The sequence below is a fragment of the Rutidosis leptorrhynchoides genome, chromosome 1 (assembly GCF_046630445.1).
Source record: "Rutidosis leptorrhynchoides isolate AG116_Rl617_1_P2 chromosome 1, CSIRO_AGI_Rlap_v1, whole genome shotgun sequence".
Taxonomy (NCBI): Eukaryota; Viridiplantae; Streptophyta; class Magnoliopsida; order Asterales; family Asteraceae; genus Rutidosis; species Rutidosis leptorrhynchoides.
Genome location: NC_092333.1, coordinates 591,613,736 through 591,685,824, shown reverse-complemented (window position 1 = coordinate 591,685,824; position 72,089 = coordinate 591,613,736). Strand labels below are relative to the sequence as shown.

At 31.3% G+C, this 72,089-nt stretch overlaps 1 protein-coding gene and 1 pseudogene across 1 annotated transcript; one reads left to right on the top strand and one right to left on the bottom strand.

Annotated features, from left to right (window-relative positions):
• Positions 1-46,329: 46,329 nt before the first annotated feature.
• LOC139883472 (uncharacterized) lies at positions 46,330-48,507 on the top strand. The gene is made up of 5 exons (XM_071867651.1): positions 46,330-46,708; positions 46,791-46,828; positions 47,113-47,383; positions 47,497-47,783; positions 47,885-48,507. The coding sequence occupies exons 1-5, from the start codon at positions 46,376-46,378 to the stop codon at positions 48,324-48,326; spliced, it is 1,371 nt and encodes a 456-aa protein (XP_071723752.1). The 5' UTR covers positions 46,330-46,375; the 3' UTR covers positions 48,327-48,507.
• An 8,051-nt stretch (positions 48,508-56,558) lies between these two features.
• LOC139846879 (uncharacterized) lies at positions 56,559-65,029 on the bottom strand (annotated as a pseudogene).
• Positions 65,030-72,089: the final 7,060 nt, after the last annotated feature.

Sequence of the window (72,089 nt, the reverse complement as noted above, 5' to 3'; positions counted from 1 at the left end):
ATTATTAAAATTAAATAATTTTGAATTATTTTTATAAATTATTTTGAATTGAGTACGAGAAGGTATAAAAGTTAGGCAGAAGAAATCAATTCTAAATTTATATTTTAATTTACACTTTTAAAATAAAATGACAACCAATATTATCTCTTATGAATGGATGTGGATTGTTTAATATGCATTTTGGGTGTTTGATGAAATGTTCAGCTGACGAGTTTTTTAGTCGGACTCTTTGGTTCTACGGGTCATTAAATTAAATAACTTTAGCATTTATGTTCACTTAATACTTAAAACATATCATTAAACTGTTTCGTTTAAACAAACCCGTGATTCCACGGGTCATTTCACTAGTTTCTATTTATACGGTTATTATTATTTTTATTAGTATTATTTATATTATTGATATTTTTGTTTTTATTATTATTATTATTAATATTATTATTATTTTTATCATTATTAGTTTTATTTGAGAAGTGTTCAGATAGTAATTTCTCTTGGCCATTATTATTATTATTATTATTATTATTATTATTATTATTATTATTATTATTATTATTATTATTATTATTATTATTATTATTATTACTACTACTACTACTAGTATTATTTGAGAAGTGCTCAAACACTAATTTTTATTAATATTATTAGTATTATTATTAGTTTTTATTAGTATTTACCTATTTTTTCTAGACAAAATTCGTTGTCTCTTTGAATTCTCTATATTGAATTCATACATCAAACAATATTGTATGGAAACATTATATTGAGAAGTGCTGAAACAAAATTCAAAGAGTTAGTCTAAGATTATCAACACACATCATGTTTAACATTTAGCAGGAGTTAATTTATCTTTCAAAAAAAATTATATTCTATTTCTCAGTCTAACTAACTTTTTTTCAAAACCAGTATACACTTTCTTGGATAATGGGATTTACCCGATAAATATTATTAAAAAATAATAAAAGAATAAACGATACAAGGAACAGCTGATACTAGCGACTCTAGCAGCCCAGCAAAAACGACCAACTAGCAATCTAAACAAACAAAAGACAGCCAGACCTCCTAACTGACTGACAAGATTAAAGTTGCTAGTCGGCTTTCATAATATCAACATGACGCGAAGGCTTGAACCCAATAGACATCAACTCTAACCGGACATTTGACCTTTTAATCTCATACAATTGATCTACAGACTTTGGAGCTCCAATGAGATGCAAGAATTACGCTCATTCCAAATCCCATAAATGGTGGCCACGAAACACAATTTAGCCACTACCACTCTGATCGAATTCCTTCCTGCTGTCGGAACTAGATTTTCTCGACATGACTTCCACTTATTATCATTCAACGGAACCCGACAAAGCAAAACTACCTGACGCCATACATGTGAAGAGAACTTGCACTCGAAAAATAAATGCGAGGATAGTCCATATCATCGTTAGAAAGCATACATTTAAGCACCTGGTGAGCTTTCAAGTCCCAAGGTTTCAATTTATCTTGTGTGTTAAGCCGTTCTCCCATCAATAATCACATAATAAATGCATGTTTTGGCACATAATGCGCGAACCACACTAGTTTGCACCAGTCGACCTTAGCAGCATGAGGACGAATGGACTCCTAAGCCCTCGCAACTGAGAAATAATGCAACGAACCATCAACTCCCTTCCAAACTAGCTTATCGTTACAAAGATATAAAACCGGTATACACTACTGTCACACCCCCTAAAGGGGACCGGGGGTCATATGTGATCAACCAATATCACAACACAAGTATATATAAGCGAGAACGACTCTAAATGAGACGTTTAATAAAACGAAATTTGATTTACAGCGGAAACGTAATAATGTTTTACATAATGAAATTCATATGTAAATAACAAATGATAAGTTCTGCTAAGCATCATAGGGCAACACATAAACTACTCTTCACCTGAGACAAACATGCTTAAAATGTCAACACAATGGTTGAGTGAACATCATAGGTTTATATAATCAATAAAGTTTTAGACTACAAGATTTAGTTATCAAGTTTGATGTAGCAACATCGTTCAAAAGTAGTGCTGAAGTTATGATATCGAACTAAACAAAGTTACCCTATGACACCTTGAACTGTCAGTGTCGTTGAAATCATTATTATGTAACCAAAGACCAACGGTCAACTGGTTAGAGACGTCACTCTCAGTAGGCCTACTCACAATAACTAAGTTTGCGTTACACTAAGCAATTAATGATATCATGGTAGGGATTTAGCATGAAACAAAGCATGTCAGCACAATTAAACAGTTTTTGAGTACTTGTATCTAAGCGTAAAACAGTTTTAAAAGCAAGCATGTGTCTCACCCCAATAGTTTATAAAACAGTTAATAAGAAATAGTAAAAAGTGGGGCTATGAAGTTCACCTTAGTAGCAAGTAAGTTATTCCACGCAAGAAGTATGAACGGAGTATGTAATCTGAGATCTCAACCTAGAGATATAACGTTCGATTAGTTAATGTCTAACAGACATAAAGTTTGTTTATTAATATAGCAACTGTATTAACAGTGACAGTTTTCAAGAAAAGTTCCTATTTCTCAGAAGTTTCTAATTTCGGAAACCACTATTTTTGGAAAGCTTCCACTTATAGTAAGTTCATAATTTTATTATGTTCAGGTTATAATCCTTCACAAAGACGTTGTACAACTTTGCTCAAACCTCGTTGCTATCAGGTAAGTCATTCTGATGATCTGTTGTTACCGGGCGCCCATGACTCTTGACCAGAATCTAAGTCTTGGCATTCGAGATCCACAAGCGAGTCCCATAAACGCAACAAGAACCACCCTAGGCCGTAAGTAGTGGTGAGGTTCATATAAAGTGCACGTTATCTTTTGATTATAACTTTCACGTTATAGGTGTATACACACAATGAATTATTAATGTACTTAATAATTATGTATGTGATAATATAACTTAGTGTAATTAAAGTGTTACCATATAGATAAGTTTACAAGTTATAGTAATATTATTATTACTCTAATTACTTTTAATTAATCAACCTTAATGGAATCTTATCATGTTTTATACATACCTATACTTATATATATATACATATATATATATATATATATATATATATATATATATATATATATATATATATATATATATATATATATATATATATATATATATATATATATATACATACATGATACACATATATTTTTTATTCTTATATTATTATCATACATGTATATGTTCATGTGACGACCCGGAAATTTCTGACCAAATTTAAACTTAATCTTTATATAATTCCGGCTTGATAAGCAATGAATTTTAATAAATCTTGAACCTCCGAAAAGAGTTTTACACAAGTTTTTGGTCACCCTTTTATTCTGACGATTCACGAACGTCATAACTTGATTTAATTGTTTAATTGTTTAATTATTGTGTGTATATATGGATTTATATATATTTAACTTGAAAATATGATAATTAAATATCTCATTAAGTATATTAACAAAGTATTATATATATATTTTCATACTACTAATTTAAAGAGTTTTCAAACAATATATATATTACTATTTAAACGACGTAATTAACTTATGTTAAAATGTATTTACATATAATGTATTACGAGTGTAAATACATCCTTACAATTATTGAATACACTGTATAATATACCAATACATAAAAAGGATAGCTATACTCGTATTTCCGTTCAATTTCCTCAAAGAATTCTACTCGCATTCATACGGTATTTTTACCCTATTATACACAGCTTCTAGAAGTATTTACTATTGGTATATACCAATAGAAATCTGCAATTATTTGTGTAATATGTCATCCATGACCTAATAAATTTAATATATCATGCATGACTTAATACAATTTAACTTATCTTAGATATTTTCACTAAAAGCCAAAATTATAAGCTTATAAATAAGGACCATTTTTAACTCATTTTTACTCCACATTTTTTTAAACTAAAAACACACACTTGAATGCTCTCACATCATAATTTAATCTCAGCAACTTTCCTCTTTATAATCAAGGTAAAATACTTCTCAAAATCCTTGTTTAATTCCTTGTATAGTTACTATCTTATTATACTTATAAAACTTGTAAAAACTAGAACTTGTTTTGGTGAACACCAAGCTTGTTTGAAAAACTAATCTAATCTTTCTAACTTAACTCTAATAACACATATTTATATGTATTATGATGTTATATTAAGTTAATATAAGAACTTATAACTTGTACATATGAAGAACAGCTTGAAACTTAACATATATCCTTTAATCTCCATTCGGTAAAAAGCGGGCTATTTTGGGTTGGGAATTAAAAACCTATCTTAGACTTTGAGTTCGAGGCTAAGACTTTGTAAATATGTTAATATATGTGAATAAGACTTCTAGTATTTTTTTCATGATTTTAGACAAAGTGGAAGTATTTTATCAAAAATCATATATTGGGTGGATGCCGGGATTTTTCCAAATCTGTCCACCGACACAAAGAGAGGGTAAAGCTCTAAAAATTACTACTTAGGATGAACTTTTCGAATTGGTTTTGTAAAATTTACTTCTTATTGAATCCATAGCAATTTGATTCACTTTAAACGGAGTTGTAATGAATATTTGGCGAGCAAAACAAAATCTGCTAAAATTAACGTTGTATGGACAAAATTTATATTATAAAAACTAAATTAACCATATCCTTGTTAACTTTTCTTATATCCTATATATATTTGGACATGTTATCAGTAGTATAACAAAATATTATAATCTTGGTTAATTCTGTGATTGTATATATGTATAATAATATTCTTGGTACGTCCTAACACAATAAGTATACAATACGTTTTGATAAATCCTAAGACAATATGTACACAATACGTCTTAGTTAATTCTAATACAATATGTATACAATACGTCTCTGGGTTGATGCAAAGACAATACATATACAATACGTCGTGGGGTAATTCTAAGATTATATATATATATATATATATATATATATATATATATATATATATATATATATATATATATACCGATTATTGGACTGTTGGACTTTTCGGACTATTTTGGACTACTAACAAAGGACTACTAACAATGGACTACTAACATAAAATGTTAAAAATTATTATATAAGTATTCTATGAACTTGCTTTATTTTATTCATATGTCGTATTATTATATGAATCGTTATTATTGTTATAGGTTCGTGAATCCAAGGACGACGGTCATATTTTTAATAAGTTGAAAACTTATTATTAATATACTTTTACTACTGTGAGTATATAGTCCCATTTTTAAACTCTAAAAATATTTTGGGATGAGAATACATGCATTTTATGTTTTACGCCATAGACACAAGTACTTAAAATATATTCTACATTGAGTTGTACCACCTTGCATATCTTCCCTAATAGCTTGGTAACTAATATTTACATGTTGTAAGAATATGTAAGCGCAAATCCTATTGATAGATCTATTGGGTTTGACAACCCCAACTGGGCTAATCGCTCTAGTATCGTAAACGGTTGCATAGTACTTCGTTTTTACTACACTTGGTACAGTGTAGGGAGATTTCATAATATAGGGAATATGCCACATTAATGGTTAAGTATGGTTACCGAAGCGCTCAACAACTTATAGAATACTTTTATACACTTGCGAGTGTACATATATTTATAACTATGAAATCTTGTGGTCTATATTTATATCGATGATAAACCTATATATCTCACCAACCTTTGTGTTGACTGTTTACACATGTTTATTCTCAGGTCCTTAAGAAAGTCTTCCGCTGTTACATTATCTGACCAAGCTGTGCATGGAGTCTCATACTTTTATTTAAATAAAGTGTTGCATTCAATAAAACCTTTGTCATGTATTATATTCGACTGTTACGTCACATGTGTAGTATTTGGAAACCGATGTATTTTGGGGATTATTTTTTAAATAATCGCCCACTTGTTTAAAACATGCATTATGTATAATAATGATGTGCTTTTTATGAAACGAATGCAATATTTTCTATAACGTATCATATAGAGGTCAAATACCTCGCTATGGGACCAATTAGAACGTACTGCGTTTATAGTAATATGGACGGGTCGTTTCAGTTCATAACTATATGATATATATTTATGTATTCTATGTATGTGTTACATATATCTTATGTCAAAGGTGATACATATAAATACATACATACTATGACTTATCAATTTTATAACCACCTATAATATATATACCTATATTTATATACACAATACATATACAATTCTTATATTACTATTCTTTTTGTGTTTTAACAATTTCATAAACTTACACATACACACCCACTCATACATACACACACACACACACACGTACATATACATACATACATACATACACATTCATATATACGCATGTATATATATACACATATACACACGCATATACCTACAATATATACATGTACATACGTACGCATGCATGCATGCATGCATGCATGTGTGCTATTATATGTATATATATATTTTAAACTAATCCATCTTCAACTCTCATTAATCTTTATCCATGAAATCATGTTCTTTAAATCATAATCTTTTATTTTTATTATTAACCATATTCAAGTTCATAACCTTATTAGCATTTACAAAACTAAATCTTTTTATTTTACTATCAACTTCAAGTTCATTATTCATGATCATAATTTTTAATCATACCATATTATTTATTCATACTTCATATTCATCATACATTATTTTATTAACCATATGCATTAACCATAAACTTTTACCTTTATCATCTAACTTCATGATCAAAATCACAATTAAACATAATACTTAAAAGTAATAAATTAATAAGTAAAATTAACTTAGTGTTTTAGGTTACCTTAAGAAGATTAAGATCAAGAGAGAGTGACGATTCTGACTCGAACAGAAATAGGAAATCCAGTAGCAAAAACGACCCAAAACAAAGTGTTTCTTGGGCTATTTTGTCACGCAGAAAAAGAAGAAACAGGCAGGAAAAGAACCAGCAACTGTGACGACCCGGAAATTTGCGATCAAATTTAAACTCAATCTTTATATGATTTTGACACGATAAGCAAAGTCTGTAATATTGAGTCTCAAAATTTTGAACTGTTTCATATATTCAATTTGACCTTCGACTATTCTCGACGATTCACGAACCACTATCTGTAAATAAATACATATATATTTAAATATAGATATTAATTTGAAATAGAAACTTATATGATTTAATTTATTTGTGTAAATAAAATAATATATGATATTACTATAAAACTATATATATATGAAAAGTATATTGAATATATATATATATATATATATATATATATATATATATATATATATATATATATATATATATATATATATATATGATTTAGAATTTATTTAATAAATGCTTGTGGCACTCGTTTGTCATCTTGATAGTTATCAATCAAGTTAAAAATGAACTTATGTGATTTTAAAATAAACGGTGATCCGAAAATGAGTTATATAAATTTTAGGCTTATTAAAAGTATATTTAGAAGCTAATTAATGAATTTCAACACTTTTTATATTTTACCCAGGATCGGGCGTGGACAGTGAGTTAATTTTTGTTTAATAATTTATGATCGAATTTTATACCATAATGACCAAAATAAATAAATATATTTAATCTCAAAATCTGGGATTTTTTTGAATAAGTTTATCCGCCACTGATTAACAACGGACTACAATAGCATTCCGTGAAAAACTGTCGGCATAAAAATACAATCGAAAGGCTGCTACACTATTCTCCTTCTGTTTCATTTCATTACATGATTGAACAATTATTATTATATATATTATTATATTATATATTTACATGATTGAGCTGTAACACATTTTAATATGTGATTCATATATCAACTTTTCAAAACACACTGATATTATATATATACATCCTCATATACTTATTAAAGGACATAAAACAAAAACTCACATCTCATTCTCTTTTCTTGATTCGGCTACCATCGAGCTTCATCAACCTACATCAACCATCAACCACTTCCTTGACCACCATCACCAACCTTTGACTACTACGTATTGCTATTAACTGAAACTCATCATGTTTGTTGCTACTCGACTAGTGTACTGGTTGTTGTTACTTACTAACCGAAGACCTAAATCACCATATCGACACCTACAACCAATCCACAACCCACAATCTTTGATCACCATTAATCCATAATCCTATTATCACCTTAGTGACCACCTGCTACTCGTATTTATTTTTGTTTCAGTCAACTTACACCATGAACTATCATCAATCGTTGCTTGCTACTACCGTACGCATGCCATCTCCTTTCTAAAACTGAACACCAACCTGTTCACAACTATTAATATGTTTCCGTTAGCAATTAACACCAACTAAACCACCTTCATCGACCCCTTCATACTGTTACTATTGTAGTTCAGTTCTAACAGACCAGGATCGGAAGCCAACCTTTGATGTTGAACTATTAAACGAAACCCATAAACGAGCTGTTGTATGAACTCCTTCTGCAACATTCTTGCTTCTGTTTGAAACCCCATATAATCACCACCACGTTGCTGTAAAACTACTGCTATGCGTAGTTTACTTCTGTTCCTTGTTTCTATTTGGACACCAACCAAACCCCATCACAAATCACCTCATACCTGCAAGAACCGATCATTGTTGCTGCTTGTTCTTTCTGTTGGAACCGCGAACCAAACCACCACCTTTTTAACAACCACCACCATCACTTTCGTCTCTTCTATAAACCGAGCACCACAACCACATTCTATCGAACTGCAGCTGCAATCACCTCTAAAAACTACTACGGTTTTTCTTCTATTTCTAGTTTTCCTTCATTGTAAACACCACCTTTTTATTTCATTGTTATTCGATTCCCCACCACATCTATTATTCGCTACTGCTGCTATTTATCGAACAATAATAATGATGTTTGATGGTAGATAATAATGTTGATGATATGAAGATGATGAGTAGACGAGATGTTGAGATAATGATGTCAAGTCATAGTCTAAAGTTTTGGCAAGTTGAATATTATTATATAGGACTTGATCAAATTCCAAACTAGTGTTATTGTATGTGGGACACGTTAAAATCTATATGGCCAACAATATGGAAGATGAATGGGACTAATTAATCGTTTGGGGTTTAGTTAAGAGGAAAAGCAAACAGTTTTGTACATGTTAAATGTTTAAACGTGCGAAACAATTCAAGAAAGTAACAATGCTTCAATGGTTCAGGGAGTTAGTTGGTTAGGGGTGTGGTTAAACAAGAGGTCGGGTGTTCGATCCTAGGCTGCTGAAAAATTATTTTTTTTAAACAACATGTTTTTGGGTCTATTGTTGGACTAGAATTTCATGTTGGGCCAAGTTTCTGTTGGGCCGAGTTATAAGGTCTTGGGCCTAGTAAATTGATTCTTGGACTGCATCATCTCATTGGGCTTTTAACTTGGATTGGATCAGTAATTGGACTTCAATATGTATATATAAGTATAAATATTATTAGTATTATTATTATTATTATTGTTATTGATATTAACATTTAAACTATTTTTATATATATGTAATTAAAATTATTATAATTAAAATTATATTACTATTATTAGTATTAAAAACTATCATTATTATTATTATCATTACCAATATTACCATTATTAACATTTTATTAGTAATATTATCATAATTATTATTATGAGTATTATCATTTTATTATCATTATTATTATTTTATAACAAATAAATATTTTGTATATAAAATATACTTATAACATATACTATATTACATTAATATTACACAAATTGTTATAAAATATTATTATCTATAATTTTATATATAATTAATTTACATATAGTATAAATATATATTTTAACATAATCATACATATAAATATATATTTTGATACACTATATAATATTTTTAAGTATATATATAAAATTTATAATAAATGACATATATATACTCTAATTAAAATATTTTAATAAGAATTGGATATATATAAATATTAAGTATAATAATAATATTTGTTTACTATCATTATATGTGTTAATACTACTTGATAAATAATTGATATAGGTTCGTGAATCCGAGGCCAACCCTACTTTGTTCAGTTCCGTCGTATGCATATTTTTACTACAAGATATCGTATTGTGAGTTTCATTTGCTCCCTTTTTAAATGCTCTTGTAATATATTTTTGGGACTGAGAATACATGCGCTGTTTTTTTATAAATGCTTGACGAAATAGACACAATTACATGAACTACATTCTATGATAGAATTATTTGGATTTTCGTGGTTCGATTTCTATACAAATTGCATTAGCTACCGTCGGTGAGATTGTTTTGCATTTTTGCATTAGCTACCGCCGGTGAGATTGTTTTGCATTTTGATTGCATTAGCTACCGTCGGTGAGATTGTTTTGCATTTTTGCATTAGCTACCGCCGGTGAGATTGTTTTGAATTTTGATTGCATTAGCTACCGTCGGTGAGATTGTTTTGCAATTTTGCATTAGCTACCGCCGGTGAGATTGTATTGCACTTTCCGTATTCCCATCCGGTGTTCTTCATATGAATGATTTTTAGCCGTGAGCAGACCGGCATATTATTTGAAAATGAAATCTTGTGGTCTATTAAAATTATTGAAATGATTATTATGATAAACCTATGAACTCACCAACCTTTTGGTTGACACTTTTAAGCATGTTTATTCTCAGGTATGAAAGAAATCTTCCGCTGTGCATTTGCTCATTTTAAAGATATTACTTGGAGTCGATCATCGCAATGGGACCAAATGTTAAGGACTTCGTCTAGGTGGATTAGGACGGGTCACTTCAGTAACAAGTAGCAACACAAGTGGACTTAAGTGGCTGTTTAGGTGTCGACTTATAGCAGGAATAGGAGCAGGAAAAGTCGACTTTAAGGGCTGTTTGAGTGGCGAAGTACAGTTACAAATAGCAGCCTGTTGTGGCTCGAAAAAGACAGCAAAATAGCAACTGCATGGGTGCTTTTAGCGAGCTGTTTGGGCTGTCGAATCACAGCAGAAAAAAGGGCTGTTGGATGGCGATTTGTAACAGTAACAAGTGGGGCTGCAGGAGGGAGATTTGGGTGGCGGTTTAACAGCAGAAAAGCTGCTGTAGGTGGCGGTGGTGATGGCTGCAAAAACGCAGCTGCAGGTGGACTATTTTGGACTGAAAAAGGGTGGCGACAAGGGCTGTGATGGGTGGTGTTGGTGGTAGAATAATGGAGGCTGTTAATAATGTTATATCCGTCTCTGCTAATCCATGTATTTTACACGCTAAAACCTTTATTAAAAATGGTTTAGGTGGTGAGTTTGTGTGTCGACTAATGTGGTGGTGGAGGAGGTGAAAACTGTCGAACCAAAGAAACAAGCAGAGGAAAATTTTGTTGAAATTTTATGATGCAATTTTGAATGAGAAGTCTAAAACTAATGGATCCTTTTATAGAGTATTAGCAAGAGTCATGATCAAACACCAATTCCTTAATGATTATTCTAGAAATCACAATTGGATTATGATAAACTTGGAGTTTGAATGGGATTAGAACTTGGCTTAAAGGAAGGGATAAAATTGGATTAGAGTTAGGATTACACTACTTTGACATCAAGTTTTCTTTATATATATATATATATATATATATATATATATATATATATATATATATATATATATATATAATTCAGCTTATTCATTTATTTATATAATTTATATATATATTTTTTTATTAAAGTTACTTTTATTTTAAATAAGTTTTTATTTATTTATTTTACATTATTTGTCCATATCTTTTATTAAATTTTATTTAGTTCTCCTTAGTTTTTAATCTATATAAATTGTCACCATTCTTTTAATACATATAGTTTCTAGAGGAATATTCATTTGAGTCCATAAATTAAGTTGAGATTCAAGGGACCAATGAGAGCGCGACACGTGTCGCGAAAATCACATGTGATTGAAAAAAAATTCAAAAATTTTTTTTTGAAAAAAAAATTTTAAATTTTTTTCGAAATTTTTTAAAAAAAAATTTTTAAATTTTTTTTTTTTTACAATCACATGTGATTTACCTGCACAATCACATGTGATTGAATTGTACAATCACATGTGATTGGGTTTACAATCACATGTGATTGGGTTTACAATCACATGTGATTGACATGCATAATCACATATGATTTTTTTTTTAAAAAATTTCGAAAAAAAAAATTTTCGGAAAAAAAATTTGAAAAATAAAATTTTCGAAAAAAAATTAAAAAAAAAAAAATTTTGAATTTTTTTTTTCAATCACATGTGATTTTCGCGCCACATGTCGCCATCTCATTGGTCCCTTTGTTTTCAAGCAAATTTATGGAGGCAAGTGATTACAACTCATAGTTTATATAAATAAAATATCACGTAATGCATAAACTTTAATTTGACAAAGAGTGTTGATCAAAAATTACTATTAAATCAACGTGTTGTCAAATATAGTTTATGAGCACAAAAATTTCTAATAGTAAAATAGTAGAAACTGAAATGGAAAAAAATGAGGGTCATCATAGTACCTCTCCGTTAGTAAAAACTTCGTCCCGAAGTTTTAGGTAGACTTCTCGGATGCATATGCGGTTGAGAAGAGATGGGGATATTTCTTGTAACATCCCAACTCGGCATGGAATTGGAATGTTATAAAAATTTGGAATTCCTAATAAGTTTTGAAATACAAATCAATAAAGGAGTCTCAAAATAACTATAATCTCTAAAGTATAATCTTCAAGGTCTTCTAAGTCTCTCACTCCCCATATCAACCCTGAGTACCTGCTGTAGAAGAAAGAAAGAAAAAACTATGGCTGAGCCAATTGCCCAGAAAACGGACCTAAAATAATGAACATAATATATGAGTTTTTCAAACATTTGTATTTTCAAACACACGTCTTTGTGACCCAAAAACATATTTTCGAATAAAATCTTAAAATTCGTATTATCATATTAATCAAAATCAAATCGTAATAAGCCGACAAATCCATAATTTTTAAAGTATCATATCGAGCTCCTACAAAACGCATACGTTTGCATGTTAAGTCTCATGGACCAACATACAACCGCCAGACAATTTTGTACATAGGACCTGCAGATCCAGATGTACCCTACAAATATGCACCCTACAATGCGAGATGGTGTGCAGCTACGACACAACCACTCACCCTACTGAATCAAACAAATCATACAAATTGTATAACGAATTAAATCGTCACACACAATGTCACATCCCCGGTGCCCCCAAAAGATGTGAGTAATAGCCTATAATGCGAGATGGTGTGCAGGCACAACACAACCACTCACCTTACCGAATCCGTCAATTCCAACAAATACGTCAATTCCACAATGTCACATCCCCGGTGCCCCCAAAATATGTGAATAATAGCTCGAAACAACACAAATCAAAACCATATAATAACCGACAAAAATAGTTTCATAAAGCATACTTTTGTTTCCACAATTAAGAACAAATAACATAATCAATTTTGAAGCATAAATCAAATTTTGAAGCATATAAAACACAACTTAAAAATCTATAATCGAATAATGCTGAAAGAATTATAGGAATTAAAATGATGTTTGATTGATTTAAAAATAAGAATCCGTACCTTTAAATTTCAATAGTAGGAGCTTACAATAGTTGATACTCCGTGACTTATTATTTTCTTCTTCGAACAAAATGAAAGAAAATATACGTGTATATATTATGTGAGGTTTCAAGTGACATATGTGCTATATATATAGGTATAAAATATAAAATAATCTCATGAAGGAAAGCGATAAGGAATGACATACGTTTCCATATTCCAATTTGGGTTTCCATACACCCATTTTATATTTTAAATATATCAGCTTTCTATTTTTTAAATGTCATATGGTTGCCTCAATTATTACCCATTATTATTAATATATTACGGAGTAGGTATTAAATCATATGTTTGGTACATCACACCCATTCACTTGCATTTGTTTAATAAAATTGGTTTAATTATTTATAAGATAAAATAATGAAAGTTGAGTAATGTTATATCACTTATTAATAATATAATGATAGGTGCATTTACATTACATCGAAATTCAATTATATTCATAAACATCTTCAATTCTCATGTGCTAGCATATGTGATTCCCCTAATGTACATGTACACATTTAGGCAATATAAAAATTAAGTTCCATTAGTCCAGTTCCACTAATCTAGCTGTTACACACCATCCATAATTATTATTATTATTATTATTATTAATATTATTATTATTATTATTATTATTATTATTATTATTATTATTATTATTATTATTATTATTATTATTATTATTATTATTATTATTATTATTAATAAATTTTAACTTGAAATCCAACTAATACACCATTTTTACATTATCTAAAGTTATTCTATTAAATTATTATTTATATTTATATTTTCTATATTAAATTTTAGGGTATTACTTTCTGCTTCATCTGGTCTTCACATTCCCAGGTATAATCGGGACCTCTTCGTGAATTTCAATAGGTTTTAACAATAGGAATAGTGCTATGTTTCAAGCGTTTTTCAGTTTGGTCCACGACCTCCATCGGTTCTTCTATGAAATGCATTTTATCGTCAATGCAGATATCATTCAAAGGAATAACAAGTGTGTCATCAGCAAGACACCTTTCAGATTCGAGACATGAGATGTATGAACTTTAATTAACAGGAAGTGTTGACTAAAAATTACCATTCGGTCAACGTTTTATTAAAGCAAAGTTTACACTCAATTACAGTGGGAATCTACATTTCCGTCCGTATAAGGCCTCAAAATGTCCTGTCTTAATACTTTCATGGTAACTGTTATCGTAAGAAAATTCAGCCAAAGGCAAGTGTCTATCCCAACCTTTACCGAAATCGATAACACAAGCACGAAGCATATCTTCCAATGTTTGAATGGTTCGTTCACTTTGACCATCAGTTTGCGGATGATAAGCAGTACTCATGTCAAGTTGAGTTCCAAGAGCAGATTGTAAAGTTTTTCAGAATCTAGAAGTGAATCGACTGTCGCGATCAGAAATGATAGAGATAGGAACTCCATGACGTGAGACAATCTCTTTGATATAAAGTTGTGACAATTTCTCCATTTTGTCTGTCTCTTTGATCGGTAAGAAATGTGCAGATTTAGTAAGACGATCCACTATGACCCAAATAGTATCTTTGCCACTAGAAGTCTTGGGCAACTTAGTAATAAAGTCCATAGTGATACATTCCCACTTTCACTGCGGAATATCCATCTGTTGAAGTAAACCAGACGGCTTTTGATGCTCGGCCTTAACTTTCAAACAAGTAAGACACTTGCTCACATAACCAGCAAGTCCCAAAAATCGGTGAACATGCTTTCTTGTGCCCAAAAGATATTAAATCATAGAATTGACGTTTACGAAGGTGTTGTGGTTTAGTCGTGAAATATCGGAAGTAAAATCTTCTCAATGGTCAACCTCAAAAGGGAAAAGTTGATGAGAACATAGAGTTTTGAATGATGAACTCAATGATAAGTTTCGAAGGACAAGAGGAATTGTGATTAATGCGTGGTGTAGAATAATACGAAAATTTTTATATAAACAAGCAATGAAAATTTTATAGAAGTTCGAGTCGTTTAAGGTGACAATGTAAAAAGGAATGAAGTTCTTAGTAAAACTAGAGTTATGTACAACGTGTACTATTTTAAGTAAAATATCTTTTGAATAAAATAATTTATTTGTAAAATTGAGAGTATAATTTTATATGTACTAGTAAAAAATAAGTAAAGGTAAATTTAATTTACTTTTTTATATAAACATATACGATTTATAAAATTTGCACGAATGGAAGTATATAAATTTATAAAATTTCGAGAGGATCGCACAGTAAAATAGTCTGTGTAAAATTTTGGTAAGCAGAATTTTCAAGTTGGAAAAAGATTGAGTGAAGGATTTTTGAAAATTTTGGGCGATATTTGAGCAACAATGTTACGAGGTAATAAAATCTATTGTATTTAAATGCGGTTGATGACTATTATTAGGGCATAAGTTCTTGAAATTCAAAATGTTCATATGTGAAGCTGTTGCTGACAAGTGAGGTATGAATGGTAGAGCATGAGAATGTGAAGTTAATTCACTGTTGACTTTGAAATGTCAATAGGTCAGACTAGTATTGGAGTTGGAAGGCTGGGAGTAAGTGCCCTTATTAAATACTCGTGGATTGCTTGATTCCGTCATTCACAAAGATTTCATAATAAGCATGAATAATCTGATGTTCTCATAGACATGTATGAAGACACGCTAATGGAGTGACTTTCGACCATGGGATGATCATTGAAAAATCAATTTATCAAGTTCTCGCTAAATCTGTGGTAAATGCCGGGACGGTATGAATTTCCCAAATGAGTAAGGGCGATGTTAAGACACGGCGTCACTTGCCTATTGTTAGAACCATTACTATATGATCAACTAACATGCTTTTAACACCGATGCGAATTCGTAAGATTTTCCAGGAAAACGATTAATGATTCAAAGGTGATGGCTTATTGTTTAGGTACAACAAATTACACGATATTTGACCTTAAGTAACATAATGATAATAATATCAATGCTACTCTTGATCTTATTGAGTGTGTGAAGGCTTACATGAATTCCAATGTAGTGATAGAAACATATTTAAGCTGGCTCGAGAGGAGAAGTTCTCTTAATTTTTATGGAAATTTTTAGATGTGATTAGGATGAGTTTAGCTCATGCCACAGCCCACAGGAAAATGGAGAAATTTCAAATGGTGTACCTTAGATTTTGAATTGATAGTGAATGAATACACGAGTGCGAAAATTTCTCCTTGGCTATGGTAATCTGAAAGATACTCGGAGGAAAGTTCTATTCAAGATATTATGTCTGTGAGATATTTACCATATCGGCATAGAGAATGTAATAGTGAATATGGTGTTTATAAGATCGATGTTTAAAGTATTTTAAAAGAAATCTTTATGAGTGCATGTGTTCTCCCTTGAAGGTTTATAAAGATTATTGTGAAAATTTATACCAAGAGCGTCAAGATATATGCCTCAAGGAAATTTCGGGGATGTCACATAAGGATATGTACTCTGCCTCCCAGCGAGGATATGGTGGTGCCTATAGAACTAATCATTCTATTCGGCATAGTGAAATAGAGTAGATTTGGATGCAATAAGTGATGATTAATCGTCAAAGATAAAGAGATATGTTGTTAGAGATATTTATGATTTCTCAACTCACAAACTTGATGGTATAGGAGAGATCATAAATGAGTAAGAGATAGATAGTTTGGTTAAAACTAGTTCTTCGTATATCTATAAAGATGGTGATTATCCTTCATGTAATAACATTAGGATTTTGGAACAAATAGCGTGAGATTTTTTCTTTGATTCACTTTATATTCCTCATATCACGATATTGGAATTTCTATATGAATCACCGTAATGTAATCACGTTGATCAGGCGTCATTACATTTCACTAATTCACACTTCTATCCCAAACTCACTCCATGAGGTTAGGATACGTGATCAAACTTAGATAGTTGACGTTGGAATGTTGAGTCATGAGTGACCTCCTTCGGTTCCACCAACAGAGGTGGTCTTATAAAAATAACCTGCGTGAGTCAAAGAATACTTTGAATCACAATGGCGGAGTCAGGTCATAAAAATGTGTATGGATATGACAACAATCACATACTAACTGATCCTTCAGAGTCGGGATTAGGCAACATGATAGGGTTTTGGCTTGACATCCTTAGGAAAGGATACATAATATCAGAAGAGGTAAAAGCAGGAAGTAAGATGAAATGGCAGTATAAAGAAAGCGCTTAAAACTAAGGCAGGAAAGGTTATAGTCCTAAAGATTGCTAAGGCACCCTAACTAACACATAAGGCACACAAAATATGCAATCCTGGTTCTCTATAACAACCTGACTCTGATACCACTTTGTCACACCCCCTAAAGGGGATCGGGGGTCATATGTGACTAACCATTATGACAACACAAGTATATATAAGAGAGAACCACTCTAAATGAGAGGTTTTAATAAAATAAAATTTGATTTGTAGCGGAAACGTAATAATGTTTTACATAATGAAATTCATATGTAAAGTTAATCTTCACCTGAGACAAACATGCTTAAAATGTCAACACAATGGTTGAGTGAACATCATAGGTTTATATAATCAATAAAGTTTTAGACCACAAGATTTAGTTATCAATTTTGATGTAGCAACATCGTTCAAAAGTAGTGTTGAAGTTATGATATCGAACTAAACAAAGTTACCCTATGACACCTTGAACTATCAGTGTCGTTGAAATCATTATTATGTAACCAAAGACCAAGGGTTAACTGGTTAGAGACGTCGCTCTCAGTAGGCCTACTCACAATAACTAAGTTTGCGTTACACTAAGCAATTAACGATATCATGGTAGGGATTTAGCATGAAACAAAGCATGGCAGCACAGTTAAACAGTTTTTGAGTACTTGTGTCTAAGCGTAAAACAGTTTTAAAAGCAAGCATGTGTCTCACCCCAATAGTTTATAAAACAGTTAATAAGAAATAGTAAAAAGTGGGGCTATGAAGTTCACCTTAGTAGCAAGTAAGTTATTCCATGCAAGAAGTATGAACAGAGTATGTAATCGAAGATCTCAACCAATAGATATAACGTTCGATTAGTTAATGTCTAATAGACATAAAGTTTGTTTATTAATATAGAAACTATATTAACAGTGACGGTTTTCGAGAAAAGTTCCTATGTCTCAAAAGTTTCTAATTTCAGAAACCCACTATTTATGGAAAGCTTCCACTTATAGTAAGTTCCTAATTTTAGTATGTTCGGGTTATAATCCTTCACAAAGACGTTGTACAACTTTGTCCAAACCTCGTTGCTATCAGGTAAGTCATTCTGATGATCTGTTGTTACCGGGCACCCATGACTCTTGACCAGAATCTAAGTCTTGGCATTCGAGATCCATAAGCGAGTCCCATAAAGGCAACAAGGACCACCCTAGGCCATAAGTAGCGGTGAGGTTCGTATAAAGTGCACGTTATCTTTCGATTATAACTTTCACGTTATAGGTGTATACACACAATGAATTATTAATGTACTTAATAATTATATATGTGATAATATAACTTAGTGTAATTAAAGTGTTACCATATAGATAAGTTTACAAGTTATAGTAATATTATTATTACTCTAATTACTTTTAATTAATCAACCTTAATGGAATCTTATCATGTTTTATACATACCTATACTTATACAAGTGTTACATATATATATATATATATATATATATATATATATATATATATATATATATATATATATATATTCTTTATTCTTATATTATTATCATACATGTATATGTTCATAACTATATGATATATGATAATGCTAAAAACGAACACATATTTCATCGCATAATCCTTCCAGAAAGACAAGCTTTTAGTTACAATTGTTCTAATTTCAAGTATTTATCGTTTAAAAAATAAAAGGTGAAGACAAAAGACAGATTCGATGATTTGAAGACGCAAATGACCAAAATGCTAAAAAGTACAAAGTACAATCCAAGTGGTTCAATTTATTGATGAGAAACGTCTAAAAATTACACGAGTACAAACAGCAAAACGCAAAGTACAAGATATTAAATCGTACGAAAGGACGTTCGAAAATTCGGAACCGGGACATGAACCAACTATCAACGCGCGACTCAACGAAACTGAAAGTACAAGTCAACTATGCACATGAATATAATATAATATATATAAAATTATATAAAATTATATATATTATATTATATTATTAAAAACCGTAGGCAAACTAGAAAACAAATCATTGTGAGCTGTCCCAGAGGGCCATGCGATCGCATGGCCATGAAGAATAAACTTCATGATATCGCATGAGCCAGAAATCATGGCCAGGTACTATAAATACCACGAATTTGGACGAGTAAAATACACCTTCAGCAACTACTTCTCTTACTCTCTCAATTATGTATTTATATTTATATTTTAATTATAATTTTAATATTAAGTTAATAATAATAAGGTTATAGTAGCGAATGTTTTAAGTTTGTAAGTCAAAATTCTGTCCGTGTAACACTACGTGATTAATACTCATTGTAAGTTATGTTCAACCTTTTTACATTAATGTCTCGTAGCTAAGTTATTATTATGTTTATTTAAGCCGAAGTAATCGTGATGTTGGACTAAATATAAAGACGGGGTTATTGGGCTTTGCACCATAATTGGGGTTTGGACAAAAGACCGACACTTGTGGAAATTGGACTATGGGCTATTAATGAGCTTTATATTAATTAAATGATATCTCGTTGATTTAATATAGAGATTTATAATTTGACATGTTTATATATAACCACATACGCTTGATTAGGTATGATGGGATATTTATAAATACTAATAATTATTCATTTGACCAGACACGGGGATGAATTAATAGTCACTGGACTCATTAAAACAGGATTGGATTACATTCAATGGTAATTGGTGTAATTGTTAACAAAGTATTAAAACCATCGATTACACGCAGTCGATAACCTGGTGTATTCATTATACAAAGTATTAAGACCTTGTTACAGTTTAAGTCCCCAATTAGTTGGAATATTTGACTTCGGATATAAGGGTAATTTGACGAAGACTTTCGCACTTTATAATTATGACTGATGGACTATTATGGACAAAACCAGATGGACATATCGAATAATCCAGGACAAAGGACAATTAACCCTTGGTAATAAACTAAAATCAACACGTCAAACATCATGATTACGGATGTTTAAATAAGCATAATTCACCTATTTTATATCTCATCGCACTTTTATTTACTGTCATTTTATTTATCATCATTTTATTTATCGTACTTTAAATTATCGCACTTTTAATCATCGTACTTTTATCGTCATTTACTTTACGCTTTAAATTAAGTCATATTTATATTTATTATTTAATATTGAGTTTTAATTGTGATTTAAGTTTTAAAATCGACAAACCGGTCATTAAACGGTAAAACCCCTCTTTTATAATAATAATAATACTACTTATATATTTATATTCATACAAATATAGTTAATAAAAATATAGCGTTAACTCAGCTGTATCCCTGTGGAACGAACCGGATTACTAAAAACTACACTACTTTACGATTAGGTACACTGCCTATAAATGTTGTAGCAAGGTTTAGGTATATTCCATTCAATAAATAAATAAATAGCTTGTGTAAAATTGTAGCGTATTTAATAGTATTTCGTAGTAAAATATAATTTATTTCGTACTGCACCTCGTACACATCAAGTATTTTTGGCACCGCTGCCGGGGACGTTCTAGTAAATTTTTAAAAAAAAATATTTTGCGGGACATGTATTATTGAGAGAGTGAGAAATAAAGTAAATTGGACTAGGCATAGTAGCGAATGTTATAGTAGTAAAAATAAACCTGCTGCCATTCAATAATATAAATATATATATTATTGAGAGAGTGAGAGATAATATTGATGAAGAGGTTTTACCGTTTAATGACCGGTTCGTTCTACAGGGATATAGCTGAGTCCGGTTCGTTCTAGTAAAATTTTTAAATTTTTTTTCAACTAAATGAACTCAAAATCATGTTTATACATATTGATGAACGATAAAACTAGGTGTTAAGACCGAAATTATTGTTACCTCGGAAAGGACATAAATTGAGAAACAACCTAAAACGCTTGAATTTATTTAAAATGGAATAGAAGAGAATAAAAAGGCAAAGAAAGAAAAATAAAAGCCAAGTGTGGGAAAAATTTACCAAGTTATTTAAAACATATATAACATATTTTTGTACAAATAATTGAAGTTATTTTTGTTTTGGACGATATTAATCAGTTTTACTCAGTTTATTGTAATATAAATAGAATTTAAAAGGAAGTAAAGTCTTCCGAGAAAAAGACACGCGCTTCTTGATTTAGGTCAGGAAGTTGTCGTCCAGACCAGTTGTAGAGTCTATGAAAAACCTTGAAAAGTGTTCTCGAAATTCAGCTGGAAATCCACGTACCTCAGCATCAAACAGGGTCGCCAAGTGGTCAGACTTATCCTATCTATGAGAGGATCTGTTTAGTACAATGGGGGGCACCGTGCAAATTAACTTATAAGACTAATGAATCAGATCTCCAGAAAGGATAATCTCCTTAAAGATCAAAAATCAGCTTTTAAGACTGATATTACTCAATCCTTGAGATTGACCTTAAAGATTAAGAATTACAAACTCATGGAATTCAATGATATCTAAACTCGAGCTTGAACGAGAAAATATTTTGATCAAAATTACAAACTGATTTGTTTTCTGAAAACCCATTTTCAATGCGTTCATTACCATTGAACGTAAAATCCTGAGAATTCACCAGAATTCATTAGGTCACCTGAACCAAATCGGGTGTCAACCGTAAGAACGGTGGTTGCATAGCATGGCCGAAGACAGGACCTTGTGCCAGACCGAAAAACTATAGGGTGATCTTTACTATTGCTCCTACAAAGGATAGTAATTGCATCCGACACGTTATAGACCATGAACATCTGCATGTCATTAGACATTGCCTTAACAGTTGCTTGTTCAACGCTTTCCTTTACAATCGGACGGTAGTTTACCGAAAGGTAATATACGGAGCAAGTATATTGGACGTGTTGCTTTCCTAATACAAGGTTAGCAAGTGGGTGGGTGACACAAAACCGTAAAGTCTTGAGCTAAAATTTTAAAATCCGAAACCCACAAAACCCACAAAAATATTTTGCAAACACCGGTGAAGGGTTATTCCGGAAAACTTATCTAGGGTAAAATCTAGAATGAATTTTCAAAAGATCAAATATTTTCATAAAGATCCAATTTCCCTAAAGGATCTAAATTTTCATAGTCATGTGGGACTGTAAACCACAATGTTACTATCATTGTTCATATCGCCGTATTAAAATCACTGATGTACAAAGTGTGAAGAATAAAGAAGTGATTCTAGTAAAGTTATATTCAAGTTCTATATTGCTTAAGGACAAGCAACGCTCAAGTGTGTGAATATTTGATAATGCTAAAAACGAACACATATTTCATAGCATTATCCTTCCAGAAAGACAAGCTTTTAGTTACAATTGTTCTAATTTCAAGTAATTATCGTGTAAATAATAAAAGGTGAAGATAAAAGACAGATTCGACAATTTGAAGACGCAAACGACCAAAATGCTAAAAAGTACAAAGTACAATCCAAGTGGTTCAATTTATTGATGAGAAACATCTAAAAATTACAAGAGTACAAGCCGCAAAACGCAAAGTACAAGATATTAAATCGTACGAAAGGACGTTCGAAAATCCGGAACCGGGACATGAACCAACTATCAATGCACGACTCAACGGAACTGAAAGTACAAGTCAACTATGCACATGAATATAATATAATATATATATAATTATATAAAATTATATATATTATATTATATTATTAAAAACCGTCGGCAAACTAGAAAACAAATCATTGTGAGCTGTCCCAGAGGGCCATGCGATCGCATGGCCATGAAGAATAAACTTCATGCGATCGCATGAGCCAGAAATCATGGCCAGGTCCTATAAATACCACGAATTTGGACGAGTAAAATACACATTCATCAACTACTTCTCTTACTCTCTCAATTATATATTTTTATTTATATTTTAATTATAATTTTAGTATTAAGTTAATAATAATAAGGTTATAGTAGCGAATGTTTTAAGTTTGTAAGTCGAAATTCTGTCCGTGTAACACTACGTGATTAATACTCATTGTAAGTTATGTTCAACCTTTTTACATTAATGTCTCGTAGCTAAGTTATTATTATGTTTATTTAAGCCGAAGTAATCGTGATGTTGGACTAAATATAAAGACGGGGTTATTGGGCTTTGCACCATAATTGGGGTTTGGACAAAAGACCGACACTTGTGGAAATTGGACTATGGGCTATTAATGAGCTTTATATTAATTAAATGATATCTCGTTGATTTAATATAGAGATTTATAATTTGACATGTTTATATATAACCACATACGCTTGATTAGGTATGATGGGATATTTATAAATACTAATAATTATTCATTTGACCAGACACGGGGATGAATTAATAGTCACTGGACTCATTAAAACAGGATTGGATTACATTCAATGGTAATTGGTGTAATTGTTAACAAAGTATTAAAACCATCGATTACACGCAGTCGATAACCTGGTGTATTCATTATACAAAGTATTAAGACCTTGTTACAGTTTAAGTCCCCAATTAGTTGGAATATTTGACTTCGGATATAAGGGTAATTTGACGAAGACTTTCGCACTTTATAATTATGACTGATGGACTATTATGGACAAAACCAGATGGACATATCGAATAATCCAGGACAAAGGACAATTAACCCTTGGTAATAAACTAAAATCAACACGTCAAATATCATGATTAGGGAAGTTTAAATAAGCATAATTCTCCTATTTTATATCTCATCGCACTTTTATTTACTGTCATTTTATTTATCGTCATTTTATTTATCGTCATTTTATTTATCGTACTTTAAATTATCGCACTTTTAATTATCGTACTTTTATCGTCATTTACTTTACGCTTTAAATTAAGTCATACTTATATTTAATATTTTATATTAGGTTTTAATTGTGATTTAAGTTTTAAAATCAACAAACCGGTCATTAAACGGTAAAACCCCTCTTTTATAATAATAATAATAATACTACTTATATATTTATATTTATACAAATATAGTTAATAAAAATATAGCGTTAACTCAGCTGTATCCCTGTGGAACGAACCGGAATTACTAAAAACTACACTACTTTACGATTAGGTACACTGCCTATAAGTGTTGTAGCAAGGTTTAGGTATATTCCATTCAATAAATAAATAAATAACTTGTGTAAAATTGTAGCGTATTTAATAGTATTTCGTAGTAAAATATAATTTATTTCGTACTACACCTCACACACATCAATATATATGTATGTATTCTATGTATGTGTTACCAGGGCCTAAGGGAGTGGGGTAGTTAAGGGAGGCTGTGCCACCCCCAACAAGATTAATCAGCCCAATATATATACTTGGTATTTGTTATTCAAGCCCATAAAATTAACAAACCTCCTATCTTATTCAAGTCTATAAAATTATTAATCATATACATTCCAGTACACGCAATATGATTCTATTTAATTTATTTAAATATTGAAGTTACCTTTGTCTTCGGCGAATTTTTTTGCCCAAACTTACATATATTACCCCAAAACCTTCAAATTTACCCAAAAATCTCCAAATTTTGTCCCAAAACCTTCAAATTTTGCCCACAAATCCTCAATTTTGCCCCAAAACCTCTATAATTTACCCCAAAACCTCCATTTTTTGCCCCAAAACATACATATTTTGCCCCAAAAAAATTGCTATGGTTTTAAAAAAAAAATTGGCCCCGGTGAAAAAAAATCATGGTTCTGCCACTATGCGTGAGCCTTCCCCATTAGAAAATCCTGGCTCCGCCCCTGTGTGTTACATATATCTTATGTCAAAGGTGATACATATAAATACATACATACTATGACTTATCAATTTTATAACCATCTATAATATATATACATATATTCATATACACAATACATATACAATTCTTATATTACTATTCTTTTTGTGTTTTAACAATTTCATAAACCTACACATACACACCCACTCATACATACACACACACGTACATATATAGGGTCGTCTCGCTAATTTCGGTGGCCCTGTTCGAAACTTAAAAAGGGTCCCTATAAATGTTAAATTTTTCAATATGTATAATATATAATACTATGATAGCGTAATCAGTAGAATGAAAAAATTTCAAAACAACCGTTGTAAAGTGTTATGCTCTAATAGTTGTCATCTCGTTATCGTTACACTATTGTTTATCTAAAATCGTAATCCTAGGGTAACGAAGTAATTGGTCAACTCTTTATAGTTAATACTCACATTATATTGTTTTTAATACCTATAAACGTCAATATATTAAGTCTTTCTTGTTAGATGATAGACCGCAAGTAAGATTTTCCGTTACGATGTACTAATAAATTAATTATTATATAGGTTTTTCAAAATTTTGGGCCCCTTAAAAATTTGGGGCCCTGTGCGGCTGCACACTTCGCACATGCACCGAAGACACCCCTGTACATATACATACATACATACACATTCATATATACACATGTATATATATACATATATACACACGCATATACCTACAATATATACATGTGCATACGTACGCATGCATGCATGCATGTGTGTTATTATATGTATATATTTTTTTAAACTAATCCATCTTCTACTATCATTAATCTTTATCCATGAAATCATGTTCTTTAAATCATAATCTTTTATTTTTATTATTAACCATATTCAAGTTCATAACCTTAAAAGCATTTACAAAACTAAATCTTTTTATTTTACTATCAACTTCAAGTTCATTATTCATGATCATAATTTTTAATCATACCATATTATTTATTCATACTTCATACTTCATATTCATCATACATTATTTTATTAACCATAAACTTTTATCTTTATCATCTAACTTCATGATCAAAATCACAATTAAACATAATACTTAAAAGTAATAAATTAATAAGTAAAATTAACTTAGTGTTTTAGGTTACCTTAAGAAGATTAAGATCAAGAGAGAGTGACGATTCTGACCCGAACATAAATAGGAAATCCAGTAGCAAAAATGACCCAAAACAAAGTGTTTCTTGGGCAGTTTTGTCACGCAGAAAAAGAAGAAACAGGCAGGAAAAGAATGCAGCAACAAGCAGCAACACAAGTCGACTTAAATGGCTATTTTAGGTGTCGACTTACAACAGGAATAGTGAAGGGACCCGTCCTAATCCATCTGGACGAATACATTACATTTGGTTACATCGCGAGGTATTTGACCTCTATATGATACATTTTACCAACGTTGCATTCGTTTTTAAAAGACAAACTTTCATTACATCGACAGTTGACGGCATGCATACCATTTCATAATATATCCAACTATAATTGACTTAGTAATAATCTTGATGAACTCGACGACTCGAATGCAATGTCTTTTGAAATATGTCATGAATTACTCCAAGTAATATCTCTAAAATGAGCAAATGCACAGCGAAAGATTTCTTTCATACCTGAGAATAAACATGCTTTAAAGTGTCAACCAAAAGGTTGGTGAGTTCATTAGTTTATCATAATCATTCATTTTTATCATTTTAATAGACCACAAGAATTTCATTTCCAGTTCTCATAAATATACGTCCCATGCATAGAGACAAAAATATCATTCATATGGTGAACACCTGGTAACCGACATTAACAAGATGCATATAAGAATTTGCCCTTACCATTTCGGGAAATCCTTCGGACATGATAAAAACGAATTCGAAGTCCTAAAGCATCCGGTACTTAGGATGGGGTTCGTTAGGACCAATAGATCTATTTTTAGGATTCGCGTCAATTAGGCGTGCACTAATTCTCAAAATTAGTGATGTTCCCTAATTGTTAGGCTACAAAGCAAAAAGGGGCATATTCGGCTTCGATCATTCAACCATATAATGTAGTTTCGATTACTTGTGTCTATTTCGTAAAACATTTATAAAAATTTCGCATGTATTCTCAGCCCAAAAATATAAAGGGTAAAAAGGCAAATGAAACTCACCTATTGTATTTTGTAGTAAAAATACATACGACGACATTGAACAAATGTAGGGTTGGCCTTGGATTCACGAATGTAACGACCCTGGATTTTCCAATGTTTATTTATTAATAATTATTATTATTAATACTTGTGATTAAACGAATGTATGTTATTACATTTACTTGATGCCATGATTAACCGTACTTGACTTTAATTGCCCGAAACGTCTTGGTGACACCTGAAACTTACACGAATAATATTTTCAAGTATTATTTACATTCATGATTGATTTTATTAATCATTTTAATTAACTATGGTGATTAGTTAGTTACTTGGGCTTTAATTGGATTTATTTGTTAATTAATTGAACTTGGGCTTTATTAGTGTAATGGACTCATGATATTGGCCTTATAAGCCCACCCTACATTTTAAGTGGACTAACTAGCCCACTCTTGCATGTAAGTATCAAATTAAATGGAAACTAGTTAGTTAAGAACAATTGGAATCTTGTTAGCTCATAATCCCCATGAAACCCCATCTATTAACCACCCTTTTGAAATTTAACATGCTAGTAACCATCAAACAAAGTCCTCCCTTTTTGGTGCAGTTGCTGGCCGACGGTTTGGGTACCCACAAGAGGGTTTTTGTTTCATTTCTTTCATTACTTACTTCACTTACTTGTTACTCTCTCATTTACACACACAAAATACTTGAACTTTCTCTCAAACTTTCTCTCTTTTCTCTTCATTCTTGTAAGTATTATGAACTTCTTCTCCCCCTTTTCCTTTGACCCAAAACCGTAGCATATGCTACAAATATCATCATCATTGTTTGTTGTTGTTTACTTGTTCTTGCTTAATATTTAAATACATGTAGTTACTAGTTGATATTGTTATTTACTTATGATTTTTCTAAGAAGCAAACTTGTTAGTTTAATTCTTCATCTAACTTGTTCTTACAAGGCATACAAGAACATAAAGTTTCTAGCTTATGTTCTTCATTTATTATTTCAAAAGTTTGTAAGTTCATGTGTTGAATTCATACTTATAGTTCTTGAAGTAAACTTAAAGTTTACTTTTCTTAAAGATCAAACTTTGGTTGAATCTTTAAAGTATGAACAACCCATGAACTAGTTACTTGTTTACTTAGTTTATTTCCTTATATTATGTACTTTAAATTCATGTATGTTGGTTAAAATTGGTCAAATGTTACTAGTTAACTTTGATCTCATTAATCTTGAACTAAAATTAACTTTAAAAGTTCAAGAACATGTAAGTAAGCTTTCTTAAATTATAACTTTGTACACTTATGTTAGATCTAGACTTTTGAGTCTTGGATCTTCAAGATCTAACTAAGAACTATGTTCTACAACTTAAGATCTTGATTTCATAAGTTCACTTTAAAGTTTGTAACTTATTATTATTTTTAAAGTTCATGTATGTGTTAGATCTAAGACTTTGATGTAACCTTGGTTCATCAAAACACTTGCAACACTTAAGTGAGTTGTGCTTCATGTCTTAGACTTTCACTTGGGTTATGATGGTCAAACCTTGGTGAAAATGATGCAAACACATCAACGAGTTGTACACTTGAAGCTACATGCATCAAGGATGAGAACCGTGATAAGCATCGAACACCAAGAACCACCGGAACCTACTGACCTGTCTGTTTTCTGTATTCTGGGTCTGATCAGTAAGACCTGGGCTATTGTGATTATGATTTTCAAATAGCTCTGTTCAATTATATAACTTTTCATATAGGACTCGTCTTAATCCGAGTTACGGTTTAGGATTTATGGCCCTCCGATCGTCACTATGTCGTTTTAACATTGTGAAGAAATTTCTGACCTACTCGCACTTAGACCGTCACCACGGTCAAACGAAGACGAGTTTGCTTCTGTAAATTTTACCACACTTAAAGGACTCATATACAGAGCCATGGCCACTGGTCTCACCTTAATTCAGTAAGGGTAGAGGCCATGGTGACTGATCGAAGTCAGCCTTTGTTTTAAACTACTTTCATAAACGAAACTTACTTTACGCCTTTTGTTTGATGATGAATGATGATGATGATGACCCTTAAGACCTTATTTACATACATTTAAACCTTTTCGGACAATTTACTGACTTAGTACTATTTGACTTAGGTTGAGGACTGATGTCGTAGCGTGGGGGTATGAAATAGTTTATATTTTTGATACGAAAAGTGATACAAACTACACAAGTTTTAATTATTTATTTACAAAATGGATATACCTAAACCTTGCTACAACACTATAGGCAGTGTACCTAATCGTAGAGTAGTATAGTTTTTAGTAAGTCCGGTTCGTTCCACAGGGAGCGGGCTTATTGCACACTATATTTTTAAACAACTATATTTGTACAAAATATATAAATATATATATATAATAATATATAAAATGGGGTTTACCGTTTAATGACCGGTTTGTCGATTTATATTTTAAGGGAAGCGTAAAGTAAATGACGATATTTAACTAACAATATAAAATAAATAACAATAATTAAAATGACAATAAATAAAAGTACGAGGAAATATGAAATAAAATATATTATGCTTATTTAAGCTTCCGTAACCATGATGTTTGACGTGTTGATTTTAAGTTTTATGCTCATGGGTTAATTGTCCTTTGTCCTGGATTATTTAATATGTCCGTCTGGTTTTTGTCCATAACAGTCCATCGGTCATAAATTTAAAGTGCGAGTGTCCTCGTCAAATTATCCTTATACCCGAAGTCAAATATTCCAACTAATTGGGGACTTAAACTGTAACAAGGTTTTATTACTTTGTTTAATAATTACACCAGGATATCGACTGCGTGTAACCCAAGGTTTTAATACTTTGTTATCAATTATGCCAAGTGTCCTTGTACATAATTTCACCCCTGTTTTAATAATTCTAGTGACTATTAATCCATTCCCGTGTCCGGTTAAATGAACGATTATTCGTACATATAAATACCCCGCCCATCATGTCCGATCGAGTGTATGTGGTTATTTATAGGTACGTCCAATTGTAAATCTTTATATTAAAATTTACAAACTATCATTTAGTTAAACAAATATAAAGCCCATTAATAGCCCATAGTCTAATTTCCACAAGTGTCGTTCGTTTGTCCAAACCCCAATTATGGTACAAAGCCCAATTACCCCGTCTTTAATATTTAGTCCAACATCTTGATTACTTTGGCTCAAATAAGCATAATAATAACTTAAGTACGAGACATTAATTTAAAAAGGAGAACATAACTTACATTGAGTATTTATCGCGTAGTGTTACACGGACAGAATTTCGACTTCAAAAACCCGTAAAATAAGCTTTACATAACCCAAACTAATCTAATATAAAACTACCCTATACTATATATATTATATATATATTTATTTATTTATTTATTACAGAGTATTATTATTATTATTTTTTTAAACTCGGCAGAATTCGCGACCTTTTATAGGGATTCTGAAATTTCTGTGCTCCGCGAGTCGCGGCACTTTGTGCCTGAGAACTCCGCGAGTCGCGGGGAAATGGAATACAGCTCACACCCATTTGGATCTTCTTTGCCGACGTTTTATATATATAAATATAAAATATAAATAATTAATATAATTATTTATATATTATATTATATTCTTGTGCATAGTAGACTTGTAATTTTTAGTCCGTTGCGTCGGGCGTTGATAGTTGACTCATGTCCTGGTTCCGGATTTTCGAACATCCTTGCGTACAATTTAATATCTTGTACTTTGCGTTTTGTAACTTGTACTCTTATCTTTTTTAGACGTTCTTCATCAATAATTTGAACCACTTGGATTGTATCTTGTACATTTGAGCTTTTTGGTCATTTGCGTCTTCAAATCGTCGTTTTCGCCTTTTGTCTTCGCACTTATTTAATATAAACGATTACAACTTAAAATAGGACAATTACAACTAAATAATTTACATATTGGGAGGATATTGCTACTAAATATATGTTCATTTGGAGCACTATCAAATATCCCCACACGTGAACGTTGCTTGTCCTCAAGCAATACAGAACTTGAAATATAATACATCACACGAATCACTTCTTTATTCTTCACACTTTATACATTAGTGATTTTGAGATGGCGGTATGAACAATGGTAGTAACGGTAGAACCATGGTTAAAGGTGGGTGTGTCATCCACAGTTGCCTCGGGTTTAGGTCAACGACACTTACAATCAAATAGCCGATTTACTTTCGGTTTTCAAAGCAAAGTGCACATTTGAAAGGCGGTTTACAGTCCCACATGACTATGAAAATTTAGATCCGTTAGGAAATTGGATCTTTATGAAAACATTTGATCTTTTGAGAATTCAAGCTAGATTTTACCCTAGACAAGTTTTCCAGAATAACCCTTCACCGGTGTTTGCAAAATATTTTTGTGGGTTTTGTGGGTTTCAGATTTGAAAATTTTAGCTCAAAACTTATGGTTTTGTGTCACCCACTTGCTAACCTTGTATTAGGAAAGCAACACGTCCAGTATACTTGCTCCGTATATTACCTTTCAGTAAACTACCGTCCGGTTGTAAAGAAAAGCGATGAACAAGAAACTGTTAAGGCAATGTCCCGTGACATGCTTTTAATTATGGTCAAAAACGTGTCGGATGCAGTTACTTTCCTTTGTAGGAGCAATAGTAAAGATCACCCTATACTTTTTCGGTCTGGCACAAGGTCCTGTCTTCGACCATGCTATGCAACCACCGTTCTTACGGTTGACACCCGATTTGGTTCAGGTGACCTAATGAATTCCAGGTGAAGTCCTAGGATTTTACGTCCAATGGTAATGAACGCATTGAAAATGGTTTTTCAGAAAACAAATCAGTTTATAATTTTGATCAAAATATTTTCTCGTTCAAGCTCGAGTTTAGATATCATCGAATTCCATGAGTTTGTAATTCTCAATCTTTAAGGTCAATCTCAAGGATTGAGTAATATCAGTCTTAAAAGCTGATTTTTAATCTTTAAGGAGATTATCCTTTCTGGGGATCTGATTCATTAGTCTTATCAAGCTAATTTGCACGGCGCCCCCCATTGTACGAGATAAATCCTTCTTATGGTTAGGATAAATCTGACCACTTGGCGACCCTGTTTGATGCTGAGGTCCGTGGATTTCCTGCTGATTTTAGAGATGACTTTTCTAGATTTTTCGTCAACCTACACTGGTCTGGATGACAACTTCATGACCTAAATCAAGAAGCGCGTGTCTTTTTCGGAAGACTTTACTTCCTTTTAATGATGGAATTGATTCATCGTGTAGATCCATCTTTTCTTTTCTTTCATCGGGTAAAATAGTTAATTTAGTCCAAAACAAAAGCACCTGCAATAAACTTTACAGAAACATGTGCTAGATAGTTTTTAATTGAATAACTAGGTACATTCTCCCCACACTTAGTTTCTTTCTTTGCCTTTTTATTCTCCTTTATTCCATTTTAAATGAATTCAATCGTTTTAGGGTGTTTCTCAATTTATGTCCTTTCCGAGGTAACGATAATTTCGGTATTAACACCTAGTTTTCACCGTTCATAAATATATATAAACATGATTTTAAATTCATTTAGTTGAAAATTTTTCAAATTTTCATAAAATTTGGCAAATAAACCAAGTATAAACCCGAGAGAATTTATAACCCTTCCCTACACTTGAGATCATGCAATGCCCTTATTTGCATGAAATCAGACTATAATTATAAATTCATGAGGGTGATTAGTGTAGAAAAGTAATTAAAAATACCCAACTTGTAATTACAAAGCTCGTCGAATGATAGATGGCGCGCCTCATCGTTCATTCCTTCTTTTGTTATTTCACACATGTTTTTCTTCAAAAACGGTTGCTTTTCTGAACTGTTTGCTAATATTTGAAAATGCGTCTTTTACCCTAATTGTGCATTTTTATTAACGAGTTATGCACTAACCCGAACCCCTAATTTAACGTTAAGTGGGGTTAAACTTCCCCACACTTAGCTGACGACATGTGAAGTCGGTAGAATAAGTTCCACGAATTAAAATAGTTAGCCAGTTATTTACATCTCGGGTGGTATAAAATATATTAATGGGTTTAAAGTTTAGACCCACCCGATCGTCACTACTTAATTCTTTTTTAAGTGTAGCTTTTAGTAAATGGATATGTCTCTTTTCTGGTTCTTGGTCAAATGGATCGATATACACCGACATACATATTATAGGGTGGACAATTTCTAACGTTTCCTTCCTTTTATTCTCGACGTCAAAGTTTTCACCTCTATTACCCAATTGGGTGAAATTCGAGGTGTCATTATCTATTACAGCTCGTAGTTCATTTCCGGTGGATGACTCGTCTATTGAGAATATTGGGTTGGAAGGTTGTGGAATGGTGAAGTTCGGTTTGGCCTTGGGGGTAAAATTTTCAACGTTATCGTATTCCCAAGAGTACCAATTTGTTACCCTTACTTCTTCTTTATCCATTGATGGATCGATGATTTCGTCGGTAGAGGCTAATGTGTCGATATGTTGTGAAATTGGTAAGACTGAATAAAAAGTATCATCGGGATAGTTGGTGATTTCGGAGCTCTCGAATTCATCAAAATTCGATGATATGAGATTTTCTTGCACACGACTCCTCAGATCAACAGGTGTGTAGTCTGATAGAGTTTCAGCTTGCCGGTTTACAAACTCTCTCATTTGTTCATTTTGAGCATTGAGTTCTTCGAGTTTGATTTTCATATTGTCTAATAAATTTTCAGACACGTAATTTTCCTCGTCTACTGGTTGTTGAGTTTGGATATATTCTTGGGAATAATCCCAATTTGAATTGTATTCTTCATAATCATTCCATTCAGGTTCTGTGGGTGCGTAATTTTTCATAGGAACGTAATAATAACATTCCCATGTTGAGTGATAATCTCCACAGATTTCACAACCAGTTATTGTTTCGTCATTCGTGATCCAAGATTGACCGAACGAATTGTCATCAACACTCGTTTGAGAGTATTGATTTAATTGATTTTGGATATCAAAAAGAGTTTTCATAGCCTTGTTTTCAAAATTTTCCATTTTATTGCGATGGCCAAATTTTAGCTACAATGTGGTGCATTTACTAATTATCCTATTAGTTATAAAAATAGAAAAACTTATATAAGTTGTCCAATTAATAGACTTTTCTGCTTTTGCCCACGTTTCGAATAGCCAAAAGATGCAGCAGGGAGCCAGAACCCTTTAAATCGGAAGCTCACAACTCAGCCACTAACAAATCCAACTATTACTACGAAGCAGAAAATTGTCAACGTCCATTAATTTAATCACTTAAATAATTTTTCTTTCTGTTTGAGATATTAGATAAGAAATAGAGAAAATTTCTAAGTCCTAAAAACTAAAGCGTCGAGAAATAAGAAAGAAAAAGAATGCGCGTCGAAAAACGTCGAAAAATAAAAATAAGAAAATAGCGCGTCGTAACTTAAAAAGGAATTAAAAACTAAGAATTAAAAGTTGCGTCTAAAAATATTAAAGCTTAAAAGAAAAACTATATCCCAAATGGTAATAACTTAAAAAGGTACTAAAATATAAAAATGGCGTCGCAAAATTCTAAAGCACCTAAATCTTAGTCTAAAGAAAAAGCACTTAAGGGATTTTACGGCAAAGCCTAAAAATCTAGAAATAAAAATAACTATGGTAAAAACTAAGTTTAAAACTAAATATGAGCTAAAAATACAAATATTACGCTAAAACGATTAAAAAGGGACAAAATATAAAAATATACAAAAAGTTGTAAAAAGTACAATTTTTATAAAAATATTATTTTTATATTATTTATTTATTAAAACTATTAATTTTACATATAATAAAACTAATTAAAATTTAAAATACAATTTAATTAAAAAAACTTAAACTAATTATAATAATTAAACTAATTAGGGTTTATTAATAATAATAATAATAAAATCCGTAATTAATGTGAAATTAGGGTTCTGTCACGTGTGTCAGAGTGTCTCCGCGAGTCGCGGTATTTCAAGCAGCAAACCTCGCGAGTCGCGGGGTTCCAAAATTCAACTCTGGTACAGTTTTTAATTCGACGTGTTTTTTTTCTGTTTTATATTTTTCTGTTTTAAAATCTAAATATTTATATAATAAAAACTTATATTTAAAAACTAAAATAAAAATAGAACTTCTTTATAATTTTATAAATAAAAATCGTAAAACTAGATTTATATATATTTTTTATTTTTTATTTTTTTTCGGTTTTTTTTTAAATTTGATATTGTTTTTCTAAAAATATATAAAAATATATTTATACAAAAATAAATTAAAAATATAGCGTTTAGCCGAGTCCCCGGCAGCGACGCCAAAAACTTGATGTCGTAGCGTGGGGGTATGAAATAGTTTATATTTTTGATACGAAAAGTGATACAAACTACACAAGTTTTAATTATTTATTTACAAAATGGATATACCTAAACCTTGCTACAACACTATAGGCAGTGTACCTAATCGTAGAGTAGTATAGTTTTTAGTAAGTCCGGTTCGTTTCACAGGGAGCGGGCTTATTGCACACTATATTTTTAAACAACTATATTTGTACAAAATATATAAATATATATATATATAATAATATATAAAATGGGGTTTACCGTTTAATGACCGGTTTGTCGATTTATATTTTAAGGGAAGCGTAAAGTAAATGACGATATTTAACTAACAATATAAAATAAATAACAATAATTAAAATGACAATAAATAAAAGTACGAGGAAATATGAAATAAAATATATTATGCTTATTTAAGCTTCCGTAACCATGATGTTTGACGTGTTGATTTTAAGTTTTATGCCCATGGGTTAATTGTCCTTTGTCCTGGATTATTTAATATGTCCGTCTGGTTTTTGTCCATAACAGTCCATCGGTCATAAATTTAAAGTGCGAGTGTCCTCGTCAAATTATCCTTATACCCGAAGTCAAATATTCCAACTAATTGGGGACTTAAACTGTAACAAGGTTTTATTACTTTGTTTAATAATTACACCAGGATATCGACTGCGTGTAACCCAAGGTTTTAATACTTTGTTATCAATTATGCCAAGTGTCCTTGTACATAATTTCACCCCTGTTTTAATAATTCTAGTGACTATTAATCCATTCCCGTGTCCGGTTAAATGAACGATTATTCGTACATATAAATACCCCGCCCATCGTGTCCGATCGAGTGTATGTGGTTATTTATAGGTACGTCCAATTGTAAATCTTTATATTAAAATTTACAAACTATCATTTAGTTAAACAAATATAAAGCCCATTAATAGCCCATAGTCTAATTTCCACAAGTGTCGTTCGTTTGTCCAAACCCCAATTATGGTACAAAGCCCAATTACCCCGTCTTTAATATTTAGTCCAACATCATGATTACTTTGGCTCAAATAAGCATAATAATAACTTAAGTACGAGACATTAATTTAAAAAGGAGAACATAACTTACATTGAGTATTTATCGCGTAGTGTTACACGGACAGGATTTCGACTTCAAAAACCCGTAAAATAACCTTTACATAACCCGAACTAATCTAATATAAAACTACCCTATACTATATATATATTTATTTATTTATTTATTACAGAGTATTATTATTATTATTTTTTTAAACTCGGCAGAATTCGCGACCTTTTATAGGGATTCTGAAATTTCTGTGCTCCGCGAGTCGCGGCACTTTGTGCCTGAGAACTCCGCGAGTCGCGGGGAAATGGAATACAGCTCACACCCATTTGGATCTTCTTTGCCGACGTTTTATATATATAAATATAAAATATAAATAATTAATATAATTATTTATATATTATATTATATTCTTGTGCATAGTAGACTTGTAATTTTTAGTCCGTTGCGTCGGGCGTTGATAGTTGACTCATGTCCTGGTTCCGGATTTTCGAACGTCCTTGCGTACAATTTAATATCTTGTACTTTGCGTTTTGTAACTTGTACTCTTATCTTTTTTAGACGTTCTTCATCAATAATTTGAACCACTTGGATTGTATCTTGTACATTTGAGCTTTTTGGTCATTTGCGTCTTCAAATCGTCGTTTTCGCCTTTTGTCTTCGCACTTATTTAATATAAACGATTACAACTTAAAATAGGACAATTACAACTAAATAATTTACATATTGGGAGGATATTGCTACTAAATATATGTTCATTTGGAGCACTATCAAGGACCCGTTTGGACAACCTTCATTACTTGCACACTTTTCCCGACTCGACTTTACCGCTACTTTATCATTGTGAGTTATAGCATTCCCTTTTTACTTTAACTTATTTTGGGAACTGAGAATATATGCGGATTTTATGTTTTACATACTAGGCACGAGTACTTAAACTTTATATATGTGTGGGTTATACAACTGCATAAACATTTCCTTTAGCTCGGTAACGTTTAATCATTAGTTTTTGAACCATGAACGCGAATCTTAGATATGGATCCATAGGGTTTGACATCCACACTCGGGCTAGTAGCGCTAAAATTTAACGAGTGTTTAATACTTCGTAGACATACGCACTTGCCAAGTGTACTTTCAGGGGGTATAAACGTTAAGTTAGTTACCAAGTGCCCACGGTTAACATATACTTTATCATACTTTTTTGAAACGCTCTTTGTAGCACTGAAATCTCGTGACCTACCTTACATACTGTTATACTTAAACTATAGCTCACCAACCTTTGTGTTGACGTTTTTAAGCATGTTTTTCTCATGTGCTTAAGGTTATTTGCTTCCGCTGTCGTGCTAGTCTTGCCGTAGACACCCGCTGCTCTAGTGTTATCACCGCATGAACTGTTTATCTTGCATTTAAACTTTTTACATTTGAAACTATGTTTTGTAACGACCTAAGGGTCACATACATTTATTCATGCTTGCTATTCGTAGAAGCATACTGTTGGTGTAAAACATTTGATGTCGGTTATGACGTCACCTTTTTATCGTGAATGCAACTTCTTTTATTACAGCATATAGTACTTAACCTTGTAATGATCCTGTTGTTGATGATTCGTACACGATGGTTTTGTACGGGGCATCACAATGAACCTATATCATTTGTATATTTATTAATATACATAACCATAATCGATCAAATTTATATATATATAACTTTATTAGTTATATTATTTTTATGTTGAATATATATATATATATATATATATATATATATATATATATATATATATATATATATATATATATATATGTTTCATTTATTTATTTTGTTATATAAAAATATTAATTTTGTTATGTTATATGTATTAAATATATATTTATATATATAAATATCATTTGGTTGTTTAAGTAGTATTTTAATAATACTAAGATAATATTTTAGGTGATAACAATAATAATAATGATAGTACTAATAATAATGATAATAGTATTAATAATTCTATAAATGATAATATTAATGATAGTTTTTATAATAAATCTCATATTAATGATAATAATAGTAGTTTTTAATAACATGAATAATTTAATAGTAATGGTAATGAAAATAATAATTTTGATAATAATACCTAATACTTAATAATAACAATAATAGTTATAACAATCTTATTACTAGTGGTAATTTTAATAATAATACTTTTTGTTAATCATAATAATAAAATCTTCATATTTAATTTCTAAAAATAATAATTAAAATTTTCTATTACATTAATTTGTAACCCTAATTATAATATTAGTAGTAATTCTTATATTAATAATAATCATGATAATAATATTTAGTGATAATACTAGTACTAGTAATGATAATGATATTAATATTAATGATAATAACAATACTACTAGTAAGTAAAAATGATAATCATAATAATAATACTACAAGTAATAATACTAGTAATAACGCTAGTATGTACTATAATATTACTAGTAATAAAAATAACATAACAATACTAGTAATAATAATAAGAATTAATAATAACAATAATAATACTAACAATAATAATAATAATGATAATAATAATAATAATAATATTAATAATAATAATAATAATAATAATAATAATAATAATAATAATAATAATAATTAGAAAAACTACCTCACTAGAATAGGAATTTAAAAAGAATAGATGCCATCGCCCGGGCTCGAACCCTCGACCTCTCGTTAACCCGCTAATCCCTTAAACCAATGCTCCAGTTCCATTTTCTGATTAAACCTATATTCTAAAACTATTTAGCCCGTAATGTTTATGTTCTATTTCTTCCCCTTCTTCACAAACATTCATCGACCAGAGTAATCAATCGTAACAATTAATTATCTAAACCATGTAGGTACTTCAATTGACACAGGATTAATCAGTATATGGGTGTTTTGGATTAATAGAAAAAGAAAAAAAAATGGAGATGGCAGCAAGAACATTCAAACGTTAACCCAAATCCTGATTATGATTTCCAGAATGTTCCAGTTATAAATTCCTACATGAAATAGATTTTAAAACGTTCCTGGAAACTTTATAAATTGTCAATTGATCTTGTAATTCCAAAACCAATTCGAATTTTACAGTAAATTATCCGTTTGGCCTTTTATGCATAAACTTTGACTCCGAATTTAATAATAAATACGATAAATTGAGATTTGAAATTTTACATAGAGTTTCGTTATAAGATTCATAACCATTTTGCATTTTTAGTTCTTGAAAAAACGATTGAATTCAAGTTCTTGTGAAAGAGAAGTCGTGCAGAATAAAACAGAGAGAGAAAAAAAACTGTGTTTCTTCAATTCTTTTTGGGTTTTATTCAATTCGATTTTTTTGTGATAATTAGCATCATATAAAGAATTTAAATAATGAAAAAAAATGATCGATATAGCTGTGTGGGTGTTGACTTCTGATTCTCATCTAAAAAGAAACGAGTACAGAAAAGAAAATAAAAAAAATAAAGGTGATCTTGATTGGTAACAAAATTTGGATATATCTATCTGGTTTCGATTCCTTATTACCGAATTGTAGACAAGAAAATCAATCTAGTACAGTTTGATTGGTATATATAACAAAAAAAAATGTACGATTTTATATATAATTAATTATAATTATATTAATAATAATTAAATCTTATAATAATATTAATAATAAAATCAATAATAATAATAATAATAATAATACTGATTTCTTTATGTATATATATCTGTATATATCGCATATATATATATATATATATATATATATATATATATATATATATATATATATATATATATATATATATATATATATATATATCTTTGTACATTATTTATATAAAGGAACATAATAATTAATAATGTTAATTATACGTAAACATTACTATTTAATATTAATTTTATTAATAATAATGAAACTAGTAGTAATAATAACAGAATCAATAATGATAATAATATCAATAATACTAATGATAATAACTAATGATGATTATAATTGTAAATATAATAATGATCACATTTTTAATAATAATAATAAAAATGATAATTTTTAATAAGTTTAATAATACTAATCAAAATAAGAATGATAACAATAATATTATTAATAATGCTAATAATAACACTACTTATATTAATATTATTATTAATAATAATAATAATAATAATAATAATAATAATAATAATAATAATAATAATAATAATACAACAACTTATACTTATCAAATTTCATATGTACCTATGATATTATACAATTATTTAGATTAATATTTACATTAATAATGAAAGTAAGGATCATAATATTAATATAACATTTATTCTTTAACTTGTATTTTTCATATAATATATTAACCTTAAATCTTAAATTCCAAATGGTTAAATTATATTTTATTACTTTAAATTAAAATATGTTCTTACATATATATATATATATATATATATATATATATATATATATATATATATGTATTATAGATTCATATTAATATTATATATCTATTTATATATGTTAATTGTAACAGTAACTTAATTATTTTGTTTATTATCTTACATTATTAATTCTTATTGATTAATGTATAATTATTAATTTAAATTATTATATATACACTTTTTTATATATATATATATATATATATATATATATATATATATATTTACATAATTATTTACCCATTGGTTCGTGAATCGTCGGGAATAGTCAAAGGTCAAATGTATACATGAACACAGTTCCAAGTTTTTGAGACTTCAACATTACAGACTTTGCTTATCGTGTCGAAATCACATACGAAATAGGTTTAAATTTGGTCGGAATTTCTGGGTCGTCACAAATAGGAGCAGGAAAAGTTGACTTTAAGGGCTGTTTGAGTGGCGAAGTAAAGCTGCAAATAGCAGCCTGTTGTGGCTCGAAAAAGACAGCAAAATAGCGACTGCAGGGGTGCTTTTAGCGGGCTGTTTGGGCTATTGAATAACATCAGAAAAAGGGCTGTTGGATGGAGGTTTGTAACAACAACAAGTGGGGCTGCATGAGGGCGGTTTGGGTGGCGGTTTAACAATAGAAAAGCTACTGTAGGTGGCGGTGGTTATGGCTGCAAAAACGCAGCTGCAGGTGGACTGTTTTGGACTGAAAAAGGGTGGAGACAAGGGCTGTGATGGGTGGTGTTGGTGGTCGAATAATGGAGGCTATTTTTGGTGAGTTTGTGTGTCGACTAAGGTGGTGGTGGAGGAGGTGAAAACTGCCGAACCAAAGAAACAAGGAGAGGAAAGATTTGTTGAAATTTTATGATGCAATTTTGAATGAGAAGTCTAAAACTAATGGATCCTTTTATAGAGTATTAGCAAGAGTCATGATCAAACACCAATTCCTTAATGATTATTCTAGAAATCACAATTGGATTATGATAAACTTGGAGTTTGAATGGGATTAGAACTTGGCTTAAAGGAAGGGATAAAATTGGATTAGAGTTAGGATTACATTACTTTGACATCAAGTTTTCTTCTTTTTTATATATATATATATAATTCGGCTCATTCATTTATATATATATATATATATATATATATATTATATATATATATATATATATATATATATATATATATATATATATATATATATTATTAAAGTTACTTTTATTTTAAATAAGTTTTATTTATTTATTTTACATTATTTGTCCATATCTTTTATTAAATTTTATTTAGTTCTCCTTAGTTTTTAATCTATATAAATAAAATATCACGTAATGCATAAACTTTAATTTGACAGAGAGTGTTGATCAAAAATTACTATTAAATCAATGTGTTGTCAAATATAGTTTATGAGCACAAAAATTTCTAATAGTAAAATAGTAGAAACTGAAATGGAAAAAAATGAGGGTCGTCATAACTACTAAGAGACAAATAACTAATATGAATCTGTAAGCATATATGGCAAGAAACTGTAAACAAGTAACTTAAATTCGAAACAGATTACATAAACAAAGAAATATAGATTTTATATTAGTTCTCATCACCGTTGTTAAGATATATTCACGTGTAGTAGTTAATGTCGACGTTTATATAATATTCTTTTGTTTTGTTTTTTATGTTAAAGTCTTTAGAAAAAATCATTTTATATTTTATATATTCTTTTAAGGAATGTGATTCTTACACACCACTTTTTAATCCATGTACACTTAATTATATATTATAACCTTAATTATACTTAAAATAATAATATAAGTTCAACAATCTAGGGGTATATGTAACACCCCGCAAAAATCGCCATTGACGCGGATGTTAACTCTGGTCCCAGTGCTTGGCTTGATCTCTAAGCAACAGAAAAGTGTTACAGTGGAAGAAATACGTACCTGAGAATAAACATGCTAAAGCGTCAATACAATGGTTGGTGAGTTCATAGATTTTTGTACAACGTATAAAATTTACAAAAGTTTCACAGTTTTAAACAGTTTGAAATAGTTTAAAACAGTAACAAAAATATTAAATTCTCGAGTCCAAAAATGGTTTGATAGTAAAACAGATCACAAGATCTCAACTTCATAAACAGTTTAGAAGTAATATGATTTCAAGCTTTCAAGTACGAAAATAAGATCGTAGTTCGTAACATATCAAGTTTGTAAACAATTCCACGGTTTATAAGATTTCACAGTTATTAAATTCATAAACGGTTTCCATACAGTTTCAAAGTGTATATGTTTTATGAGCACTCGGTAACAACGCTTAACACCACATGTAGTATCCTACATGATTTCCTTTACCCCATATTGAACGATACACTATGCCAAATGTATGTGTCGAAGTAACTAGCATCACAGTTAAGGTAGGGTGAGGTTGTCAAATCTAACATATCTGCTCTAGTGATTCGCGCTTACAAGTCACTGTAATTAATACTACCGAGTTAAGGGCTTTTTAGCATAAAACTCGCATATAACAAACTTTGAAATGCATAAAGTGTTATTTAATAATAAGAATATGTTATAAAACAAAATTTATAAATAAAGCGTAGTAAAATAGTAGGCATGTATTCTCACCCCAAAAATAGTTATAAAACAAGAAAAAGGGGGCTACGAACTCACAATCGATGCAACACGGTGCGAAGTTCGGAAAGTGCGGTTTAGATAGTTTAAGGTGATCCGAGCTTGAGACCTAATGAATATTATGAGGTCAGAGGTCATACTATTTAATATAGTATTTAGTTTAGGTCTAAGATCAATTTCTTAAGAAATCTTACATGTCCATTTTGATTCTCGGTTTCAAAGGTTACATAGTTCATAGTTTTAAGTGTTGACAGTTTTGACTAGTTTTACCATAACATTAGTTTAGGTGTTCCTATTAATATAGACATTCATTTAAGGTGAGATTACCATCTCTGGAAATCTCTTTGAGTAAAGTTTCCAACCATGTAAGGTTAGCCTCTGTACTAAAAATAGAAGTTGGTCAAAAGTCTACTCTTTTACAAGTGTGCAAAACAGTTCAGATTTACACTATAAGTTCCTAGGCAAGTTTAAAAATAGAAAAACACATTTGTTTGACTCAATATATTTACAGAGATCTTAGGACACATAAAAGTAGTTATTCTCAAAAGGAATCACTTCCAGGTCTTCATTAACCTTGTTTTTAGAGATAAGGTTTTAGACCCAATTCTGACTACAACAAAATCTTATGTCAACTTGATGGGACTATATCTCAATGATTACTTAATGGTTTTTGGTGTTTTAACTTGCCATGGTTTCCTTATTATGTCTATTTTTCAAATCAAAAGCTTTTATTTCAAGATCTATCTTATATTTTGATTTATACATGATTTTTGGACACTTGGTCAGATTACTTCAAATCTGAACTTGTGTCACCAAATAAAAATGAAAAATGACTTTTTCTTTGAAATAAATCATGAAGACTTTACTGGAAGTCACAAAGATATATATGAACATCATACTAATTTATGAGTTCCTGAGATCAACCATAAGTTAGTTTTTAGGTCATGAACTTCAAGTAAAATTTTGGATAGCTCAAAGATAAAACAGTTTTATGTAGTTAACCACTTTAGTTCTTAGTTTAGCTTCATTTTAAGACATAGGACATGTAGAGATCTTAAGTTTACTGATCTAACATCAAGATCATGGTTAGCTATATAGTCATCATTGAGTGATTATGCACTCTAGATCAAGCTTTTGACACCATGAATGTTCTTGAAAATGACTAGAAATGATGAATAGAATTAAGTAGTTTGTTATACATTGAAGATATTTGATCTTAGGGCTTCAAGAAGATGAATAAGATGGTGTTCTAGATCTATAAATGGATGTGTATGTGTGTGTGAGAGTGATCAAATGGCTAGAAGTGAGCAAGAGAGGGGTTATATAGGGAGGGTGAGTTTGGACGTGGCATAAGGAGGGCAAAAGGGAGGGATGACTCAATGATGATGTTTTGCATGAAATATTGCTTAAGGAGTAAGTATTTTGTATGTGTATGATGATGATATGGGTGATAATGATGATGGCGTTTTTGATGATGATGATGGAAGAGTTTTTGTCAATTTTTGGTTCATAAATGTACATGTACTTGTGTAGTTTGCCTAATGTATAATCTAAGGTGTTAATTTGTATATTTAGAGTTTAGAAAGTAAGCTAAGATTAGGTTCTAATCAAGATAGGTTAATGTTAGTTAAGTGAAAGAAATGGCTAACTATAAAGTGATCAAAACTAGTTGTGAAAATGATTAAGTGTAGTGAAAATCTTAACTTATTGTCTAATGCCAAAGTGAATTAGTTATAAGTCTTTAATCTAAGTTTTTGATTAATAAGTTTGCTTATCCATAAATATATCTAAAGGTGTAGTTATAAGTCTAGGGTTTATGGTGATAAACTAGGGTTTCAGGACATTGTGCAAAATGTGTGAGGTAACACTTAATCAAGTAAAATCTAAAATGTATCCTTAGAGTTATACAAACACTAAAATAAACCAAGACCTAGTTCATCAAATTTACTAGTTAAGTTGAAAATTCTAAGTCATGAAAAAATTAGATTAAACAAGTTGGTCGAAAAAGTTCAGGTTGTGACTGTAAATTTATGAGATAAAAATAAAAATTTATATTTATATCTGGACATAAAAAATGGAGCAGCACAAAATATCGTGTTTCTTTACCCACAGAAGTGAGCAGAAGAAAGAAACAGGAGCAAAGCAATGGTCTCTGCTACTTCTCTCTCCATATTATCTTCTTCTTCTTCTTCAACATTTCATTCCCCCAATAATAAATTTCACAATTTTAGACCTAAAAACCCTAAATATATTCAATCCAATAATCATAATAATAATATCTTTTATAAGTACTCATCTATTATAACCCGGTCGTTATCTATTGAAGAAGATGACGGTGGATCCCCTGACAGATTTCTAGAAAACAATTCAATTGCAGATTACATGAGATTCAAAAAAGGAGATTCCGGTGAACTGCAAACCGCCGTCGTTAGTTACCGGAAAAAGTTCCCTTGGTCACTTCTTCAGCCTTTTCTTCAGGTTAATTTTGTTAATTTTTTGTATTAAGTTTTAATCTAAGGATTTAGGTATTTTACTTATGTTTTAATTTCCGATTTTGTAGGTTGATTTGGTATCAACCATTCACATTGCAGATAAAGAGTAAGCTTAATTTTTTATTACTTATTGTTGCATTTGGTGGGATTAGCCCTTGATTATATTAGTACTATTTTATTTTAATCAAGAATGTTATTTTTTAGTACTTTTGACAATTAGCTTGCATAAATCCATGTGAAAGCGGCCAGTGTTACAACTGGTTATAGACTTATAGTTGACATTTTTTTTTTTTTTTTTAAACTTTCAAAATTGTCTTCGATTAAACTCTGATATATAAATGCGAAAGGAAGTTATATACGGTGGTTAATAGGATTAATTGTTATGAACAGGTACTTTGCAACGTTACAGAAGGAACTCGAGTCATATGATTGTGTGCTTTATGAAATGGTGGCTAGTAGGGAAAGTTTAGAAAACAGAAGAAACCCTTTAGCTGTTAGAAAACTAACGAAATCAAATGCTCGGGGTTTTAATATCATAGGGTTCATTCAACGCCAAATGGCTAGAATTCTCATGCTCGATTTTCAGTTAGATTGTCTTGATTATGAGCCCGATAATTGGTACCATGCTGATCTTGATTTTGAAACCTTCAAGTTACTTCAGGTGCTTTTCCCTTTCGATTTTCATAAAAATTCACTTGTTAATTGTTAATCGATAAGCTTTATACTCCTCAATATGTTCTTATTAGCATAAATAATCATTCTTTTGTTTTATAGATGGAAAAAGGTGAGAGCTTTTTTACATTTGCAAGAGATATGACTCTAAGATCAACGAAAGCATTGGTACAAGCGACTTCAGTCCCTGAAGAACTTGGTCCATGGAGATCTAAACTGTTATGGGCATCACGTGTTCTACCTATGCCTCTTGTTGGCCTTTTCTTCATCAGCAGTCTTTGTGCTGATGTGGGTGATGAGTCAGCAGATTATCCAGAATTAGAAGCGTTATCAAGGCTTGATTTTGGTGCTGCGATGAAGGTCTTTTTGGCAAAAAGATTAACATCCGAGTAAGTTTAGTCTTTTTGTTGTTTGATGCTCCCTTGAATTGCAATGTTGGATCTATGAAAATCTGTTTTTATATTGATTTGAATGTTATCTTTTTGTTCAGTTTTACACAGGTAACAACAGATGTAGAGGAGAAATCAGTCATTATAGGTGAACGAAACAGGGCTGCAACAGAAGCACTTGAAAAGGCCATTAACAAGGGCCATAACAAGATTGCTATACTATATGGTGGCGGGCACATGCCGGACTTGGGAAGGAGGTTAAAAGACGAATTTGACCTTGTTCCTTCGCGGGTTCAGTGGGTAACAGCTTGGTCAATCAAGAACCGAAACCTAACAAGCAATTCACTTCCATTTTTAAGGAAATTGGCAGAAGTTTCAGGTTGGCCATTAAATCGGTATCAAACTCTAGCATTGCTCATATTTTCATCTGTTCTTGCATTGGACCTGTGGTTTTGGGAACTCTTTTTTGGAACCACAGTCGATTTTATTACACAAATTGCTTCTGATGCTCTTCAGTTTGTTAACAATCCGAATTTAAGCTAAGTGAAAACAATGTTGTTTAAACAGATACTGTATAATGTGAATAGCTCAAAGATTTTATCATTTTAGGGGATAGAAAATGGGTTCATATTTGTAAGCTACAAATCTTAAATCATAAAGATTTCTGTTTTACACCTTATGTGACAATGACTATTGTAAAATCTTATATTTATTCTGAAATGATGAAGTTGAAAACTTGATTATTTGTCTTTTTTTAATACTTGTATAATGTCTAAATGATATATTAGTATTGGTTCCATGGGGTTACTAGATAATTTGAAATTCTTTACTATAGATACTAGATAGTTGCAGCAATTGTACATATATTGCTATGGGCTTACATCCTTCCCAATTATCCCACACCACTATTTTGACTGCAGCATCCACCAATAGTAGCATCTGAACGGCATTTGAAAAAACAAATCTAACCGTGTACAAGCCTGGAGGGTAAAATCGTAATTTAACATTATACACCCTAGATGTGGTTTGTCGTGCTTGCTAGTTCTTAGATTTCCTATAAATAATCGTGCATGCACGCACTAGATAAGCATGTTTGATGTGTCCGAAGGCTGCAACCTCCGGACTTGTTGGAAACATCTTACTAGTTATCGGAGTACTTACCACAGGCGGCTAGTCCCCCAACTAGTCGGATATGGGGACTAGTCCGACCCGACTAGGCCCCAAGTTGTTTAATTTTCCAGTCAGTGATCAGTCAATAATCGCGGCCAAAGTCAGATTTAATCGGTCAAACTCAGATTTATTCAGTCATAATGGGTCAAAGCCCCGTCGAGTATACTAATGACTTTTACAACTTTTATATTTACGATTATAAACATCTTCATCCTGTCCTGTTTCTATAAGTACAGAGCAGTTTAGATCAAATTTGGTTCAAGATTCATTCTTTTGTATGCTTCCTTATTGGGATCAATGTGTCGGTTTCTGTTTTGGCACTTCCATATTATAAACTTATAACCACTTCCACGCTGATTGTTGAAATCTGTTAAATGCAGTTAATAATGTACCTTATGTATATGGCTGTCAATGATGATGCCCTTTCTTGTTGTAAAGATTTGGATATAAGTTTGTCTTTTGGATCAACTATACACAATCTGATAGCAGCAAAATTTACATTTGCTACGATTGACTATCTAAACTAAGATATGAGGTTGTCATAATCAAATACTAAGATATAAGATTTCATGGGTACCGACAAAATAGAATTGGAAGACTACACAAACTTACAAATCAACATTTGATGTGTTGCATGTTAGCATGAAAAGTTAACATCTGAGAGGACAAATGAAGAAACTACTCCGTATATGATATGAAGAAGACCACTTCATAACATTTATATTTCAATGGATATGATATGATCACACGATAGTAGTGTACAGATTCATATGTATATTATCTATTATCTATAAAGTATTAAACTATAAATTTTACGTAACGGGACATTATATTTGCTCTAACACCTGTAAGAGTGTTATAAAGGAAGAATCATCTCAAAAACCTGCACCGCTTACCAAGAGGAGCCACCGGGATGCTAGTGGTGGCAACAGCGCTCTATGTATGGTACTATGGTATTAAGTGGTGTCGAACAGTCGTTAAGCCCAGCAGCCCCGTTTATTCTACGAACCAAATGTCAATGTCTACATCATAGCATGTATGGGCTTCGAGTGCACTACTATCACTAGTCTTGCATATAAGGAGTTGCCACACACTTTGCTTACACATTCTCGTTTAATTCATATATTACGTTTAACATTCCATCCAAGTGATGTTAAAGATGCTTAACTCGTATAAGGTTATTTTTAATCATCCATCATATTAAACCCAAATGACATCTCGAAAGAATAGCAATAGCTAAGTGTGATGATCCTTCCAAATCCCTTTGGACGAATACATCATTCATCGATTTCACAGTGAGGTACTGACCTCTACATGATACGTTTTGTAAACATTGCATTCTTTTGAAAATGCACACCATAATTGAATATCAAATTTCAAGGTTTTTGACGTTTGATGATTTCTACATATAGACAATCACCGTAGTTAATAGTTTACAATACTACATCCGTTGATAATGCAGTCAAAATAAGATACATGGTGATGATTTTGTGAATGCAACGTTTTCCCGAATAAAGCATGTATGACTCCATGCACATAGCTTGTATCACATATAAGCAAACAGCGGAAGACTTCTAGGAACCTGAGAATAAACATGCTTTCAAGTGTCAACACAAAGGTTGGTGAGTTCATAGTTTTAATGTTGCGTATAATCCATATATAAAGGTGGATCACAAGATTTCAGTTGTTTCATCCAGAAACGTTTATCAAAATATTCTACAAGATTGAGCACCCTGGTAACTAAGCTTTAACGTTATAATAAGTACCCATGTTTTAACATACATGCAACCAACATGTACAATACACGCAATCCAACATGTACTAAACTCAAATAACATACGTCTGTTTTATAGTTCAGGCTAGGGTTTCTATACCTGGAACAGACGGGGATGTCAAGCCCTATGGATCCATATACAACTACTCGCGCCCACCAGTTCTTATAACTGGCATTTACTAGTTACCAAAGCTAAGGGATTTTCGGTTCAAACTCGGTGTAGAATTTAGTATGTACTTGTATCCATTGCATTTAAAATAAAGTGCATGTATTCTCAGCCCAAAATATATATTGCAAAAGCACTTAAAAAGGGAGCAAATGAAACTCACCTTAGCAGATAAAGTTATTCACCGAAATGTGACCGAAACTCGTAATGCAAAGTAACCGTAGATCTCAACCTAGAGAACATATGTTGTCAATAGATGTTTAACAAGCTAGGTCAGGTCATAGTGTATCACAATCCTAATGCTCGAGATCGACATGCAAAAGTTAACAAAAGTCATCTCAAAAGTCAACCTAACCCAATATGATCTTTAAATCTATATATATTTATTAACATAGTATAAGTCTTGATAATTGAACGACTTTATAGTTTATCAAACTCAAAATATTATTTATTTCAGGAGCTATATTACATTTGAATTATCATGGCAATCGAAAATATTTTATTATTTCACATAGTTTTCCAATACTTGTAGAATCAGATTATAGTGTTTATAAAGCTTTAAAACATGATAAGACAGTCAACTTTGACAATTGATCAACAAAAAAAAACGTGCCTTATATAGAAATTCATTTACTCGATTAGTAATATTTGAAAATCCAATTTATCAATCTTATAAGCAAGTTGTTTAAATATTAATTGCATATTCAAAAGCAATTTCCATTAACGTCAATCATAATTCAGTTGACCATATCTTTTAATTCGTTCATCGAAATTACGCGATTTCTAAATGAAAATTTATTGATTTTTCGCCAGCTTTTCAAAAACATGCATATCATATACCTTATATCAGTAGTATATGTATTAAATTCGTGATTCATCAAAAACTATCTAACGACGAAAATTAGCATACAAGCATGCATAAACATATATACTCGAACACTAGACATAGATACACTATTAATATATAAAAGATAAGATATGAATGCTCACGTATCAATATTGTGATTCAATATTGCAGGAAAGTACGTAGACGCAACGGAGATGATAAACTGTAGTGACCCGAACTTTTCCATGTTTATATATATTAATTGAGATTGATATTTACATGATTAAATGTTTCCAATATGTTAAGCAATCAAACTTGTTAAGACTTGATTAATTGAAATATGTTTCATATAGACAATTGACCACCCAAGTTGACCGGCGATTCACGAACGTTAAAACTTGTAAAAACGACATGACGATATATATATGGATATACATATGGTTAACATGAGATTATGATAAGTAAGTATCTCCATAAGTATATTAACAATGAGTTATATACATATAAACAAGACTACTAACTTAAGGATTTCGAAACGAGACATATATGTAACGATTATCGTTGTAACGACATTTAAATGTATATATATCATATTAAGATATATTAATATATCATAATATCATGATAATATAATAATTTAACATCTCATTAGATATAATAAACAATGGGTTAACAACATTAATTGAGATCGTTAACTTAAAGGTTTCAAAACAACACTTACATGTAACGACTAACGATGACTTAACGACTCAGTTAAAATGTATATACATGTAGTGTATTTAGATGTATTAAAATACTTTTGGAAGACTTCAAGACATATATCAAAACACTCATACTTAACGAAAATGGTTACAGTTACTTTTCCATTCTTTTCTTTCATCAAGAATTCTAGTCGTATTCTTACCCGTATTATACACAGCTTCAAAACGTACTTACTATGAGTATATACCAATAGGAACTAGCATGGGATTCCACTCTTGATTATGTCATGTATGACTAATCAATTTTAACTTCTACCATGAGCTAGTCAACTAACTAGAACTCCTTTTAACCCCACTCACCACTCACCAATTACCACTCATCATTCACTCCATTTCACTTCCAATTCTCTTTCTAATTCTCTCTCAACACACACACACACACACACACACTATTATGAACGTATTTTTCCAGTAGTTAATCATCATCTTCATCAAAAATCACTTCAAGAATCAAGCTATAATCATCATAGGAAGAACACTTCAAGAACACTTCAAAAATCCCTTCAAGTTTACTAATTTACTTCCAAGCTTTCTAATCCATTCCAAGTAATCATCTAAGATCAAGAAACCTTTGTTATATACAGTAGGTTATCTTTCTTATTCAAGGTAATATTCATATTCAAACTTTGATTCAATTTCTATAACTATAAACTATCTTAATTCGAGTAAAAATCTTACTTGAACTTGTTTTTGTGTCATGATCCTACTTCAAGAACTTTCAAGCCATCCAAGATCCTTTGAAGCTAGATCATTTCTTGTCACTTCCAGTAGGTTTACCTATTAAACTTGAGGTAGTAATGATGTTCATAACATCATTCGATTCATATATATAAAACTATCTTATTCGAAGGTTTAAACTCGTAATCACTAGAACATAGTTTAGTTAATTCTAAACTTGTTCGCAAACAAAAGTTAATCCTTCTAACTTGACTTTTAAAATTAACTACACACATGTTCTATATCTATATGATATGCTAACTTAATGATTTAAAACCTGGAAACACGAAAAACACCGTAAAACCGGATTTACGCCGTCGTAGTAACACCGCGGGCTGTTTTGGGTTAGTTAATTAAAAACTATGATAAACTTTGATTTAAAAGTTGTTATTCTGAGAAAATGATTTTTATTATGAACATGAAACTATATCCAAAAATTATGGTTAAACTCAAAGTGGAAGTATGTTTACTAAAATGGTCATCTAGACGTCGTTCTTTCGATTGAAATGACTACCTTTACAAAAACGACTTGTAACTTATTTTTCCGACTATAAACCTATACTTTTTCTGTTTAGATTCATAAAATAGAGTTCAATATGAAACCATAGCAATTTGATTCACTCAAAACGGATTTAAAATGAAGAAGTTATGGGTAAAACAAGATTGGATAATTTTTCTCATTTTAGCTACGTGAAAATTGGTAACAAATCTATTCCAACCGTAACTTAATCAACTTGTATTGTATATTATGTAATCTTGAGATACCATAGACACGTATACAATGTTTCGACCTATCATGTCGACACATCTATATATATTTCGGAACAACCATAGACACTCTATATGTGAATGTTGGAGTTAGCTATACAGGGTTGAGGTTGATTCCAAAATATATATAGTTTGAGTTGTGATCAATACTGAGATACGTATACACTGGGTCGTGGATTGATTCAAGATAATATTTATCGATTTATTTCTGTACATCTAACTGTGGACAACTAGTTGTAGGTTACTAACGAGGACAGCTGACTTAATAAACTTAAAACATCAAAATATATTAAAAGTGTTGTAAATATATTTTAAACATACTTTGATATATATGTATATATTGTTATAGGTTCGTGAATCAACCAGTGGCCAAGTCTTACTTCCCGACGAAGTAAAAATATGTGAAAGTGAGTTATAGTCCCACTTTTAAAATCTAATATTTTTGGGATGAGAATACATGCAGGTTTTATAAATGATTTACAAAATAGACACAAGTATGTGAAACTACATTCTATGGTTGAATTATCGAAATCGAATATGCCCCTTTTTATTAAGTCTGGTAATCTAAGAATTAGGGAACAGACACCCTAATTGACGCGAATCCTAAAGATAGATCTATTGGGCCTAACAAACCCCATCCAAAGTACCGGATGCTTTAGTACTTCGAAATTTATATCATATCCGAAGGGTGTCCCGGAATGATGGGGATATTCTTATATATATGCATCTTGTTAATGTCGGTTACCAGGTGTTCACCATATGAATGATTTTTATCTCTATGTATGGGATGTGTATTGAAATATGAAATCTTGTGGTCCATTGTTACGATTTGATATATATAGGTTAAACCTATAACTCACCAACATTTTTGTTGACGTTTAAAGCATGTTTATTCTCAGGTGAATACTAAGAGCTTCCGCTGTTGCATACTAAAATAAGGACAAGATTTGGAGTCCATGTTTGTATGATATTGTGTAAAAACTGCATTCAAGAAACTGATTTCGATGTAACAAATTTGTATTGTAAACCATTATGTAATGGTCGTGTGTAAACAGGATATTTTAGATTATCATTATTTGATAATCTACGTAAAGCTTTTTAAACCTTTATTTATGAAATAAAGGTTATGGTTTGTTTTAAAAATGAATGCAGTCTTTGAAAAATGTCTCATATAGAGGTCAAAACCTCGCAACGAAATCAATTAATATGGAACGTTTTTAATCAATAAGAACGGGACATTTCATAAACACTATGTTTGACTTGCGAATAATACTCACGAACATTACCCATAACCTCCATAGCTATAACCCATAGTTTTCTTAGCTCTATCCCGTTCGAAAACCCATTCTGAAAGTGACACGCTCATGACCTCGTCGTAGTATTTTATGTATATACTACTAATAATAATACCAATACTAATAATAATAAGTTTAATAATAATAATAATAATAATAATAATAATAATAATAATAATAATAATAATAATAATAATAATAATAATAATAATAAATATAATAATACGGAGGAAGTAAGATATATGTTGGATGTGTGTGTAATAAGCCAGAATGATCGAGCTTTTATAGATGTGTCCTGCCATCTGACCCCATGCGATCGCATGGGTCTGAAGGCATTATGCCATGCGATCGCATGGCTCCTGTCTCCAGCTCATCTTGCCTTGTCTTTTTGTTTGTCGACATAATTTTTAATTATATATGATATATATAATTTATATTAATTTATTATATATTATTATATTATATTCTCGTGTATAGGTGACTTGTACTTTTAGTTCCGATGACTTGTACATTGACGCTCAACTAACGTCCTGGTTCCGGTTTTTCGAACGTCCTTTCGTACACTTAGAAAATCTGTACTTTACGTTTCGCGACTCGTACCTTTGTCAAAATATAGACTTAAATTATCCATAACCATACCACTCGAAATATAACTTATACATTTGAGTGTTTTGGTCATTTGCTTCCTTAAGTCAACATCTCGTTATCAATTAAAATATAAATAATAATATCAAAATGTTTTATATCTAAATTACTATTATATATTATTACATCGTAAAATATATATTATTTTGAAATATTTATTTAATTATGAAACAATAAACGAGTGTTATAAATCTTTAAAAATATATGTATTTCGAACCCATATATATCTATATATATATACAATATAAACACGTTGCAAGTTATTTTATATATCTAATTCCAAATATAATCAAAAGGAAAAGATTTTCTAAATCGAAGTGGACCTCACAACAGAGACTTGTAACAATCGTAATAGCTATGTGATTGTTAGATGCTATCAAAATATCTTCTACTTCGATCGTTTGATAAAATCCTTTAATTCCGTCGATAAACATATAAAACATATATTGAGACAAATACGTTTAATGTAAGGTATTATACACTTAATACTTTGTTAAATGAATACATGAACACAGTTCAAAATGTTTGAGATTTAACTTATTAGACTTTGCTTGTCGTGTCGGAAACATTAAATCATTTAAGGATTAAGTTTAAATTTGGTCGAAAATTTCCGGGTCATCACACTAAGCAAGTAGTACAACCATATCATCGTATTAAAAGACAACTAGTAGAGAAAAAAGCATGTAAATCAAGAAGCAAGCATACGCAATAAGCCCACGATGTTCATCTCCCCACGACGCCAACTCCACTAGCAACCTCGTACAAACTCGAGTAGACCATATAACAAAAACTCCCATCATCACGAATATCGCAATTCCACCTTGAGGAACAAACAATGCAACCGCAGACAATATCACAATCGGCCAACAAACAGTATCCAATCAAACTCAAACACCTGTACAAATCCAAATTCCCATTCTTTCCAGCTAACATATTAAACACCACATACAAAAACAATGAAGCTACAGTCACCCACCCTAATATTATCCCAAAATGAAGCTTTCCAGCTAATAATTGAAACAAACCAAATGTCATAAGAAACAAAAACGGTCCAGATAGATCTGCATCTTCATGTAGATCTGATTGAACTCTAAACGGATTCAAAATTGAAGCGGTTTTGTTCCAGATTTGTTTGGTATTGATACCTAATTCTTCAAGGAGAGGTGGTTCGTCGTCAAAATTGGCGGTTCCGCTGCCGCCACCGCCGCTGGAGATGGTACCGAATTGAGATGTGGAGAATGACGTGGATGCCGGAGATGAACCGATGTCGAACGATATGAAGGGGATGCTATGGTTTGATGATCGAGGGGGTTGAAATGGGGCTGTTGGCAGACGGCGTTGTGGGCCAGTGTTATGGTTTGATGATCTTGGTGTGAAGTTTGCTGAGAGATCTGGAAAGAGAGAGATGTCTATGATATGCAGAAACCGTATTTTTTTAAGGAAAAGAAAATCGTATAATTGCCTACATTTTGACTTACTAGGACCATGCCCAACGAGCTGTCACGATGGTCATCTAGCGCTTATTTGTCACGTGTGATGCTTGCAGTGTCACCGGCGACATTAAACAGGTGTTAGTTAGATGCGAAACGCAGAATGAGAGTGGTGTCAGGGGGGACGTGACTAGCAGGACTGAATTTTGGAACGTGCAAGGCGAGCGGTCACACATAGCCCAATATAAATATGGGTCCAAAAAAACTAGCCTAATATTAAATACCTAGTTTCATTTGTTAATACAACCGTTATTTTGATTGATCATAGCGACTTTAGTTCTTATTATTATGTAAGAAAAGTTTTGGTATATAAATGACTCACTTTTATTTATTGAACATGTCTCATAAAACTGACAGGACAGCTTTGAGTCTGACTAGCTTTTATTTGTCCAAATATATCCGAAACTGTTTCATGATTAATTCGTTAAATATAATATCGGCCTTTGTATTATATGAATGGATCATGAAAACGGAGGATGTGTAAATCAAACGACGGTGATTGAATTTAGATATTTACATTTGTAGTCTCTGAAGTATATTAAGTTTAAAAAAAATAAAGATACGTAATATTATATTTACAAATTTGCACTCAATATACTTTTTTAAGCTGATATTCTTTATTTATCAAATTTAATAATATGTTTTATTTTAATGAATATAACAAGTTTTTGGGTCACCGCGCTTCGCTGCGGTTGAAGTATGGTTGATCATGTAAAGGATTTTAACGAATATTGTTTGTAAATGTTTTCGTAAGATTTTTTCGTACATAACTATATGTTTTCATTTAAATTAATTTAACGTTAGTGAGGCTAACGTATAATCCATAAAACAATAAGTATATTTAACTAAGACATTATGTATTTATTGTTGAAATTTATAGAATTTTAGGTCTAGATGTTAAAAATTATTTAAATAAAATAAATCAAGGGGTGATTATAAAAATAAAAATATATTTTTTTTAAAATGAGGATTAAAGGAGTAAATACAAATATAAGAAAGAATGGAAAAAAAAAAAGACAAAAGAGGAAAGGGCTAGAAGGGAATCGAACCCGTGACCCTTCGTTTCAAGATGGGTGCGTCGAACCCGTGACCCTTCGTTTCAAGATGGGTGCGTCTAACCAGTGGAGCAGCTTTACATTTCGATTTATAGTCACGATATATAATACATGACGTTTTAAAAAATGGGTTTCAAATTGCAATTCAATTGAGTTTTTACTGTTCATTAATTTCCAAATGAATATATATAGAATTTATGCTATTTTCTATTTAATTTGTATTTTATTTAATCATAACTGTTGTTTAATTATGTATGTTTAATCTTTACTCATTTAAATAAGAAAAAAAATACAGTGCGTGTCCAGTTTGACATCAAAATATGACATTCCCCACAAGAAAAGATCACATCTTGATCTTTGCCACGCCACAATCAACATGACAAAAAGTACACTTTCTAACTCCACATCAACGTCACCAGACGTCACGATTGAAAATGATCTAATAGTTTACATATAAATCATATGTTTTTGTATTAGAATTGAATTCAACAATAATAAAATCTCTAACATTTGTCCCTTCTTTTATTATTTCAACTTTGCATGCCCTAAAACTAAATTTATTAGATATCAAATATAACGAGTTAATAAATAGCTCACGCATTGCAAATTACAGGGTTGATACCGGGCTGTTACCTCAACCGGAAACCTAACAATATAACATGCCCGAGATTCGAATCTGCAACCATCTTCCAAAGTCATCCGGGTCCCAAGTATCAAAGACACAGACACCATTGAGTTGCAAGCTCATTGGTCTTATATCTTTATCTAATCTAATAAAGGTAATATTACAACAGTTATTATTATAAATTTAAAAACAAAATGATAAATGTAACCCTTTTGCCTTTGCGCATAACATATAGTATATAATTGAATTAGTTTTTATAATTCAAATAAACCTGCCATGAATAAACATTGATGTCAAACTTATACAAGAAAAGTTGATATTAAAAAGAAATATTTATACTTTATAATTAATTAATAAATTTATTTATAACTTTAATATGATGTACAACGTAGCTTTAATACGTTTTATATTGTCATTTAAAAATCAATCATCCATTCATCCATATACATTATTGTAACATTGTTGTTTTATTATTATTATATAAAGATACAGTGTAAATATTGAAATATGTGGTAAGTAATTACGGAGTAACTAGCAGATAGAGTATATAACTGATTGCTAATTGCTATAACAATAATAGTATTGAAAACTCCTAACTTGACAGAAAATATTTTTATCCTTTTTAAGCCAATGTCAACACATGAAAACAAGTACAGTAATATATTATTATACACCAAACACACACTATTACATATTGAGACACATAAGCTTAAGCAAACACAAGTAGAGATGTCAAAGATATCACATAAGGATCGATCAACCCACCAACCGTGACAAGCGTAAGTGCACATCTAGGTTGACGATCGAGGATTAATACTGACCATGCCGCTCTTGCGAGAAGTAGTTGCAACATTGGCATCCAGTAGCGAGTCTACCTATATGGCTACGGGGTCCCGTGACACCGCTAGTTACGGAATTCTTTTACAAACGATTATAAAAAAATTACAGGACACCGCTAAATAATATTGTAGGACCCCATATATTTTTGAAGTTTATAATTTTATAGTACGGAACGCTAATTTTATAGTTTATACTTTCAGCATTAATGATGGTACATGAAATGTAGTGGGTAGTTATTTAAAGTGGTTATTATCAATGTACAAGTAAATAAAAGATGTCTTAAATTCTTAAAAATAGCCCTCACGCTAGCAATCCAAAAAATCTTTAATTAATATATAAATATTTATAATGAAAAAAATCTTTAATTAATATATAAATATTTATAATGAAAAATGTGAACCCTTTTACGGAGTATATGTTTTTCGTTGACGGTAACACACGCATTACACACACTATACGCAATTACGCATTTGTTTAACATCACGGGTGCACAACACCGAATTACGATTATGTTCTTCGATCAGTTCTTGGCAAAATTGAAACTACAATTTTAATCAAACAATCATATATAATATCATATGTATGATTCTTTCTTTCTAATTTTATTCTAATTTTACACCTCTCAATCCCAATATTTAACTTATTAGTTAGAGTTTTTTTTTATTTCTATTTTTTAATTACATACGGACTTGACAAAATTATTAATTTATATAATACGGAGTATATAATATAGTTATTATTTGATACTTTGATTGTGACACTTAGATTGTAATAAATTTGATCGTAACAATTTTTTTAGGATATAAGTGTAACATCCTAATTTTAGAAGGGTGGTCTAAAAGATATTATACAAGTTAAGATAAATTATAATGAAAATGTATACAATTAATTATGAGATACATGATAAAAATAAGAGCATGCTTATGATTTATAGAGTTGCTTATAAAATACGTATGGTACAATATTCTAAATATATGGTACATATGAAAGAATCATAAATTAATTTTAAGCATTATGAATAAAAATAAATTCTTGAAAGAGTTGGTGGATTTTGAAGATAAAGTGAACACTTGTATATGTATTAAGAGATGTGGCAAGTCTAATTCTAATGTAGTATTATAGACTAATGACAAAGGGTCTTACCTAGATAACATGGCACTTCACATTACACTTGTTCTTAACATAAGAGATCATAGTTTTAGTTGTTATTAAAATAATATATTTTGTGTTAGAGAGCCGATGTATATATATATTCGATGTATACATTTGATATCAAGAGAATAGTTAGATTAGGAAAACAACTAGCAAACAGTTTATTAAAATATAGACTACTACAAATCTCTATACATAAAGTTTTAAATTGAGAAGAGAAATCTTATGTGCATATAAAAGAAGCATCTTGAAGCAAGAATACAAGTAGATAATCAAATAGTACAAGTTGAGAAGCTAGATGTACAAGCTCATGAAGCATGATGTCATACTTAAATATTCAAAGTGAGTACCATGTTATTTACGAAAACTGAGATATATGCTAGTATGTATTTTAATATGCTAAATGTTACATTAGATATGCTAGAGATGTATGCATTTATATTACATTTTTTATGCATGTGATATATATATATATATATATATATATATATATATATATATATATATATATATATATATATATATATATGTATGTATGTATGTATGTATGTATGTATGTATGTATGTGTGTGTGTGTGTGCGCGCACGCGCGTGTGTGCGTGCGCTGACCGGTACGATACGAAAATATACAGTTTAACACGTGTTAGCGCAAGGCTTCACGTTGTTCAAAGAATGAGATCCATATCTTTAAGATTGAATCAAAATAAAGAGAAATGATTACGGTTCGGTTACACATTAAAACAGAGATATCAGTATGTCTTTTTATGTAATGAGCATGTCATGACATTGTGTATGTGTTATTTTTATAGCAAAACACACGTGCTCACTAAGCTTTAGGCTTACAGTTATTGCATATATCTCAGGCTTAAATGTTCAAGAAATTAAGTTGAAGCAGGGCCTAAAGACGAGATAGAAGTGATAGAGAGTTACTGTATAAGTTTCGAAAATGCTCATCTATTTATTTTATAGACATTTATGTAAGGAACGTTAAATTTAAAGCTTTTGCTGTAAATTGATGTACGATATAAATTTGTAATTTTTAGTGCATCCGCTGTAAATGATGTAAATAGATGCCTGAAAATAGAGCCCGAAAGGACGGGTGTTATAATAAGAGACAACTACTTGTAATATGTGAAACTTAGATTGTATTAACAAAAGTCTTGCTTTTCTTTTTAAATATATGATATATTTGTATTAATGATATGCTTTTGTTTGATAGTGTTTATAATGACCCGACCGGACCCGATCTGACACATTTAACTTTTTGTTTAAGTAAGTTATCGAGAAAATTTTTTAGGACTCCATTGAGTTATAATTTTAGATTCGCCACTGTTGGCAGCTATAAAAGGACAACAACTATGGTCCATAGGACTGCAACAGTTTCCGCGCCCCATTACTGATGTTACAACAAGAAACAACATGATGATGCAAACTGCACATATGATTTTTAACATTTGTAGCCATCTTGAATAGGAAAAATGTAGTTAACTAAATTGAATTGCAAAAGCAATTGATTTTTACTTATGTTTATATACTAGTATTCACCTGATAGTATCAAGGCACCATTCAATACTAATTCGTCCTATAGGACAAAAAATACGGCGTTGTAGTCCATCCTATAAGACAAGAGAGACGTCGCCAACTTTTATTGGTCGAAATATACCCGGATTATACTATTTCATTATTAATGCCATTAATTATAATATCGATTAAGGTCTCTGTATTATCTGAATGGATCATGAAAATAGAAATTTTGTATATTAAAATGATCAAAAGGAAACTGGACACAGTGGCGAAGCTAGAGTTCGTGTCACTGGTGGCACAAAATTATCACAAAGGTTCCTTACGATAAGAAACTATGATTCACTAAAAACATAAAAAAAAAACCCCAAGTAACCTTTATTATGATTGTTCCTTACTATATTATTTTTGTGAAAAATGATCATAACTGTTTCATCCGTAACACTAGCAAATGTCTCTTCAAATTTAGTTGCTTCATCTAAACGTTGATTTCCATTAAATAAATACAATGGGCTTCCGAATCGCAAATTCAAAGTAGGTCGCCTGAAATTTGTTGCTCATACATATTTTTTGAAGCAAAAGAGACTTTGCAGAAAAAGCCCTTAAATATGATGCTCAATAAAATTGGTTGTTTGAAAACTTAAATATTATATTAAAATAGTCTTTCGTGAAAAATGGAGGGCTAAATGTATTAAACTATAGAACTTGAGGGTTTAGGGGTTCTGAAGAAGATAGTTCGTATATTATTCCCTTACACATAGGGATGACAATGGATCGGATATGGATCGAGTGCGCCTATATTCATATCCATATCCATTTAATTTTTAAAATCCATATCTTTATCTATATCTATTTAAATATAATTCATCCATCCATATCCATATCTGTTGGATCGAGAGGGTTATCGGGTATCCGTTGAATGTTAAGTTTTTTTTTTTTTTTTTTTTTAAAATACTCCTATTATGAAATGAAATCATTAAAATATTTTTAACATAGATGTGTAATACATGTGAAATATATGAATTTATTACTATTAACATAGCCGTTTCTTCACAATCTATATTTTTGATAACATGTTAATAGTTTATAGTGTACACATATAAGGATATTTAAATATATATACATATATTTAAGTAAATATGTAAATATTTATATGTACATATGTATTTCGGGTGGTAAATGGATATATCCATGGATGATAAATTATCATCCATACCCGATCCACTAATTTTTCACATCATCTATATCCATATCCATATCCATTTATCATCCATTTAGATCATCCATATCCATATAAATGGGTCGGATTGGATGGATATCCGATGGATCAGACATCCATTGCCATCTCTACTTACACATACAGAGTATAAGTTGTAAAATATTGAAAATAGTGTAGGTCATCTTTTTCACTCAACCTACCCTGCAAATTGTGTACTGTATTTCTTTTCTTTTTTCATGGTCCTAAATCTAACTTTGTAAAACATATTTTGTAAGGGTGCAAACCAAAGTCCCACATCGGTCATGGGACAAAACAAATGTATGTATATAAGTCTAAGGGGAAGTCCCTCTATCACCAATTGGTTTTAGAAAAGAATGGACTCTTGGGCTTATATTGCAGGACATTGTGTTTGGGCTATATGATCCTTACAACTGGTATCAGAGCTAGGCTATAGCCCCGATGTGGTGGACGGCGCAATAGGACGCACCCCTGAGCACACGGTGTAACGTGGCGCACCCCTCGGTGTTGTCAGCGATGAGTGGACCCAGCTATCGTTCGAGGGGACCCTGGCACGATGAGTTGATCCTGGGGAAGCCTTGTATCGAAATCTCCCTGCCCTCCCACCAGGTTGAGAGTTCTGAGTTGGCGGCGGTAAAGGTTGGATCCGGACTATCGTTGGAAGGGAGTCCCAAATGGACTTGGGTTTGAGGGGAGGTTTGTAAGGGTGCAAACTAAAGTCCCACATCGGTCATGGGACAAAACAAATGTATGTATATAAGTCTAAGGGGAAGTCCCTCTATCACCAATTGGTTTTAAAAAAGGATGGACTCTTGGGCTTATATTGCAGTACATTGTGTTTGGGCTATACGATTCTTACATATTTATATACTAAAATCATCATCCATCAACTACAAATTGTTTAAAAATCAGTTTCATACGGAGCACAAGTGAGTCAGCTGGTAGCACAATTAGTTTTTTAATGGGTGCACTACTTAAAAACTCAAATTTTTTACTCATTGAACATCCATAGGACTGGGGGCACGTGCCACCATAGAGTATATGGTGGCTCCGCCACTGGCTGGACGAGTTCGTGAAGGTTGTTTCAGGGTCGAAAACTTCTAAATTGAAGGATATGCAGGCAACTTGTTTGTTATATAATGGGTTAAAGCCAAAAATATGCTACAAATTTACACAAATGTACTGATGTCGCCCACAAACTCATTTCCGTCCTACTGTCGCCTACAAACTTTCAAAAAGTGTACCGATGTAAACAAAAACTTTCAAAAAGTGTACCAATGTAAACAAAAATGACTTGCTACCGGCTAAACTAGTTAAAAATCAACACGTGTCGTTCGTGGATTGGATCTTAATTCTTAAAAAAAAAATTATCAGGTCAAAATTAGTATGTAACAGGTCAAAACTATAAAATGTTGATATTAGCACATTTTTTGAAAGTTTGTAGGCGACAGTAGGACGGAAATAAGTTTGTGGGCGACATCGGTACATTTGTGTAAGTTTGTAGCCTATTTTTGGCTTTAACCCTTATATAATGTAACGACCCGAATTTTTCCAATCGTTTTATACTTATGAGATTAATATTTACATAAATTAAACCTTACCAACATGATAAGCAATCCAAATTGTTGAGACTTGTGTTTTTGAAAAGAGTTTTACACAACGTTTGACCGTCCAATTTGACCGATGATATCACGAACTATATAACATACGATAATTATACGTTTGTGTATATATATGTAGTTATATATATTTAACATGATCTAAGGATGGTTTAACATCTCATTGTGTACTAATGACAATGAGTTATAAGTATATTTTGAAACTACTAACTTAAGTTTTCAAAACGATAACTATACGTAACATTTTTTGATATATATACTTATAACCTATAATGCTTATACATGTATCGTATATATAATGTATTTAATCACTTTTTAAGGACTTAAATACATAAAACAATATAAGTATATTCACAAAAGATAGCTATATTTGAATTCTCATTTCGTTTCCTCAAGATTTCTATACGTATATCTAGGGTATATGTACCCGTATCATACCCAGCTTCTATATGTGATAATGCTAAAAACAAACATATATTTCATAGCATTATTCCCCAAGAAAGACAAGATTTTAGTTGGTATTGTTCGATTTACAAGCAATATTCGTTTAAATATTAAAAAGTGAAGACAAAAGGCAGATTCGACAAATTGAAGACAAAAAGGTCCAAAGAGCTAAAAAGTACAAGATACAACTAAAAAGGTTCAAAATATTGATGAGGAACGTCTCAAAATGACAAGAGTACAAGTTACAAGACGCAAAGTACGCGATTTAAAATAATACGCGAGGACGTCCGAAAATCCGGAACCGGGACCTGAGCCAAGAAGAAACGCCCGACGCAACGGACCAAAAATATCTAGTCTACTATGCACAAGAATATAATATAATATATATATAATTATATATAATTATATATTATTTTATATATTATTATTATATTACGTCGGCAAGAAGAAAACAAACCAATTTGGCTGGATCCAGGGTGGCCATGCGACTCGCATGGCCAAAGGCACAAATCCATGCGAGTCGCATGGAGTGAGATTGCTGGTCAGGTCCTATATAAAGCCAGTTTTGTGCCGAGTTTTAATCATCTTTTTTTTTTCTTCCTCTTCATACGTAAATATATTTATATTTATAATTTATATTTTAATTTTAATTATAATTCTAATAATAAGGGTATGTTAGCGAATGTTGTAAGGGTGTAAGTCGAAATTCTGTCCGTGTAACGCTACGCTATTTTTAATCATTGTAAGTTATGTTCAACCTTTTTATATTAATGTCTCGTAGCTAAGTTATTATTATGCTTATTTAAAACGAAGTAATCATGATGTTGGGCTAATTACTAAAATTGGGTAATTGGGCTTTGTACCATAATTGGGGTTTGGACAAAAGAACGACACTTGTGGAAACTAGACTATGGGCTATTAATGGGCTTTATATTTGTTTAACTAAATGAAAGTTTGTTAATGTTAATATAAAGATTTACAATTGGGCGTCCCTATAAATTACCATATACACTCGATCGGACACGATGGGCGGGGTATTTATATGTACGAATAATCGTTCATTTAACCGGACACGGGAATGGATTAATAGCCACTAGAATAATTAAAACAGGGGTGAAATTACATTCAAGGGTAATTGGTGTAATTGTTAACAAAGTAGTAAAACCTTGGTTTACACGCAGTCGATAACCTGGTGTATTCATTAAACAAAGTATTAAAACCTTGTTACAATTCGAATCCCCAATTAGTTGGAATATTTATCTTCGGGTATAATAATAATTTGACAAGGACACTTGCAATTTATATTTATGACTGATGGACTGTTATGGACAAAAACCAGACGGACATATTAAATAATCCAGGACAAAGGACAATTAACCCATGGGCATAAAACTAAAATCAACGCGTCAAACATCATGATTACGGAAGTTTAAATAAGCATAATTCTTTTATATCATATTTAATTTCCTTTATTTTATATTTAATTGCACTTCTAATTATCGCACTTTTATTTATTTTATTTTATCGCACTTTTAATTATCGTACTTTTTAATTATCGCAAGTTTATTTTATCGCATTTTTATTATTCGCAATTTCATTATCGTTATTTACTTTACGCTTTAATTTAAGTCTTGTATTTATTTTATATTTTACATTAGGTTTTAACTGCGACTAAAGTCTTAAAATCGACAAACCGGTCATTAAACGGTAAAAACTCCCCTTTATAATAATAATATTACTTATATATATATTTGTATTTTTATAAAAGTAAACTAATATAGCGTTGAGCTTTGTTTAAAGATTTCCCTGTGGAACGAACCGGACTTACTAAAAACTACACTACTGTACGATTAGGTACACTGCCTATAAGTGTTGTAGCAAGGTTTAAGTATATCCATTCTATAAATAAATAAATATCTTGTGTAAAATTGTATCGTATTTAATAGTATTTTCCTAGTAAAATAATAACTATTTTATATACACCTCGCTTCGCATCAATATGTATTTACTATTGGTATATACACATCAAATCAACATCCTAATCAACATTATTACTTCCCTAGATATGAGGTAACTAGGATTTGTCAAGTAGCATGAATTATTAGTAAGAAAACAAAATTAGGAATCCTTTTCTTTCTTTATAAACTAAAAACGTTTTTATGAATGAACACTATTTCTTCACTCCATTTTCTCATACCTACACCCTCATTTCTCTCTCAAAATACTCCTAACTTCATACTTGATCATCTCCAAGCATTTTTCCCATCATTTAGCTTCAATTACAAGCCTTAAACACCATAAGAAAACTCTTTCAAGAACATATCAAAATAACCACCCATTTGAAGAAGTAAAATTCCAACCTTTTGATCTAACTCCACCACTCTTTGATTCCAAGATTTTTCTTATCTCTTACAGTAACTTTGTCCAAGTAACTTGAGGTAGTAACCTTGTTCATAATCTTGTTCGATTCATAATTATATAGCTATCTTATTTTATGTTGTAAAATTTTAACAACACGAACATAGTTTGAATGATTTCAAACTTGTTTGCAAACTAAATAGATGTAACAGACTCGTCCCACATCGGTGGGAGAGGAAAACAAAGCAGGGTGTGGATACCTCTTCTGGTATGACGCGTTTTGAGGGTGTTTACCCGAGAAGCAAATCCGTGAGGTAGAAGTGTGATCCGGGGTTGTACTCGTGTGCGGGTAGCCCGTCGGTGATCGGCTTGTGTCCAAAGCGGACAATATCATACTACGGGCTGATGGTGATGTTACTTATGGTATCAGAGCTGGGGCCCGCATCGATGTGCACTGCGGGGACGCAGTGTCCTGAAGGGGGGGGAGAGTTGTAACAGACTCGTCCCACATCGGTGGGAGAGGAAAACAAAGCAGGGTGTGGATACCTCTTCTGGTATGACGCGTTTTGAGGGTGTTTACCCGAGAAGCAAATCCGTGAGGTAGAAGTGTGATCCGGGGTTGTACTCGTGTGCGGGTAGCCCGTCGGTGATCGGCTTGTGTCCAAAGCGGACAATATCATACTACGGGCTGATGGTGATGTTACTATAGATCCTTCTAACTTAACTTTTAAAACACTTCAAGACCTGTAATATATCATAATGATATGCTAACTTAATAAGATATAACTTGGTTTTACAAAGAACACCTTAAAAACCGAATCTACGTCGTCGGAGTGCAACCGGGGGCTGTTTTGGGTTGGATAATTAAAAACCATCTTGAACTTTGAATTGGAAGTTCATGTTATGGAAAAATGATATTTCTTATGAATATGTTAACACATAAAAATTTCATGGTTTAACTCAAAGTGTAAGTATTTTTAGAAAAATGATCATTAAATATTGTTTTTATGATGGAAAATGATCACTTTCATAAGTTTTACCAAAGTTTGACCTATAACCTGTGATTTCGAATACAAACTAAGGTATTTTCAGTTCATATTCTTAAAATTTGACTCGATCCAAGGAAGTGGCAAGTTGAACCAACAAAAACGGAGTTGTAATGAAGAAACTACGACTAAAACAAGATTGGGTATCCGAAGCTAGTTTAGCTACGAAAATATTTGGAGATAAAGTAAATTAATCATATCTTTTCTAATTAATATGATATTTTATATATAATTACTTATGATTTGATTTTATATATTTCAGGACCACCCGTAAACAACACGAGAAGATTAATCATAAGACCTCATGATTGTACGCAACACGTCATTTGACAACACGGTACTTTATGTACGCAACACGTCATTTGACAACATGGTACCATGGGTCGAGATTAATTCTGATCAATACAAATACGATGGGGTCTTTATTTATTTTATTGAGCAACTAATTGTGGACCACTAACATCGGACTGCTAACTACGGACTAAGAAAATATTAAAAGTATTATAAGTATATATATATATATATATATACATATATATATATATATATATATATATATATATATATATATATATATATATATATATATATATATATATATATATATATATATATATATATATATATATATATATGTAACGATTACTTGAAAAGAAAATATGTTGATATATTATATATATATGGGTAGGTTCGTGATATCTATCGGAGACCAAGTCGAGTTAAATACCTTCAAGGCAAAAGTGAGTATATAGTCCCACTTTTAAACTCTAAATATTTCGGGATGAGAATACATGCATTTTATGATTTACGTTATGGACACAATTGATTAAAAATATATATTCTACGTTGAGTTGTACCACTGGCATACTTCCCTGTAACTTGGTAACTACTATTTACATGAGGTATTGTAAACGCGAATCCTGTTGATAGATCTATCGGGCCTGACAACCCCAACCGGACTGGACGACCAGTATTCAACGGTTGCACAGTACTTCGTTTCGGTGACTACACTTGGTACGGTGTAGTAACATTTCATAATAAAGGGAATATGCGACGTTGATTAAATGTTAAGTATGGTTATCAAGTGCTCAACCACTTAGAATATTTTTATTAAAACGGTTATGTATATGAAATCTTGTGGTCTATATTTATAACGCTGCTAGCATTAAACCTATATCTCACCAACTTTATGTTGACGTTTAAAGCATGTTTATTCTCAGGTTCCTAGAAGTCTTCCGCTGTTTGAATATATGTTAGAGAAACCATGTGCATGGAGTCATACATGTTTTATTCGAGGAAGCATTGCATTCAGAAAATCATCACCGTGTATTTATTTTGACTGCATTGTCAACGGAAGTATTCTTGTAAACTGTTATTTACGGTGATTGTCTATATGTAGAAATCATCAGATATCGAAAACATTGAATTTTAAATATTTATTTATGGTATATCTTTTCAAAAGAATGCAATGTTTATAAAACGTATCATATAGAGGTCAAATGCCTCGCGATGTAATCATATGTTATTGTATTCGTCCCTATGGATTGGGTCGGGTCGTTTCATGTGGTATCAGAGCGGTGGTCTTAGCGAACCAGGTCTGCATTAGTGTGTCTAACTGATAAGTTGTTAGGTTGCATTAGTGAGTCTGGACTTCGACCGTGTCTGCATGTCAAAATTTTGCTTATCATTTTGTGTCGAAAATCATCTACTTATCATCTCTAGGAAATTACCTGCTTATCATTTTAAGTCTAAACGCGTCTTACTGCATTCATTGCATGAATGGTGTATAGACAAAATTCATATCTTAGCGTATTTGCTAATTCATATCTACGCGTATCTGTTACTGTAAACTTTGTCTGACATATTCCGTAAATCCCTCCGTAATCTATGAGATCTTTTGTTCTATATATGTGGATATTCTATATAATTAGAATACCACCCGATAGCCGGAAAATCATTTCATATCGAAAAATCCTTTATTCAATCATACGAAATGGAACTCGTCACTAGTTGAAGTCCCTCGAATTCCGATATGGAATACCACTCAAGCTCCGAAAGCAGTGTGACCGGAATGGATCAACCAATCAGTCATCATCTATTTTGGATGGATTGGGGATGGGTTCGTAGCATCCTCAATCATTGGAGACAAGAAGAAGGTGATCCCTTCCATCCACCAAATTGCCCTCTTGGCGATGAACCTGAAGCACTTACCGGCGAACCTGTTCGAGAAACCATTTTCTCTCTCATTTCCAGAGTATCTCGTCACGATTATATACTACATCAAATTCTAGATTTTATTTATCCGCTCGTCCGAACCGACAATCACCCCGGTGTAATAGAAGAAGTCAACGAGCTTCGCACTCGGGTAGTGGCTTTGGAGAATACGGTACGAAGGTTACAAACACCATCAGCAGCATCAGCAGCATAACCAGTACCGTCAATAACATCAACATCGCAAGCCTCAATACCCTAAGCACCAGCAGCATCACCAGCATCAATGTTATCACCATCATCAACATCAACAGGATCATTACCACCACCAACAATCACATCCGCATCACACGCCTCAATATCACCATCCGTACCTCAGATATCAACGTCAAACGCACCATAGATACCAAGAAGTACCAACAATAACAAACGATGAAGTATTGATTCATAACTTCATCGGAGAAACATTCTATGGTGATTATGTAATCTCTAAAGACATAGAGATTACCTATTTTTGCCTTAACCATAAATCAGATGAGTGGACAGAAATGATAAAAGGAAGAGTAGAAACCCCGACAAGAATGAT

Coding starts and splice junctions, on each gene's coding strand:
- LOC139883472 (XM_071867651.1), top strand. CDS start 46,376: ATGGTCTCTGCTACTTCTCTCTCCATATTATCTTCTTCTTCTTCTTCA. Junction 46,709..46,790: donor TTCTTCAGCCTTTTCTTCAG/GTTAATTTTGTT, acceptor CCGATTTTGTAG/GTTGATTTGGTATCAACCAT. Junction 47,784..47,884: donor GCAAAAAGATTAACATCCGA/GTAAGTTTAGTC, acceptor CTTTTTGTTCAG/TTTTACACAGGTAACAACAG.